This window comes from Falco punctatus (genome assembly GCF_963210335.1).
Source record: "Falco punctatus genome assembly, chromosome: 6".
Classification (NCBI taxonomy): Eukaryota; Metazoa; Chordata; class Aves; order Falconiformes; family Falconidae; genus Falco; species Falco punctatus.
This window is the reverse complement of record NC_137585.1, coordinates 83853025-83925113: the sequence shown is the minus strand read 5'-3', so window position 1 is coordinate 83925113 and position 72089 is coordinate 83853025. Positions and strand designations below refer to the sequence as shown.

Below are 72089 nucleotides of genomic sequence, written 5' to 3'. Positions count from 1 at the left end.
CATAATTCACTATTATTTCAAATAGCATCCCTATGAAAGGCAGACTCGCAAATCAGTGGCCTGTAGCATGACTTCCAAGGACCATTTTTAACTTATGTTTCTTCATCCAGCTGTTTCTTTGCTCTATAAGGGCCAAACTCTCTGGTTTTGTCTGTAAGGTTACATTAGACAATAGCAAGTAATATTAAAACTGTTTTCTTCTGTTAGAACTGACTCCATTAGTCTCCTAAACCATTCCCGGGCACATTTTGAAACCTAGCACTGGCAAAGGACTATCTGTTTTCTTGCAGACACACCGTGTTGGCAGCAAGAGTATGAGTGCTGTGGAGAGAAGTCCATGATTTGGTTCTTCCTCCAATGAAAAATATGGTTTTAATAATTCTTTAATATAAAATGGACAAAGACAGCTCTTTGTTCAGATGCCTCAGCATTGGATATTGTTGAACTTAACTGACTGCCTAACTTGCAAGTATCATTAAACCTTCTATTGGATATTATTCTATGTCCTTTATGAATCAGGCCTTAAATATCTTAGATGTTGAAACTTCTTTACACAAATAATTCTTTAGATATTTTTAAAACAGATTGTGAACACAAGAAGGTAAGGAAGATGGACCATACTTGATGACAATAAGTATTATTGTTAGAAAAGAGAAGTGAATAGTGAAATAACTCTAAAGGAACTTAAAAACTTAATATCTATTTTTGTCAGTGAAATAAGAAGTCTACATACTGCCATCAGGCACTGGAATCACCTATTCTTCTTTCACAGAGAAAATTAAACTCAGTAAGCAATGGTTAATTCAATCACAGACTCATAAAAAGACATCAAAGAGGAAATAATCCTCTTTGTTGGGAAGGAGTTTGAAATTGCTAATGTTAGAATTGTGGAGGTTGAAAAATGAATAGGTTACACATGAGATCAAGTTGTATACTTCAGAAGCAAAACATCTACCATCAGAATGTTTAAACAAATGAGAAAGCAAAATCAATTGTAATAACACCCAAATATTCACCCCAAAACTCACCATACATTTCTTTTAGGAAACAATTCTTTAGGCTTTTTTTTCTTATAATTATTGAAACTTCTTTCTAGGACAGCTTGTGCGCCAGTTTTGAAGCTACTTAGGTATATATTAGAAATAGAAAAGGCACTAGAAGATAATCTGAAGAGACAAAAGCTACACTGGCAGCAGAGCTGGAGCTTCCAGAATGGTTCAGTACTCCGTCCACTATGTGTAATGTAAAGTATATAATCTCCCTCTTTATCGAATATTAGTATATATTCTAATACTCAGTCCCTGTTAGAGTGTTCTGTCACTTCTGCATCTGAGTCAATACAATCATGCTTTTCTGTCTCTCCTAATGAATCCTTTTTTCTTTTCTATGAAGTAAATCACCACCCAAAGCAATGGGGAAAGTAGTTTTGCCTTTTTCCTTCTTCCCCAATGAATACTGTACTTACAAAGCTAATGCATGAAGTTCTGAAGGCTCTAAAAGGGAATGAGATTTATGACATACTTTGGATCTCACCATCATATTGCTATGTAGGTCCCCATTTGCATGCTTTTTGATCTGTGTAGGTAATATCATGGAGCACTGAAAGCCAGGCACAGGAAAATCTGTTGCAGCGTGTTATGTTACTGAAGGAAGATTTAAATGGCTTTCTCTACAATTCTAAGTTGACCACTATAATATTTAGGTAGCAAGTCTTTGCTGGATGACTTGGAATGTCGGTAATTGGTCCCTATCCAGCCAACAGAAAGAGAGTGCCTCTGAAGAATTATTAAGAGAAACTAGGTGTATCTTCTTTCCTTTCAGATCCTATGGACAACTTTTACAGGGTGATACAGTAACCTTTGGGATGAGTAGCTATCTACTTGGCTGAAGGCTTCATAATACACATCTCTGCATCTTTTCAGAACATAAATCACTTCAGCAGAAGCACACAGTGAATGAAACTAGAATAACTTTTTTACAGTAGCAAAGTTGCAGGAGAGCCTTAAGGAAAGGGGGTCTTACTTCTAAGGTCTCCCTGTCTGAGGGATTTTGGTCTTTTCATAACCACTGTACTATAAGGCAGTCTGGGACAATCCTTTTGCACTCCCATTTGACAACTTGAATGAACAGTTTTGGGGCCACAGAAGTGCTAAACTGTGGTGCCTGACTGCATGAACTGTGGATGAGAATAGAGAAAGGAGGGGAGATCTGTTTTCTGCTTATGCATTGTCCTTTTAAGAGCTGTTAGGTAAAATAAAGAGCTGTCACATACGCAGTCAGTAGTGTTTCCCCAGTCACAACAGTATTTAAGAAAAAAATGTTTTAATATTATAACATCCTTAAAGATTAGTCACAGTAACTTTGTATTTCAGATAGCAACATTTGGTAACAAGTTGCTGGAAGTTACTGCAGAGCAATGAAAAGAACGAAAACAATGGACAAGTAATGTTATCTACAGGCAGACAAGTCTCATAAGCCAAAATTCTTCAGCCAGCTGTGTTAATTAACATTAATAACATACAGCTGTGGGCTGGCTTAAGGGGTGGTGGGCTGGCTGATGTGGATAATGTGCAGCGGTGGAGAGAGAGAGAGAGAGAGAGAGAGAGAGAGAGAGAGAGCGAGCGCGCGAGAGAGAGAGCGAGCGAGCGAGCGAGCTCTGGATGCAGCAGAGGCCTGAAGCAGGGTGGACTGGCCTGAAGAGGTTGAAGAAATAGCATGATCAGTAGATGAACATTTGAAACCTTGTGAGGGATTGGTGGCTGTGCTGGGGCAAGGTGTGTTGAACTACTTATTGAAGTTAACTTCATATGTGATGGCAAAAGCTTTGTTGCAGCCAGCTAGTTTTGAGAGTGCTGTGACAAACTGTGACTGATACATACAAGACCTCTGATGCTTTGAGGCTTCCCGGTTATGGACTCAAAATGTTATTTTCCTTACTCCTTTGCACATTTAATATTTAAAATTAAAATTTAATGTGCAACTGCTGTATTCAGCAGCAAGTAGTCAAAAAAACATTCAATGGGTCATATGGATTCAAGTTACAACTTATAAGAGAGCACCTTTTAATGATCAATAGTCTGAAGTCGTTTAATAAATACAGCCAGAAGTAACATGTAAATACTAAAGCATTTGCACAGCTTCAATTTTGTTTCTCAGCTTTTGGAAAGCCAAGGCCTTCAGAATTAGGAACCATGACTCCTATTGACCTCTAAGTCTTGTGTTCCAAAATCTTCCAGGACTGAATATTTAGAAATATTCATTAGAATTATTGAGGTAGAAAATATAGGAGTTGATTGTTGCCTCAAAAAATTTGTGAGAACTCGATTCATTTATCTGACTGGAGAAAATGTAATGGTCATACATCCAACACAACTAAAACTCAAACAAATTGAATTAACATAGTTAATACTAATAAGACTAAAAATAAAGGATTTTTTTCCACATTGTATTTCCAAGCCTCCTATGGACACAGATATGATAGAAATAAAATTTTAGGACCATTATGTACAATGTTTTCCACCAGAGGAAAGGGATGAAAAAAATGATCAGGAATCTTTAGCTACTTTCACTTGAGTAGATATTAAAATATGCAGTTTCAATTATAAAATTTAAAATTGTAGCACCATCTAATCTTACCACTTGTCTAGAAATAAAAATCCTATCTTTGTAATTCCTAGAATTTAAGTTTTGTTTTCCATTTAGTAAGAAAGCAGTTTTAGTGGTAGTTACTTCATTTTAGTTTAATTAACACATTGCTTTCACCTAATCAGTTTTAGCACTTTATACAACCCCCTGTGAAAAACAGATAGGATTCTGGTTAGTCATGCTACAGAACTATTATATTAATTTCGTCTTATCTGATAATGTGTATACCCAGAACCTTTGGCCACAGGTCTACAGTTCAACTTTTAAAAGGCTGATGTGATAAAATTCAACCCTCTCATTCTAATTATCAAATGTGCCGTGCAGATTGTCATGAAAATAGAATACCAGTATTAAGAAATGGAGATCACATTTAAATCGGTTCAGGAATGTGAGAATATCACATATTTTATCAAAGGTTTTAAACTTCAGATATTCTGTAACTTAAGTCAAGTATAATTGCAGCAAGAAAAAACTGCTAAAATATAGACTGCCATCTGGAATTATTTCAGTGCAAGAAACCCCACTGATACTAAAAGAACGTTTTCCATTAGCAGAAAGAAAATGTGGCTACAAATAGAGAAACCCTTCTCTCTGCTGGGAAGTTTTTGATGAAGAAATCTTTTCTTGTCTGGAATCATTATCTATCCTCTCCAATTACTACATCTACCATGAGAATGGCCAAAGTTTTAGAGAATCCCCTTCCTTAATATGTTCACCCAGAAGCGGTATTACATAAAATCCAAGTTATGAAGGACCTATGCAGTTTAAACAATTTTTACCAACCCACTTCTGATTTTTTTATTCCAGTTGGTGTTGCAATATTCAAATGCCAGTTTCAAGTGAGATAATAAAGAAGTTACTTTGGGAAGCTTCTGCAATGTTTAATAAAATTTAACCCTAAATTTTACTTTTAAAGTCTTTTAAAGCCAAAAATTACACTGATCTTTTATTTGAAAACACTGATGACTGTACATTTGGAGATGTTTTTTTTCTTAAAAAATGTTTCAAAACAGGAGATTCTTACTCAAAATAAATATTTTCATCCTTTTTGGAGAAAAAAGTGACATACTAGGACTTTTCAGTAAGGAACCTTTGAGTCTAAACCCATTCACAGCACTGATCAACAGATTTAACTCTTTTCTCTGAATTTACTGCCTGCCTCCCCCACAAATTCACCATTAGAGCTCCAGAGCAGCAGGAGACTGACCACAGATGCCACCATCCACAGAATTTACTGAACCTAATTTTGCAGACTTTCAAAATGCACTGTGTGTTCCCACATCTAAATTTGTAAAGGATCAATTTTTATGAACAGTGAAAATTTTGCCTTGTTTCTGGTGGGAGCAAGGACTGAAACATTTATATGTCATTCCATCAAACCAACCATCATTAATTAGGAAGGCAGGGCACTGAGGTGCAGTTAATTGCACATATCAGAAGGTATGCTCATTTTTTAGGGACACAAAATAGTAGATTACATTACCAGCCTTGTACAAAAAGTCTACATTGGCAAAACTTTGGTCCACACTTCATACAAACTTCTTGTACTCTTTGGATGCTGGTTTTGTGCCCTTCCATTTTCAGGGTATATCTTCCACAAACTACATCATGGTTAATATCTGTGTAGGAGGGGTAGCCACATGGTCTGTTTTAGGCACAACCATGAAAATCAGAGTAGGAAACTGTTTAAGGCATGAGGTATTAAGGTCATTTGCAAACAGAAGACTGGACCTTGGCCTGAGGTTTAGCTAACTGAATGGCACATAACACACTAGTGAATGACAATGTAATAAATTGCCTGTAATTAAAAACAATGTGCAAAGCTGTCAAAAGGTACAGTTAGTGCCATGGGGAATGGCTGGATTTGTCAAGCAATTAAAGGGCAGTTAGTGAGAAATAGCTCAAGTCAAACGACTCAGTTGCAAGGGCAGTATTAGGGTCCCTTTGAGGAGTAGAAGCCGAAGTAACTAGCAGTAGTGACATAAGGTCAAGATTACTTCGATAATCACATGAGAAATAATAAACTAGGAATGGATTTTTCAAAATTGCAAAGAAAGGGGGGAAAGTAGTTACTGGTGGGCTATATGTCTGGGAGGAGACAAGTATAAAGAAAAAGAGGGATCAAAGTGGATGAGGACAACCATGGGCAGTGGTCCCATAGGTAGGGTACCGGGAAGAGAGAAAAACCCTGGATGCTGAAATTAATTATATTCACCTTCTCTTAAGAAATATAATTCTCTCCAGGTCCTGCTGACAGAAGGAAGGGCAGAGTGAACCTAACACATCCAAGTTAGATGAAAAAAGTATGTGTTGTGAAAGGGACACTTTATTAGGGAGCCAAACAAATAAATGTTCACAGGCATGGTGGCATGTAGAAAAAAAAAATCAAAATATTTCCTATCATTTACTTCAGCTATTTTATGAGCGTATTATAAAAGATTTTCTCTCCTTCGTTCAAAACAGACAGATAAATGCTAATTGAGAACACTGGAGGAATGTCATTTACCCATTTTTCTCTGTGAAAACTTTTTGCAGCCTAAGACACATTTAGAATTTTGAAATAAATGTTTAAAGCTAGCATACTCTTTAACCATTTCAAAGCCTTCTCAGTTAAGTTTTCCCAGTCAAATAGAATATGACAGAAAATGATATTTAGCTGTTTCCTGAAGATAAAGCTTGTGTTGCTATCATGCATTAGTCTTGAAATTCCCTCCAGTAATTGACTGAAATGGTAATGTAGAAGAACATGATGACTAAGTGATAAATCTTTTGCAGAGAGGAACTTTCATGGGATAGGATAGGCTGTCATTTATTCTTGTTCATTTGGCATGAATAGCTTAATGCTCCTACATAGCAAACAAATGTTTACAGTGTTTGGTGAGAAGCTATTCAGAGCCACTTTTGAGTAATTCAGCTAACATGCACTGAAGTTGCACTCAAAAAGCTAATTTGATTTTTAATGTGCATCTACTTCCAGAAGATCTGTACACTGACTCTCCAGTTGGGTATTTATTTGCTGACAGTGAGGAAATGTTAATTTTCTGGTAATTAGTATATATTTATATGATAGAGGGGTTTGATATGTATTGATCGCTAAGTTAGAGATTAAATAAGAGAACTCTGCCACTCTAAGTTCACAGAAGGAGGGAGGTTCATAATAATAACAAATTGTGAGTGTGATGACATCTGTATCTCTGTGATGAGACCAATTTGTATACCATCTGGCACTGAAGAGTTTAGCTACTTGCAGTTATAATGGAGATACTTTGACTACAACACTAAATGAGCAGGATAACAGCTATTTGGTGTGTTAAACGGTTAGTACAGATATCCTGATGGAATTAAGTACTACTGGATAAAAGGAGATGGGGTGATATCATTATCTGCAGATATTGGTGGCCCAGCCAGTTGAAAACATATAAATTGAGAATTCCTCCATCATGACAGGAAAAGTTGAATTTTCTGGTTTGCTTTTTTTAGCCTTTCCAGTAAAGTCTAATTTTTATTTTTTTTTGCCCAGTCATTGAAAATTCATGCAGCAAAACCTTGTCACCTAGACAAAAAAACATAAAAGAGACTGTTTTAAAGGTACAGCATACTGTGTCTGTAAGTAACAGCTTGAGAGAAAATTATAGCTATTAGTGTGCAATGGTAAATATTTTTTATTTCTATTTAATTCAAACTAAATCTCTTTCAGAATACATGTGGAATGGAGGATATTGTTGCCAAGAGCACTATTACAGCTTTTGCCTGTCTTTTCTGCAGGCCTTTTATTAGAATGAAAGGGATGCTTTCTAACATCACCATTATGAATTATTTTATTTTGAAAACATACTGGAAAAAAAAGGCTTTATAATTTTTTGACAAATATGTTTACATCACTGGCCCATTATTTTAGCATCTGGTCCATAAATCAGTGGCATGGCACCAACCTAAGCCTGATTCAATTGCTATGTAGTTGTATATATTTCAAGGAAGTATATTCTGCAATACAGTATAACCCAGGCAATTTTGTTCAGTTCAGTGATGACCTAGAAACATTATGATCCGAAATTATGTAACAGTTTATCTGAATTAGGCTGGTATGTCAAACACATTGTCCAAAAAAAGAAAAAAAGGTGTCACAAAGATCTTCAAAACTATCACTGTTTGCAACTGAGAGTTGTTCTGACATCCACCGTATATGTATCTGAGACCACATATTTTATAAGATACCAATCCATACTGTAATCACAGTTTTAGACTGGTCCTTTTAAAGCGTAGTACAGTTTATGTAATCTGTAGAGTTGCTTTCTATTCTCTACAGATGCTGTGGCAAAATAGAGGCTTTCACAACAAATTGTTGTTCCATTTCTACTGAAAATAGTAATTCAACAACAATATGAAATTTATTATGCTTTCTAATTTAGTTTCCTATGGAAATGCATGTTATTTGGTTCCATGATGTGTGTACATGTGAACATGAAGGTCTAACTGTCTTCTTAATAAATTTTGATCCAGATGGCTAAGTGAAAAAACATTAAGATCCTACAACATCTGTGAAAATAAGCAGCCAGGTGAAGACCTGGCTACAGTCCTCAGTAGAAACTACAGAATCCATACCATGAAGCATGCTTATCAACAGCCCACACACAGGACAAGCTTTAGTACAGAGCTCACACATTTTTAGAAAATCTAACTACAGGACACAAATCTTCAAGAAGGTAAACTTCATTAGTTTTATCAGTCTCAAAATGGTTCATTTTTCTCTGCTTATTATCTTTTTTATTTGTCTTCATTCATGGTAATTCTGAAGGCAGTAAAAGTGTGATTAAAGTAACTTAAGCCACACATTTCTTTATAACAAAATACAATGTTTTCCTGTTAGAAGGTGGCACAGGGAAGATAACGGGCAACCAGCTATTCTTGGTTTGTGATGTTTTCCTCTTGAATGATAATCAAAGCTTTTTCTTTATTGTGAAAACTACTTATTAAGATACTGCCATGGACTGGCACGGTTAAAATAATTCCCTTCTGTCTAACAGGTCCTGCTGAACTAAAAGAAAGGACTGGTAATTAATTACTGTTTGACAAGAATCCTAAATCCTTATTCCTATCAGCTAAGCCTTCTATTTCTGCCTTGGCTCAAATCCCAGCTAGAACTGTATGACTCCATAGGTTCTTTTTGTAGGTGCTGTGAATCATGTAAGATTATGAGTGAAAACATACCATGGTGGTGTTCCTATATAAGTTAGCACTTGGTATATTTGTACAAATACCCACTAAAGGAGCTACTGAATACATGACGGTGAAAAGCACTTCTCAGGTTGGTTTGATGTCACCCTAGCTTCAGAGGGTCCTGCTTTGTGCCTCCTGTGCATATCCATGTTTGTGCAATTCCACACTGCACATGACCTGCAGAGTAAGGACCATCAACACAAGCATCTGAGATAGAGGAGTCCCATTTCCAGAGCTGATCAGTGTAACTCTTCTCATAAACAATGTTTTCAACATTTAAATCAACAAGAACGAAACCACACATTATAGAAAATGAATGGTCAAAATGAGAAAGCATCAATTAACATAATCTTTTTCAAATGCAATGCAGTGACAAAATTGGCCAGATGATTACCACCATGCATGAAAAATAGGGACTTTCCAGGTAACAAGGACTTTCAGAAGCCTGGGAAAGTTTGCAAATCTCTCTGTTAATTGACCATCCTGATCCAAGAAAGATAGTCTGGTAGTATTGCTGTCCCTGAAAAGCTCTCTGAGTCCCACAAGCTGCTGGAGAGCTGGCCAATGAGCCATTCATTTACTTAGTTTGTCTGGTCCACCTGTGACCCTTTACAAACATTAAATTATTTTCAGAACAAACTGAAGAGTAGGTTTTTAGGTGTGATATTGGACAGAATGTGAAAATATGTTCATGAGAAAAAAAGTGCTGATTATAGAATATGATTTTAATTATTTGTTATTATTATTATAGATCAATGTCATTCCTATCATCACCTCTCACAGGTTACCCAACACTTTCTATAATTTATCTAATTTTTTTTTAGAACTATGTGGTTATCCAAAACAGTTTTTAAGACACTAAAATACTTCCTTCTGCATTACTATCACATGAGATGCCAAAAGAATTTATTTCCTTGACCAAACGTAAGAGAAATTTTTCAACAGAACTGACACAATAAAGGCTACAGAGCTACTACTTAGATGTTAGTATGCTATAGTTTTCTCCTTGCAACAGTAAATAATGGAAGATAATTATGTCTCAAAAAAAAAAAACCCTACTTTCTGCATGACACAAAACCTTTTGCTTAGAAAGGGTGCTGTAAGAGTGAAAGCTATTGATAGTGCAGTGCAATAGATAATAACATCAGTGCTCTGCAATTATTTGCCAATTTTCATTGCATCATTCTATTTAACTGACAGTGTGTCCTCTCAGCATTAAAAGGAAGGGTGGTAAAGGGGAGTGATTCAGTCACAAAAATGGGCAGTCTAGATTCTCAAGTTTAGTATTAATAGTGAAGACTGGAAATTTTTCTGAGCATGTTTTCTGTCCTGATGGTCAGCTATTATTATATTCAGTCTGGATAACAAAATAACACGTTTAAATACTAAACTATAACTCACAAATAACTTTCTAGTTACATGCTCAAAACTGAAACTATCTGTTAAGCTATTAAAGGAATCTTATTTTGAGAAGCAAAATAAATTATAAAGGTAATAGTACTGTGCTAATATGTTTTGGTATTTCTGCAAGGCTACTTAGTCCCACACAATACTAAAGAAAGCCAATAAAAATTTAAGTATATTAAAACTGTGCTAGCTGTGATAATACATGTGACAATACAATTGTGAACCAATATTTCATGTATGTATTCACAGCGATATTGCTCAGGAATTGGTTTTGGGCCCTATGATTTCTGATATTTTGAGCAATAACACAGAAGAAAATACTAACTTATTACTAAATTGATATGAAACAAAGATTAGGCGAGTGCTAAACAGATATGTGGTTCTAAGCAATCTAAGACCTTTTAACAAATATGGGGGGGGAAAGTGTTTTATTGCACTAATAATCCTCTGCCCTCACGGGAAAAGAAATACTGTGGCTGTACTCACAACTGAGGTGACTCCATGTGGCTGGTTGTAGTTGGGAAAATATGTTCTACAGCCCAAATTAGGAAGGCAACCCTTCCCCACTGTAGGAAGAATGGGTTAAAAACATGAAGCTATGACTTCATTCTATGTCCTGCCATCAAATGAGTAGGGCTTACTACAGCGAAGGATGATGCTGTATCAAGAATTCCTGATAATCACATGGTACTGAACCTGCAGAAGGTCTTGACATGCACTGTATACAAGGGACAGCACTCCTCCCTAGCACTAGGCAAAATCCTCCTGCGACCTTTCCTTTCATCTGGAAAAAAGGCCAGTTTTGTAAAAATCTACATATTCTGCCAGAATATGTCAATTGCAATAAATGCTTATAGCAGTAAAACACTTGAGGGGAAGAAAGAACTTTACTAAGGTCAAAACAGAGGCTTTTATGTTTTTCTATTTCAGATTTAACCAGAATGGAATTATTCTGATTTAGATAACCATGTTACAATTTATACAATATTTTAAGCTCCTTTTCAGAAAATAATGCTGTTGTTTTTAAAAGCCTGAAGTGATGTTTAATAAGTGGGGTTTTTTTCAGGGACAAAATGGAATAAAAAGTCACAACAAAACACTAAGATGAAATTACTCCTGAGGTGAAAACTGAGCTTTGAACATTTTTATCATCTGCTTGCCTAGCCCATTTAAGGGTTGTCACTCAAATGATTTTTAGGGAATTTTTTTAGGTTTTGAGTTCTTTATTGAGTTCTAGCCAGTTCCTCTGTTGACTACACATATCATGCAGGGCTGGCACTCTTTTGTAACATTCTTACTTAATTGACTTTAAAAGTTTATTGCTGTCTCACCAATAATATCATCTATAGAAACACATCTTACTTTTAATTAGCTGATTTGTTTAGGGCCCATCTCAGTACCGGCTAAGCCCTTCTCCCCCAGAATTTTTTGGGTTTTTTTAACCTACAGCCTGTATTTAAAACATAGTTCAAAAGCCCAATTTCCATTGAAGAGAATGACAGAAGAGTAACACTTCTATCTTCCTGAAAGTAGCCACAATCTTTGTTAGGCAAACAGCATCCAATTCTACCAGTATTCCAGAACACATAAATATTTTTTGTGCTCTTGACTGAGATCTGGAGCAGAGAGAGCTGGTCTTCCTGGGATATTTTTTTGCTTCAGGCAAGTTGCTGTATATTTTTTTTCCCCTTTTTAAGTCTGAGAATATGCCTTCCACACTTTTTTTCATAAGTTTTGGATAATTCAATCTCTTTGCTCTTTCAGTTCTTGATCTTATCTTTGAAAGTGCCTAACAAGATGCCAGCTTGGCAGAGTTTTGGGCATATGTCTGATAGAAACTAAAATAAGGTCAACAATTTCTTTTATGTAGTCCAGTAGTCATTCTTATAGTAACAATGGTCTCAGTCAGAATTCTGACAAACTAGTTAACTTCAGTGGAGGAGAGATTTTTTCCAGAATTATCATTCAGGTTTTGTTCCCTTATACCTCAGACGTTTCATTTTGACATCAAACAAATCCAAAATTTCTGAACCTCTTTCCAAGGTATGCATATCTTGGTTCTTCCACAAATACTATATGAAACTCCTATATACATCTTCTTCCCAAAACATCTACAAAAAAACGCAGGTGTTTTAGTTTTGAGATCGTCAAAATGCCTTTCAATGTAGCTTTACATGACACAAAATTGATTGGCTTTGATTTAGGACAAGAGTCTGTAAGTGATTATTTTTCCATCTAGTACTCTCCTGCCACTTATAAATAATTAAGAATATTTTTAATATTACATTAAAAGAAGACATCAGTTGTGTGATATTCACCCTGTAGCAGACCCAACACTTGTTGCATTCCCTAACAGGGTCTGGCATACATACAACATAGGTTGCCACTACCTTCAGCTCTCAGGTCCACCCAGTCTAAGGCAGCCTACTCAGGGAGCCTTCAGTTCCCCACAGCTCTTGCCACAGGGAATACTGGCAGCCCTCTTGAAAAGGTAGTGGATGCATTCAATTGCTAAAAGAAGCATCACTTATCAGGCTCATCCCTACAGTACAAAGACAGCCACTTGGCCCCACACTAAAGGACAATGAGAACCCAAATGGGCTATTCTCAAATTTGCGTCTAAGTTAGCAACTCCGTACATGAGCACAGATTTCAATTTGAGTTCAGTACAAGGAGTATATGCTGGATGACAAAACCATGGTCATCTTCGACACAAAGACAGAGGTCAGTCACCTATATGTCCTGGTCCCCTTTCAGTTGCCGTGTATTCTCCTTTGCTGGAGTGAAATGACCCTTCACAGTCCCTGTGATGAGTACAGCTTCCATTAGTCTGCTAGACTTTATGCACAGCTCTGCTGATTGTGAAACAGTAATTTAATCTTTAAAATCTCCAATCCACATGTCAGTTGGGACAGACCTTTCATTAAGAAATTGAATACATAGTTGCTTCATTTTAGTTCAAATAATGTAAAAATTCCTTTAACAGGTCTGTATCACTTGAACCAAACTCTTGTTTCTCTACAGCATTATGCTTAGATGCCAAGACAGCCAGTGTAATAGAGACTTGAATTAAAAACCACTGAAATCACTTGGTTCCTACTCTGGTTGCAAAGCCAATATTTCTTCTTATGCATCATTAATTTAACTCTCGTACTGAAATCAGGCAAATGCCTTTGATTTTCAAATTTCTCTCTTATGCATGTGAATTTTTAAAAAATGGTTAGGGATATGGGCACAGATTACCATGTGAAAAAATTCAGAGGCACTAAAGCCAATAGAATTGACATGGTCTCATTATTCAGTTTCATTGTTTCTAATTTTAGTGACTAATGTTAAACACGTTTAGTCAGACAGGTTCTATTCAAGAAGGCATTTCAGAAAAAGATATTAAAAAGTAGATTTGATCTAGATTCTTCATTACAAAGCTTGTAAATACTAAAGTGTAAGAATGTTGTGAAAGTATAGTATTCCTTGTTTTAACAACTGAAAGCAAAACCAAATGCTGCATCAGCACATAAACTTTATCTGAGAACAAAATTAATTTTGCATTCTAAACCTGAAGAGATTTCCAGTGAACTGATTATCAATGGTAGCTGCAGTAATGTACACAGCGTATTTAACAAGAGGAAAAATTATATTATTAATATGCCAGAAACAGCTGAAATCAGGAGCTTTATGCCAGTTTTTGACAGCTGGGTATCTGACCCATTACAATATCTAAGAGTTTCTTAGAAATTAAGGCCAGAGGAGACAATGAGATAATCTACCGTGACCTCTTAATTTTTGCTGGTACTGCATTTCATCCAATTATCTTTGCATCAAGCCTAATGATTTGTGTGCTAAATGCAACATAACTTGCACTTGAGTAAAGAATATCATTCTGTATGTCACTCAGTCTCAAACCTAAAATACTAAGAAATGTGCATTCTATCAGTTCATTCAACAGTTTGTTCCAGTGCTTAATTACCTTCTTAGTTAAAAAAAGATAATACAGTTTTCTAATTCAAGTATGTCTGTATTCAACATACAGCCACTGGTTCTTATTATGGCTTTATATATTTAGTAACATTCTCTATCAATGAAGATACTTACACAGAAATTTTAAAAGAATAATAATACTATCTTCTTTTTGATAACATTACAAAATTCAAGCTTTTTCAAAAGCTCTTTTATGAAACTTTTTAAAATTTTCTTCACTTTTATTAAGTTACTTTAAAATTGAGAATACTAGAACTTCATACAATCTTCCAGTATCACTATCAGAAAAATACTGCAGTTAGATAAAATCATATTTATACACCTTTACCATTAAACCTATTTCTATCATTTAAAAGTCTGTATTCTCTCTTTCAGCTCAGCATCACATTAGGAACTGAGATTACATTCTTCCTCAGAGTCACTAGTTTCCAAGATTCAGTCATCTGGTACCCTCAACTTCTTGTTTTCAGGTATGTGATAGCATTTCAGTGTTCTCTTCTTTTATGTGCTGCAGTCATTCACTCATTTGTGATGAGATTGAGATGAATTACTTCTCTGCCATTATCACATGACGAGTTTACATTAGCTATTTTAAATTTACCTTCAGATCGTTGATGATGTTGGCCAGCATAAGGTCTAGCCCAGTACTTGCAGAATATTACTAAAAGTCTTATGAGTCCTCTCTTTTTTGTAAGAATTCCCTTCTCTTGACAAGAAATTCTAAACTGCTAGAGTTCAAGCCTGTACATAAGGTAGTAATTAATGAGGAAGCTGAAGATTCCTCCCCTGCTCTCTCATTCATGTTTGATCTAACATTTACTGTGCTCCTGTGCTCACTGAACTTAACAACAATGGTTGCTTAGACTTTAAACATTATTTCATTTAATTTCAGATACCTAAAATACAAAGGTATTTCTGTGTTAACTAAATAAATTAAAACCAATGACCAGTTCCTGTCTCTGATACCATTGACTATTTCATGTCTGCACTGATTAAGATAACTCCCCAACCATGCAGACTGGCAACTCTGCATAGCCCCTGGTTCTGGCTGTCATGACCTATACACTTACTCCATGGCCTTAATTATCACATTTGTTGTGCTTCCTTTCAGTTTACAATGTTTGTTGATTGCTTTTATAAGAATGATGTTTTGTGGCATGTCTAAGGGTTTGCAACCTTCTTAAATAGTGCTGTAAGATTGCATAGGACAGAGAGACAGAGCTGCTTCTCTCTCATTCATAATGCCTTTTAGTAGTAATGCCTTGGTGGATTCCACCCTTCCTGACTGAACATATGAACTGCCTTCTTCAAAGCTGGATGGAGTGCTCCAAAGTAAAGGTGGGGAATGAACATAAAGAAATAAACAGTGTGATTGATTGGGTGTCCCATGCTCAGTCTCTCTCCCTAACTGTGGTTTAGCAATGTAAACATCATCTCTTGCTTGGAATCAGTTCCAGGTCATGACACCTAAATTTAAGTGTCTTCCCTAAGTTTTTGAATGCACGGGATCATCAGATATCAGATATCAAGGGGCTAATTCAGTTACCCGAACATAGGTGTCCAGTGCCATCTGGGATACTCTAGGACATCCAAAAGACCTGTATAGGGATAGTGGGCATGACACAGAATTTACAGGATGTATTTACTTACAGGAGAAGCAGTTAAAGGCCTGCTAGGATATTATACTATGTGTGACTTGGCACTGGCAGACTGTGTATAGGCAGTTGAATCTCCCCACATAGCTCATGCAGTCAGAGAGATGCACCTCACTGTAAAGCGGGCCTCTAGTGGGTACTTAGTGAGCATTTTTCCAAGCTCCACTGACAGAAGGATTGACTTTTTTCTTTAAATATAGGTATTTAGTCCTATTTGAGATGTTCTTGGTATTCCACCTGGTCTCCAAATTCCCCCTGAAAGGATGTGACTCTCCCTGCGTCATAGCTGCCATCTCCTAAAATTTGCCTCAGGTAACCCAAAGCATCTCAAAACAATGCTAGGTGCCTTTGGTTAGGCATCAGTGTACCAGCTTTAGTGTTTGCATATAAACTGCTCATCTAGACTCTGAGTGCAAAGAAACAATGTTAAAATTCATCTGCACTGTTTGAGATATCTATATTAAGATGATATAACAACTTTTATATATATATATAAATGAAAAACAACTTTTAGGGGTTTTTTTTCTATTAATTTCAAAGACAGTATAGATGACTAGCTCACATAAAGAACTGCAGATGTCAAAAATTAGGCAAGATGATCTGTTTAGTGGGAGTCTGTGCACTCTATAGGCAGTGACCAGGCAATTCTATCTTAAAGAAACTTCTAAAATATTAGGGGTCAGTGATATGGCAGAGGTGCCTCTCTGCATGCATAAAAGAACATACTAGATACACAGCAAAGTTAGATTGGATGAATCCCACCCTCGTGGTTAAGATTCTGAAAGGCAAAATCATCACAGAGGGGTTTTTTGACTTGTTAAGGGACTTTCTTAGTGAAACACCACATTAGTAAGAGAAACTCAAATACAAACATGTATGTTTAATGTAGCACCTCAAGCTTTTTTTTTTTTTTGTAGCTATTAGTTTATTATCATAACACTAGCACTCAATTTCTTCTTGCAAAATGGAAATACTTGAAAAGATTTTCCAAAGTAATCTTGAAAGTATTACAGTGCTACTTTATAAACAGTCATCCTACTATACTTATGTATTACAATGCAGAGCACAGAGACAACTTTTCATAGCATGATACAGAGTTCTAATGATAAATCTATTATGTTGTCCATGTATTATTTCTTTTTACATTACAGTTAAACCTAGTTCCAGTGGCTTCAGAGGAAGCCATTAAAATGTTGTTTGTATGCATTACAACATCTATACAGAATGACACTACTTGTTATATAATATCATAATGTCATAGGAAGTAAATGAGTATAAACAGTTGTATTATAGTTCCTGGATTTGGGAACAATTGGGGAAAAGCAATCCAGTTTTTATTTCTATAAAAATAAATAAAGGAAGTAAAAAAGAGCAGACTTGCAAACTCTTATCTAGAAATTATTAATGGAATGACTATGAATAATTGTATATTTGAAGGAGTAAAATAAATCTTGATAATTGTAATGGAATTTATGAAAATGGAGATCTAGGGAGCTTTGCCAAATGTATCCCATGGCTAACTGCAAATAATGACTGGCTCATGGGAAAGGCTATAATCCTTGTCTCCTCTTCCAGCAGATGATGCGGCTTTTCTGTTTGTTTTATAGAAGTTTTGTTTGCATAAATGCTTTCCTTTCCAGACGTGGAAATTTGAATTGCACTCTTAAACCATTCATCACTCTGGTAAAGTAATCAGAAGCCAAGCTTTTATGTCTATGCCCTTACTTTCACCAGAGCAAAGTGAGCATTCAATGCTACCATTCTTTATCTGATAACATTTTAAATTCACTTTGCAGAGGATAAATGACAGTCATTTGAGCCCCAGGACTCTTGCTAAGAAGACATTTGCAAAAATAGACTCTAAAACATCAGAAGCAGGTCCATAGGAAAGGTGTAAAATTATTCATGACAATTGAACTGCAAATAGTATCTCTCATTCTAAAGAATCCCAAATGTTAAGCTGTTTTAAACTTAATCAAGAATTTTTTCTTTTGTATTTTAGAACTTTTACATCAGATGGAAAAGCAAATATTTTTTTAATGTTGTCAAATAATTACAAAAATTCTGAGTCAAAGGGTGCTAAGAAACCAATGACCATTTTGTAAATTCAGTGATAGTTATCATGATTGATTTTACTCCATAAAACATCTGATTTCAGATATTCATTGTGTTATTAATTTCTTAATCTATTCCAGGACTGGTGGATATCAGATGAAAGTGTTATAGATTAAGTGGTGACAGAAACATGTTATCTACATCATTTCACTTTGAATGATGCCTTTACAACAACCTAATAAATGCTTAATTTGCTGCCTGATAGTATAACCTTCAGAAAGCCCAGTGTGATAGTGACAAAAAATTGCTTTTCAATAGCTGTGTAATGACATTTTTAGAAATTGTTTGTAAGTCAAGATAAACTTTTGTATTTGCATATTTAATTCTTTCAGCTAGCAATGAACTAGCTAAACAGCACCACCTTAACTTTTCAGTATTCTTGTTACAGAACAATGAAACACTATCAGTCACTTTCACCTGTGCAGATTTGGCAGAGCAATTTGATCCATTGTAACTTAAGATGTGTATTTAACACAGCTTAATGTACCTAAAATTGGGGTTAAATTTTACTAAATTAATGACTCATTAACACTTGCATTATATATGGCTGTTAATATCTTTCTGTGCCTAAATTCTCTACTTCATTTAACATGCATCCACCATCTCCTAGCTAATTAATGTCAATACTCAATGATTTTAAGGCTTAAAGACCTATGCAACTTTGGGTCATGTAGTCACATACTGTAAAAGTATATACACAAATGACACAGCAATGACAGCAATTTTTTCCTGTATAAGCCTGACTTTTTTTTTTCATCAGAACTTAAATCTGGGATCTTGAATTGCAAGATCTGACAGAGTCACATTATCCCAACAACATATGTATGCATACACTGGCTCACAGGGTCTTGCATTTGCTGGGGATATGTTCAATGGCAACAGACTGTCAGCTAGCAGTGGCATGCAGACAGATGAAGGCCTGAATATTTTCTAAGTACTCAGGGTGTGTTCCTCTTTTACAGCTTAGGCCTTATGTGACAGGCAGCAGAACATCTTATGGGTCACTGACCACTGCCAGAAATGTCTCCTATGCAAACCCATAAGAAGCAGAAGAAAGATTTTTCTTAATTGATTTTACACATCCAGAAGTGCAACTAAAATAGTCTTATCCCCCTACTTAGAGTAACAGTAGCTGACAAAATACAGTGAGTTATTAGGTTTTGGTGACTTCAGCTAACTACTTGCCTAATCAGCTTCAGTAGTTGTAGTTCCTGAGAACAATGGCTTGGAGTACAGATTTTGAATTGCCTTCAGGAAATACTAGGCCATTGGCTTGCTAAATTCCATGCACTCAAAATATTCCTTGCTTTACTTCCAGGTAGAAAGCCTTACTGATTTCTAAATTTCACTACAGAAATAACTGTGTTAAAAGAACATTTTCCACTGTGAGAATTAGAAGTTTTGATAATGAGAAGAAATCATCAGTCATGACTTATTTTTAATATATCAGACCAGATTCCCAACTGGCAAAACTGGCAAAATTCCTGTGGCCTTCAGAGAGCTTCTGCCATATGCAGGTATAATCATCATACAGCTCTTTAAAACAGCAATATGCTACTCACTAAGAAGAGATCATTATTCTCTATACATTTCATATATGCATTCTATATGTCTATTAGAGGAGATGATTTTATATATTTTTAACAATATGTGAGGCTGCAATGTTATTTAGAATGGGTGGTAACTTTCACATTTCATTTTCTAAACTGATGGGATTCACTTTTACACAGGACATCATCACTGAAGGATTTCTTGGCATATAAAATCTTAGCTGTTCTTAAAAAAGTATTTATCTTCTCTCTCTTCTGCTATTGCAGAACCAGTTCCAGTCACCAGCAATTCATGCATCACTTTCAGGGACAGTAATAAAAAGTTACAAAGAAAAATTACATAATAACTTCAAGCACTGATTGCTTTGTAATTCTATTACTATAATTTGTGAAAAATGACAGCAGAAATCATGGAAATGACAATAATTATTACTCAGTGCAATAGTTTTCTTTGGAAACAGATTTTTTAAATTATTATTTTTTAAGTAATATCTGGCCTTTTAAACAATGTAGAGGAAATGAGTTGTATTGTTTCAAGAAAAGATTGTACTGTGAAAAGCTCCACATAAAAAAAAAGGAGGAGGAAAGGAAAAGAAAGAAATGGAACAGAACTGCTCATCTGCTGGAGAAATACCTTACTGCCTTTTTTGAACAACTTGAAAACCAAACCAGGGCTGCTGCCAATTATAAGAGTTCCCTATCAAATAATCTTTGAATCTAAAAAGGAAACAACTTCCAAGTCCAGTAAGTGATGAAAAGAGACAATCCCTTCTACATTTGGGATTCTAGGAGCTATTATTTTTGCTTACAAGCATGACAAAGAACAACCCCATTTTTTGATCTTAAAAATTGCAACCCATAAGCTTATTTTGCAGGAGAATGCACGAAAATTAGCTTGGCCTGAAGATGTGAAAGCTTCATGCACCAGTGCTCAATGCTTTATCTTTGGTAGACATTAGCTGTTGCCAAGAAAGTAACATAATTTTAACACAGACATTTAATTTTGATCGTATATCACATATTAAGAGTTAATTTATTGAAGCATGTAAAGCAGCTGAAGCAAAAGGGGTTTGATTTTTGTTATTTTTTTATCTGCTAAATAGTTCCTTCACAAATTATCATGTTATATCCTGGTCCCCTTAGGCTCAAAAAATAAACGCTTCTGAAAGAGAAGATTGTTGATGCATTAGGTTGTCTAATTAGGTTAGGCAATGCTATGTAAGGTAGATAAATCTTTCCTTTTCTTTTCTTTCTTTCCTTTTCTTTTTGAAAGTGAAAATCTGTCCCACATCACTTGCAAATTGCAAAGAAGCAAACATTTCTGAACAGTATTTAGAATTCAGCAATATGTAAATACAGGCCATTTGTTAAAGTGCTTAAAGTTGTCTTGAAAGCTGTGAAAAAATCCATATGCTAGTGCTTAAAAGTGGTCTAGTCTTTCAGGGAATTAGTAGTTTTGAACATCAGAGCACTTCTCTGGGCACAACAATATTGATTGAGGATTAGCTACTTCTTACTTAAAATCATGGTGGTGAAACTGCTTTGATGATTAGTAGAAGGAAAAATAAAGGAACAACTCAGAAGGCAAATGATCCAAGAAATGGAAAGTTGATGAACAACTGTGTGAAAAACCTATATGTGTAAGTGATTATTTGATATGATTTCCTCTTTTGGTGCATGAGTAAAGATGGGTGGTACAGTTTAAATTCAAAGACAATCACATAATGTAGAATAATGCCTTTAAAAGTCATTGATGAATGGTAATATTTTGCAGAGCTTTTCAGAGCACTGGCATTTATAACATTTTGATGCAAGTAGCTGCTGTCCCTTAGATTCGTTGCCTGAGCCTCACTGCATCTGTTTCTCCTGAACTGATGAAATGGTGGGAAAAAAGGCATGATAGCACTCTTTTTTCCCTCTATATTTATTTTTGTTTCAGCCAGACACCCAACTGTGTTTTATAATGAGTTGGAAGAATAGCATTTGACACACTAGTTAATTTTACTGAGGTTTTCAATTATCTCATAGCCTGTAGGCTGGCCCACAACTACTGCCTATGAGAAAAAGGCCTTCAGTCCAGATAAAACTTATTCAGCTTCTTTATGCAGATGTAAGAAAGACTTTGGTCAGGTCAGCATCTCCTGTAACAACGATGAGCTCACACATTTGGTACAGACATGGAGGACTCCAAGCAACCACATGTCAGTATCAGGAGGGCCCAGATGGCAGTCTCCGCATGGGGGGGCAGCAGGACAGGTCTGGCACCCCCCAAACCCCATCCAGGGAACAGGGCAGCCAGGGGGCAGCCCCGTCCTCCATTGCCAAGTGTCTCTGTGGGGAAGGACTGAAGGCCCTGGCCTAGGCTGAAGTGGGGTCCTGGGCCTCAGGGGTGAGGGGAGGCCCTGGGGGTGCTGGTCAAGATCTGTGAGGCCTGGTATTGCCTCAGGACCCTGACACTGAGAACAACTCTTATTTAATTCTATTTGTAGCAAAATGGGACTCCCTTGAAGTGAAAGATGCTGCTTAAATGGATCAATTCTATTTATTTAAAGCCAAAACAGACATTTTAATTTAAGCACCACTTTTACTCCCTCTCAGACAATATCTACCCATCTTTTAAAGCGTTAGTGAGCCATTCCCCAAAGCATGTGGCAACAGGTCTGTTCCAGTCACACCGCCATATAGAAAAATATAAAAACCATCCTTCATTCAGAAATGCCAGATGAGCTTGGGAATACAAGTCCTATCTTTAAATTATACTTAGAGTGATCGCTAAAGACTCACCAATAAAATTTAATTGAGGATTTTGAAATTATACAGAAAAAAAGTTAGAAAAATCTGGATTCCAAAGTAGTGAAAAATAAGTAGCATTCACCATCTGTGGTCCTTGACAACAAGCAGACTATCAACAGAACCATACAGTAAAAACACAAATGCTTTTACAAGCTTAAACCATCTGTAAAAACAGAGTGCTTTAAATGCTAAACTGAAATGGCTTACAAAAAGAACTCCACAAAACAAACTACATTACCATTGTTATAAATTGAGACCGCAACGGATCATAATCCAATTAAAATTTTATTAATTATAGCAAGTAGAATATGAGCAAAACAGCGCTGGACGACAGGGGAGTCTGCGCTCCGCCAACTGCCGTCCTGAGCAGTTCAAACAGTCCCTTTCTATACATCTTTACTTCCGTGTTCATGAGGTAGTGGAGTCATGCTTCAGTTGTTGTTAGGGGGTCGTTTTCTGCCTCCTGGTGGTCTTCCTCCTTTGTCCCATAGTTGACCCCTCACTCATATGTCCTTATATGGGGTTGTTTGCCCTGGTGTCTGGTTTAGTTTGTGTATTGCGGTTATCTTATCTTGCACAAGTGGTGTCTGGTAGCTGTTTGCATAAGCGTTTTCATATCTTTTGTTGCCTAAACTTTACATTGAGCTTAACATAAATCTTAATAAACAATACCCTAGTCCATAGTTTCTCACAATCCCCCCTTTTTCTTTTTATCCTATTATTGTTTATTAGATGCTACTTTCATTCTCAGCACTGCAAGCAAACCTTTTTCCACAATCCCAACATTTATCATAACACTCACAAGGTGATACCTCACAATTACAATAGGCATAGTTCTCACGTGGCAGAACGCATTCACAACAATCTTCATCCTCATTAACAGATACACTCTTATATTTTGCCCCAGACCTCGTAGTTAAAATAAGCAATTTAGCTATGTCAAACCGTTCTTTAATAAAATGTAAAATATAGCGTAATATACAAGGCCCGAATATAAGTCCCAAAATCAACATGATAAGCGGTCCTGCTAAAGCGGATAACAAAGTGGTTAGCCAAGGTGAAACATTAAACCAGTTTCATACCATGACCTGCCTGCCTCACGATTCTTCTTACGTTGATCTAACCTTTTCCGGAGTTCAGACATGGTGTCCTGGACTACTCCCGTACGGTCAGCAAAAGAACAACATTCTTCATTGAGAGCTACACATAACCCTCCTTCCTTTAAGAACAGTAGATCTAACCCTCTTCTATTTTGCAGCACTACTTCTGATAAAGACTTTACTGAATTGGCTAAATAATCACCTGTACACAAAACTGAGATTGATTAAACACATTTAGGGATAGGCAAGGCGTTACTCCGATGTCTGAACAAACCCATTTAGCTCCTGGTGTCGGGATAGCCCATTTGTCATTTTGATTCTTGTGTTTCTCTATATTGGTGTTAGTGATTGTTTGATTACACAAAGGCTGATATTTTTCGGGCACTGTACCTATACATTTTCCTTGACCTGTTACCAATTGAATAGTAATTCCTTGCGTATGGTTCTTCTGGTCATCCCATGGGCATTCTTGTGGGTTTGAACCACTAGACCATTGAATCCTATCTGGTATTCCGATTGCCTCAAAATATGGTGGTCTAACATTGTTAACATAACCAGCATTCCTTAGTTAAATTTGGTTTGCTTTCATTAAGGGTACGATAAGAGGCTTGCATTAAATCCTATAAGGGGTCTTTGGATTCTGACACTCCTGAATCCCTAACTAAAGAGGACTCAGTCACCGTGTCATTAGTTGTTCTATCTGTTACTGATAGGGCGTTTGGACAAGTGGTTGTAACACTTGTGGGAACAATCTTTTTCTTAGGGAAAGTGGGTGAATTCAATACTTTATTCGGCCCAACAGTGAGTGAATCATGTGGTATTTTAATTTTTCTTATGAGAAAGTGCCCTCCCCAATCTTTAGGAATTCCTGCATAGACACGTATTCCCCATGTTCGTCCTACTAACCATTCGTCTTCTAGGGGATGCAATACTTGAAATTTGATGCGGGTACAGACTTTCTTGTTACGTGGAGCTACATAATCCACGTCACGCAGACCTGTAAGATCTACACCTGTTTGTTCAGGTACACATCCGTTAGGAGTCCAGGTTGCTTTTATATATTTATCAGGAGCCTTTACTGTCCAGCCCGAGGCTATTGTCTCACATCCCCAATAACCACAATAATAGTGTCCGGGATAATTACAGTAAGGCTGTCCAGAGGCCGGGCATAAATAAAATGGAGGTCCTTTTTCACAAGGTATTGGTACTAAATCACAAAGTTTCACTACGAATTCAGGTGGCCCTGGGTTGCTAAAAGTGGCTATTGTTTTCGTTCCTTCCCAAGATATTAGTTCCCACTTAAATGGTTCATGTGGGTTTCCCCCTTTTGCCTGGGTTATTATCAATAGCACAATTAACGGTACACCAGGAAAAAGGGTGTTTGTTAATTCTGCCAATTTAAGTATATTCTTACCAGTCCTGGGGAAGTTCGGCCATGGCTGCTTTTGCATCCCATTTTTCCGGCTCTTTTCTCCACGGTTTGTTTCTCCTCTGCCTCGCCCGTCGACTCGGTTGCTTCGAGCCACGGGGTGTACCATCTTCTCGGCAGCAAGGGAATTCTTCAGGAGAACAGCTGCTTCGGGCTTTCTGCCTGTTTACATAGGCTTCCCACTTTGCAGCTTTAACTGGAGTACTGATTACTTTCCAGTGGGGTCTCGTCACTGGGCCTTTAATGCGACTGGCATGAGTCCATCCACGCTCAGCAGTCCGGACAGCTGTTTCTGTTGTAAGCAAAACAAGATAAGGTCCCTCCCAATTGGGTTTTAGGGTTTCTTTACAGGCAGAATGGGAGTGTTAAAGGGTGACATACAAGGCTCTAAAATTCCTTGTGCTAACTATCGATCAATTTCTGGTTTTAATCCTCTCCGTCCTTCTAGGGATATGGGATATTGCCTTACCCTCACAGGTATGTGGGGTTCAGAAATTTGGATTTTAATCTGTGGGATTTCCAGTCTACTAATTGTGTCCGGAGAGTACCAGACATCGGGGTTAATTTGTTTTTGATCATCCACGGTCAAAGGATAAGCAGACACTGTTAGCTCTTGATTTTTCACTTTAATTTCTAATTGCAATTCAACAATTAAATCTCGTCCTAACAGATTAAATTCTGCTTCAGGGACAAGCAAGAGTTCACCCATTCCAAATTTATTTTCAGTTTCGAATACCACATTTTTGATTTTGCTTACTTTAAAGGGTTCTCCTTTTGCTCCAATTACTTGTACTTTTTCAGGGGAAACTTTACATCCCTCAGGTATTTGCCTAATAGTCGATTTCTCAGCCCCAGTGTCTACTAAAAAGGTGAACTCTTGTTTATGGGGACCTATTTTTAATTTTATCAAGGGCTCATGATGACTCCGGTCCCCTAAGATATAGAGCCCCTGACTCTCCTATTCCGTTTTCAATATTTCCTCATCCCTGATTCTTTCTCTGCAATTCTTTTTTATATGTCCCTTCTTTCCACAGTAAAAACATCATCTCTGTTCCTTCTTTACTACTACGTTCCCTTGTTTCGTTCCAGCAGATCTGTGTTCACCAGTCCGCCCTTTGCGATCCTCTCTGACCGCTGCTACCATCATTTTTACTTGTCGCTTGCTGCTCTCTTCTTCCCGCCTTACGTAGACTTTCTGAGCTTCCCTCAATAATTCATCCAACCCTCTATTCTGCCAGTCTTCTAACTTTTCAATCTTCTTTCTGATATCTTCCCATGATTTTGCCACAAACTGAGTTTTGAGGAGCGCTTGCCCTAAAGGGTTGTCTGGATTTACCCCAGAGTACAGCTGAAGGGCTTTCCTCAGTCGTTCCAGCCACTCAGTAGGGCTTTCATCTTTCTTTTGCATTTCATTAAATGCTTTATTGATATTCTGGCCACGGGGTACTGCTTCTCCAATTCCCTGAATTACTATAGTTCTCAGGTCCTGCATATGAGTTCTATGCACCGGATCCTGATTATCCCAATTAGGTCTTTGAAGTGGCCATTTAATATCTGCTTGGGGTCCCTGGGCATGTTGAGCATCCCACAGTCTCATTCCTGCTCGTCTAATCATATCTCTTTCCTCGGTAGTAAATAATTGACCAAGGATAGATTGCATCTCATCCCGAGTATAAAGATTTGGTCCCAAAAATTGATTTAATCTTTCTGCCACTCCGAGTGGGTCCTCAATTAAGTTTCCCATCTCGGTTCTTTTAAAAACTCGTCAGCCGAGTTTAGGGGTACGGAAATATATCCGATCACAGGTTGAGGTTCCCCCATGGGTATTTCCCTTAGGGGGTACATCTGAGCTGCCCCTTTTTGACTTCTAGTTACGCGTCTAGGAAGAGGGGGAGACCCTTGTTCCGACTCTGGTGGGGGAGTGGGCGCTCTGGCGACCTCTGCGGGAGCAGGAGGAGGAATGTAAGGAGGGGGGGTTAGAAGGGTTTCGTCTAACTCTTCCTTCTTTTTCTTTTGTTTAGTTTTTATTTCATTCAGCGGGTAAAGTCTAGCTCCCGGTCTTTCTAGCCACACCTCCGCATATTGACTCTCCTCCGGGTTAAGGGTTTTTTTATTATTAACCTAGAGGTTTAATTGCTGTCTTTTACCCAGTCTTCTTCTGACCCATAGACTGGCCAAAAGACATTTTTAGAAATCTTCTTCCCTCCCCATATCTTAGTACAATATTCTATCATTTTCTGCTTATCTTTCCCTAGGGTTCCAGGGAAATATCTCCAATTGTCTAAGATATATGCCAGAGGGGTATTCTTAGGTACAGTGGGTACCCTTCCCATGGGAGTTGAAGGCTTGCTGCCCTTCGCCCCCATCTTCTGGAATATCCACAAACATACACTCACTCGCTCCCCTTGTTCCTGGCCCAGTCCCTCGCGGGAGATGGGAAACGCAGTACTTAAGAGTCCACACTCACTTGGTTCAGTATATCGAACCTCTCACTCGTTATATTCCAGGAAACCCAATCCCGCCCGAACGGCAAACCCGCGAACAAATTCGCAATATACTTACGCGTCCTGCGTCTTCGTCCGGACTCCCGTGCACAGAATTTTATGGGATTTTACCGGTCCTTTTTTTTTGCTCAATATCCTAGAATTTAGGTCCGTCGCTAAGGTTGGAGTAAGCTGTTGGTCGCGGGGCCGCGAAATGTCGCGGGGCGCCTCCCCGGAGGACCAAAGCCCACCGTTCCTTATCCGAGTCACGGCACCAGAAATTGTTATAAATTGAGACCGCAACGGATCATAATCCAATTAAAATTTTATTAATTATAGCAAGTAGAATATGAGCAAAACAGCGCTGGACGACAGGGGAGTCTGCGCTCCGCCAACTGCCGTCCTGAGCAGTTCAAACAGTCCCTTTCTATACATCTTTACTTCCGTGTTCATGAGGTAGTGGAGTCATGCTTCAGTTGTTGTTAGGGGGTCGTTTTCTGCCTCCTGGTGGTCTTCCTCCTTTGTCCCATAGTTGACCCCTCACTCATATGTCCTTATATGGGGTTGTTTGCCCTGGTGTCTGGTTTAGTTTGTGTATTGCGGTTATCTTATCTTGCACAAGTGGTGTCTGGTAGCTGTTTGCATAAGCGTTTTCATATCTTTTGTTGCCTAAACTTTACATTGAGCTTAACATAAATCTTAATAAACAATACCCTAGTCCATAGTTTCTCACACCATTCTGCTATATTAACACAATATTAAATAGCCAGAACAATACAACAAAGTGGAGCAAACCAAAAATAAATACCCAAGACAACCTGGTGGGCTTATGTTAAGTGACCATCTCTTATGAACTAGCAAACCATCACAAATCTTCAAAATATTGCTCATTTCACTCAAAAATTTATTCTGGGAATCCTTAAAGCCCACATGCTGAGGTTTGGAACTAAGCTTTGACATTTTTTTTTCTTCTCCATTCCAAATATCAGCTTTTAACATTGTAAGGTAACTGTAAGTGTGTATGTAACTGGGCACTTGCAAAGGGAGATCATTCATTAATGGTAAATGGTAAAACAAACAAAAGTAATTCCATGACACAAGCACATATAAAAGAAACCAAAGTACAGGAAAGAGTCCCTTCTAGAGAGGCCACTGAGATCACTACTGCACTGATATGGAGAAATAGTGTGAAATGGGGACGCTTAACACCGACTGTGACTGTATATGTCTACTCAGGAATGTGGGTATGGTGTCTGGTCACATAGGCACACAGCTCTGAGGAGACAACTACAGTTTTTGAGGAGACGCCTGCCCCTCTTCCTCTAACAAAGGGGAGACGGGGAGACGCCTGCCCTTCTTCCTCTAACAAAGGGGCTATTTAAAAGAGAATGAGAAAAGATGAGAGACATTCAAATGCTATCTAGAGGGAGGGAGTGCTAAGTCTCCTTGCTGGAGAAGATTGGATGGTCACAAGAGCATGAATCACCTACAAACCTGCAAGACCACCACATTCCAGGAAACGGACTGATAAGCTAATTAACATACGAAGCGGGGTTTAGGTAACGAATATGTATAGGCGTCAATTGAATAGTCATTTGTTTCATTGTATAAATGTGAGATGGTTCGTCCCTTCGGGCATGCACGCTTGTGGAGGAGCGATCCTCCGGTGCATCTGCGCGCAATAAACTTACCTACTTTATAACTTTCGAGTTATAGAGTCTAATTCCGCACGTCAGCACATTTAATCAACCTGAAGGCCTCCCCAGTTTATGGTCATTTTCTTCATGGAATAACCACAGGACAGAGCCTGCCTCCCTTGCTGCAGTATCCTGTTCATGGCTGCTCCTCTGGTGAAAGCCCTGGCCCGAAGAAGTCCCAGGCTCACTGCACAGGTTTTTTTGCCTTCTTCTCTGTGCTGGTTTTATTATAAGGGAGCTGTTTTATGTGTTCCTTTTGAATACATGGAATTTTACATCCAGGGAGGCTTTGTTATTTTGAGGGCTGTTGTTTTGTAGGTGCTGCACAACAGTCTTTACAAAGCATGTAGAAAAAAATTGAAAGCCAAGAACTCTTTATTAGTCACATCTCTCATCTTTGTGTTTTTGGTAAGTAAGGTAATTAAGTTAGGGAAGCCAAATAAATTCCACAATAATATACCCATTCCCATAAAATAAATACAAAAATTCATGGGAAGTTATGGAAAGGCACGGAAAAGCATATAAAGAGATGAGAGCAAAATAGCTTTTCTAAGAAAGCATACTGTGATAATTTCCCGGTGTAGTCTTCCAGCCTTGACCAATTTTCGGCCCTTTTTAACCTCCTACATTAGAGATAGCATCTTTGCCATAGTGCTTCTACTTCTAACATTTTCCATAGGCTGACAGTGTTTTGCTTTTCTCAATTCCTTATAAAAATTAATTAATGTATAAAATAAGGAAGAAATTTCCTTTTTGCATACATTTAAAATCTTAATCTAGCAGAACTGGTGTGCTACAGAACTAAGACTTTATGCTGAGACGGTACATTTGATGTAAATAATCCTTTTTCTCACTTCCAGCATTTAAAAGTCTTTATCTACATTAGCAATTCTGACATTTCAGAATAATTACTCGGCTTTTCCCTTCTCCCATACTGATGACTTAGTTCACTGCTTTCTTAAAAGTTTTTTGCAGTCCTCTTTTGGCTAATCATCTACTTCTGCATCCTTCACCCCTCCTTTTTCTTCCAATAGCTTCAGCTGCTTAGTTCCTCAGGGGCAGGGAAGAGAGAATTATCTGGAACTACTATCAGAAAATGTTTATACTTTGCTGCCTAAAGGAACTGATATGCTACTACAAACCAAGGACATTTAGCATCTCTCCCTACACACTAAACAGAACATGTGAAACCTACTGTTATCCCCCAGTCTGGAAGGAATAGAGATGCTGCCAACTCCTGCCATGCAACATTTCCAAAGTTGCTCTAAACTCTTTCAGATCTCTTCCAATAGATAACCCAAAATTTCAGCAGGAAATCCATTTGTGTATTGGTAAATTTAGAAAAGAAAGAACTACCAGCACTTTAAAGAGCTTATTTATTCAACTCCTATTCATTTAGAATATCTGTTACAAGGAACTGATGTTTTGAGGTAAGTTACTTCCGTTCTAATTTGCTGTTAACATCTATTTTTTTAATATTAAAGTTTTCACTTTGTAGTAGATTTTTAGAGGTTAACATGTTCTCGTCTGGGCTGTTACAAAACCAGTAAGGTTGCATATTAAAAGATTAAAAAGCAGACATCTGTTCTTTTTTGTAAATTGCTGAGTCTGATTTTTGTACCATACAAATGGTATCTGACCACACAAGATCCAATAAAATTTGATGCCAGTTTTACAAACTGTCCCTTTGCTTTATGTACATGTAGGTGATTAGATACTTTCACCAGGTCATGTACATGGACAATTACAGTCAGTTTTGATTAATCTACAACAGTTTACAATTACATTAATGCAATATTCCAAAGAAAAAAAGAAAACAATATTTACAGGCAGTTTGCTACAAGCATTATTAAGACAAGGAATTTTAAGTTATTAAATATTCAGATTAACCTGAGGTAATGATTATTCTATCTTACTCTGAATTCCCCGTCCCATCAATGAATTATCCCTTGTTTTCCCACACGTAAGATGGCAATAACAATAGAAAAAAAAGAAGGGAAAAAAATGCTTCAGAAAAATAAGTTTAATCACAATTTCTAAGGGATACTTGCACTGAAAAAAAAAAAAAAAAAAAGGACAACAAACTTGTCCATCCTGTTTCAAATATATATTTTTCAATTTCCCTCTTCCACTTTTTAGAACATTTCTACACACGAATTATATAACAGTATGTGTATATCTATATATACACAAAGTATTCCAGATATCAGTCGCTAAATATCACATCCTAAATCAAACTTCCAAATCTGATTCATCATAAATATGTTTGCATTCTGAAGTTTGGCTATTTTGCAGGAGATTCTACTTCTGAAAAAAATACTGGAATAACTATAAAAAAAATCTAGCCAGGAGAAAGCAGCTGTATAAAAGAGACAAAAAAAATCATAAAATCATTCCATGAGAAAGTGAGAACAAGCTCCCCCTATAGTTTAATGTGAAAACATAAGACAAAAACTTCCTGAGGTTATACCGTGTTAGAATGCAAAATGCACTTAAGGTGAATCCAGAACTCTGGTGTTTGTCCTTCAGTGTTTCCAGTCTCTCTTTTAGCAATATTACTACTGCCTTGAAGTGAGGTCTGATGGATCAAATGTGTGTTGAGAACACCACAATAACACTGTGTGTGGCCTTTCCTCCCCTGTATACAATAACATTTCTAGCTGAAACAGCAAGCAGTTCAGGAGACTGGTGAAAAGAGACACATCCATGGAAAGGACTGCCTGAACTCCTATTGAGCTCCAAAGCCATAGTGAACAAACACTGCTGCCAGCTGTGTTTTCAACTCTTACTAAGATCTATCAGTTAAGGATGAGTATTTAGTCACAGTGAGAATCCAAATGTTGAAAGTCTGTTAAGTATAAGGGCAGTGTTATGCAACCTCCTTTTGCTTGCAGTCCTTGTTTTATCTCATCTCTGAGGGAAGAATATGGGGGAAAAAAGTCTTAAATGAGAACTACTTCAGTTTCTCGAGTGCTCGCCCCTAGACTTTTATGAGAAGTGATACAGCCTTTAAGGTGAAAAGCTGCCTATAATCTGTTGAAGTAGAATTCTAGGTGTCATTTTTCTAGTAGTCTGCTCTGTTCCCTCTAAATTGGTTATTCATTTCCAAAAGAAAGTATTAATTCAAAAACAGCATCCACACAGTCAGTGTTTTATTTTGGTTGTATATTGTATTTTAAATGTCCACTCTTTTTCATTCCATCTGTTTCTGTCCCTCTTTCTCATATTCTTATATTGACTTTGAATAAATATAATTTTATTGTCTCCAGGCATTAAGTTTCACACATTTCCTTGTACAAAAATAATACACAGTCACTCTACAGTGGTAGTGTGTGTTCCCCTGTGGAAATGAAATTATTGGTGATGAAGTGAGAAATTTGAAAGTGAACGTACATAATAGAACAATGTAGCCATGGTCATCATAATTTCTAATTTTAATTTTCCAAAGAAGTCTGTTTTTTCATAGTGACTGATAAAGATAAAAGGAGTTGACATAAAATGCTTTCCTTGACTCAGGGAATTTTTATATCTGTGATCTGCTTTTAGCTTCATAAGCAAATAGAGCATCCTCCACAAGCATTGTTACATGAACAAGGCAGCCACTGAAAGAATAGACAATGTATTAGTCTTATCACCAACTACAATTTGTGTGTTTTCTGATTCAATTCTAATTTGTGATCATCACGAAACTAAATCACTTATGGCTGTCTAACCTGTTTTGGGAGACATACATGTAATAAATACATTAAATATGTAAAACTTCATAGATGTTCTGGTTTAGATTCCACATTCCAGAGTCTCCTCAGACTTGTATGCCAACTCTTCCCATGCCTGTCTCTCCCACAGGCTCTTACCAGGTCTTCAAAGACACCAGGGTTGTAAAACACTAATTGACTCTTGGTTCATCTGCTGACCCATGATTCACCTGGAATTTCACCTCCTCCAGAGGCCACAGACATTCAGGCTTGTCTAACTATAAAGTTTGATGTATCCTGGATTTGTTGGACAGATATCTTTATTTGGATAGTTTGATAAGCAACTTCTTCATATTCAAGCAATAACCAGGTAGGTCTAACTGTCCAGCAGTTAGAATTAAAAAATGTTTAAATCATAGTTTCCTTTCTAAACACTATACATTCACTGCAGTATATTTGTTGGTTGGCTATAAGGGATATATTTACTTATCTGATGTGCAGCATTGCTCCAACCAGTATTTTAGGTCATAAGATTATTATGTAAATCCTGGTTAAATTCAAAGCTATGCTGGTTTGAAAATAACCTTCTGTACGAAGTAGTATACAAGGCTTTCTGCAAGGATAACTTTTGAATCTCAGACCTTTGTTTCTCTTAAGCCACCAATATCTGCCTTATCCAGCATTATTCACCATTAATCAGCCCAGTACAGGGCCAGATTATAGTTTCACTGTTAGCTGTTGTTCATAATTTTTAAAGTATCTGGAACCAGGCCTACATCTTGACTCTAAACTTCATGCACTTTTTTCAGTTCAGAGAAAATCATCAATTTGCAAATGCAAAGAAAATATTTGATGCAAAATTCATGCTGGAAAAACTGAGTATGTACAGAGTGAAAACAAGCTTATAAATAACTGAAGTAAGATTTTAAAGAGCATTAATGCACTGAAGGTTGTGATACCCTCCCAAGTTCAGAATAAGAATACTTCTTATTTGACAAGTAAGACAAGTGAGATGTGAAATAGATATGGACCAGAAATTCTAAGGATGTTGATTTTGAACCTATGTATTTAACCTGTTTCCAACTTAAGACTCCTTGCCTACACAGCCTTAGGACCATGGGAAGGGGAACACATTTCCAAATCTATTTGCCTTGTGAAAATACAGTAGCTTCACAGGCAGCCTTCATTCTGCCTCCTGAAAGGCCTGTAAGCGCCTGCGCTGTACCCTAGCAGTGTACCAAGCCACCAAATGTCACAGGAAGTTCCTGGATGATTTTTCACACAAGGTCCTCTTCACTTCAGACATTAGTTTCTAGACGAACCTTAGAATCACAGAATCATTTAGGTTGGAAAAGACGCTTAAGATCACCAAGTACAACTGTTAACACAGGACTGTCAAGCCCATCACTAACCATGTCCCTAAGCACCACACCTACACAGTTTTTTAAACTCTTCCTGGGATGGTGATTCCACCACCTCCCTGGGCAGCTTGTTCCAGTGCTTGACAACCCTTTCAGTGAAGAAATTTTTCCTAATATTATATCTAAACCTGCCTTGGATCAACTTGAGGACATTTCCTTTTGTCCTATCACTAGTTATCTGGGAAAAGAGACCTACCCCCACCTTACTACAACCTCCTTTCAGGTAGCTGTAGAGGATGGTAATGTTTCTTCTTAGCATCCTTTTTTCAAGGCTAAAGAGCCCCAGTTCCCTCATCTGCTCCTCACAGGACTTGTTCTCTAGACCCTTCCCCAGCCCCGTTGCCCATCTCTGGACATGCTCCAGCCCCTCTGCGTCCCTCTTGCAGTGAGGGGCCCAAAACTGAACACAGTATTCAAGGTGCAGCTTCATCAGTGCCCAGTACAGGGGGGTGGTCACTTCCCCTGTCCTGCTGGCCACACTATCTCTGATACGAGCCCGGATGCTGTTGGTCTTCTTGGCCACCTGGGCACACTGCTGGCTCATCCTCAGCCCGTTGTCAACCAGCACCCCCAGGTCCTTTTCCTCCAGGCAGCTTTCCAGCCACTCTGCCCCAAGCCTGTAGCGCTGTGTGGGGTTGGTGTGACCCAAGTGCAGGACCTGACACTGAGTCTTGTTGAATCTCATACACTTGGCTTCAGCCCATTGATGCAGCCTGTCCAGATCCTTCTGTAGAGTCTTTATACCTTCAAGGAGGTCAAAACTCCCACCCAACTTGGTGTTATCTGCAAACTTACTGAGTGCCCCCTGTCCATATCATTGATAAAGACATTAAACAGGACTGACCTGAGTCATGCTACCAAATTTACTGTCTGGTCAGTCAGAGAAACTGATTTTGAAAGTAGCCTTGGGATGTTTCTCAGAAAAGTACAGGTATATCTGTTGAGGTTTATTTGAAATGTGACACACCCACACAACATTTAAGGAAATCAGTGGAAGCACTTCTGAAAAAAATAAGGGTATAAGTTTTAATATAGTTACTTAATACTTAGGAAAACTATTAGATTCTTTTGAAAATTTGGGGCTTAAATGTCTCCTCCAAAATCACCAAGCAACTAAATGCTAGAGCAGGGAATAGAATCATTATCCCATACCTCTCCAATCTCACCAGTCATGGTAGTTCTTAAATTTTAGTGATTGCTATTTAAAAAAGTCGGTCAAAGTTTTCAGCATTATTTTCAGCTAGGAAACCAAAGGGTTACTTTTAGGTTGTTTTATTTCTTATACATATTCAGCCAACTTTTTCACTGAATCACTGATTTTAATAAATTCCCATAAGAGATCATTTGGTCCAATGACAGTTACTCATGGATAGATTTAGGTTACAGTTTAGCTCAGACATATTTATAGAGTACACTACCTGAAACAAGGAGATACTGCCACTGTTTAAGCTTATTTAAGGAAAACCTTACAAAAAAGTGTTCTTTAAAAACTGGTGGGTAGGAAATCAAAATAACTAACAGTCCTAGCAGGGCTTGTCACATGACAAAGAGGATTTTCTTGAGATAGCTTTCATGACTGGGGCATTTTTGGAATATTATTTTACAGTGGTTTAATAGCACATGAACAAATTTTCCAAAATTATATTATGTACAGTCAGAAGACACAAGACGCTCTGTTACTTAATAGTCTTCGTTAAAAGGTTTCCTGAAGTGTTTGTGCCACAGCCCAGGAACTAAAGCCTGGAATGAATACTGTCCTGGTGAAGTGATTCTTGGATCTCGCTGATTCAAGAAAACATAACCCCAGTCTACATGAATTGTCCAGAATTATCACTGGCAAACTTGTCACTGAATAGCAGCCTTACCAGGATGTTTATGCACACTCAGTTACTTAAAATTTCAGACATCTATCGGTTGCTCAACGAATGCCAAGATCATACAGCCTATTCCTCCTGGCAATTCACTGCCCAAATACCCAAGAACTTTGCAGCCAGAATTAGTTCAGGAATTTGATTTTGTTTTGTGCCTCCTGTCACAAACGATAAACACTAAACATCTTTGTTACAGTGAATTTTGATGGCAACCAGAGGAAAAATATCCATGAGAGAGAAGGAAACTGGTAAGTGCAGGAATATGCTCCAAAAAGTGGATTTTTTTTACATGCCATTATTGATTTTTCAGCTTAAGAAAGAAATGAGCAACAGTGGAGGTGTTATTCAATACTTGGATTGAAGAGGACTATAAAACAAAAAAAAATTACACTTCAATATGTATATTGAACAAATTACTTGCAAGTTTAATAGGTTACTAAATTCTACATATACTGAACTAAAATAGTTAAGTGATTTGTAGTTCACCAGAATGAAATTTCAAAATATGCCAGAAAACATTTCCTCCACAAACAAGATTCAAGCTGATAAAGAATATCTCACTTCTGGCAACTGCTATGATATACTGATTTAAAGTCTCTCTATATTCTTGTTTCCTTCCATAAGTTTGTCTCCATTATCATGCAGTTTGAACAATTTCTTCTAAAGTCATGTATTGCTGTTTTATGAGTGGTGTCTTGAACCACATGTGACCAGAGGTGACAGTTCAATGAACTAATCATCATGCAACCCCAGCACTATTCGGACTTGGTTCACAGAAAAGAAATGCACAAGAGCTGCACAAAGAGCAGGAAATGCTTTTGAAACTCAGAAAAATAGAAGGGTCAGAGAAACAGATAATCTTGGAAAAACCTTGGCAACTCTCAATCAGGTTGGCATAAATCAGTCATATCTTTCTGTTACCAGGATTCAGAAACACTTAATTTGCCCTCACCCACATTGCTATTGTAAGGTTTACTCTTGGGCTAAGATACATCAGAATTATGTAGAGCTCATAGCTTCTCATTATCAAATCAACAGATGTGATGAAGTAAGTCTTTTTCAGAAGGAGGAAAAAGAAAAGGCGATTTCATTATCAGAACTCACTACTGGCCTAAGCAATAAGTCTAGCCAAGTTTTTTACAAAAAAAAAACACTTTCTTTGAGGACCTCTTTTTTTATCAATGGGCAATATTACTTGATAAAATTGTTCATCTACATTCATAGCTAAAACTTTTCTTGCCTGTCCTTTTGTGTCCCTCTGTAGAGTTTTACTTGGTGTCAATACAGCATTTCTAAGCCACTACAAATACTGGAATGAGCAGGAGAAATAATTTTTGTTATTCCAGACTCTTTTTTTCCAGAAACAGTCTCATAGAAATATACAATTAGTGGTGTTGCTTCAGCATTGGATTTCTCCTTCTCTAACATTTTCTGGTTTTTTTTAAAGCACTGTATTTAATAAACTTTTATGAAGAGCTGATAGCCACAGAGGAATAAGAAATAATGAGAAAGGTTCTGTACAAAGCTGGTCTTACAGCTCTTACTAGTCCTGACTTACCTGACAAATTAAAACTCTGCTAAAGAAATACCTGCTGTAATGATCAAAGTACCTTAAACTGACCCTATAAGGCAATTTGCTTGTTGCATTTTTTGAGAGTAAATCCAGACTCTTGGAAAAAAATGTATTCAGTCTTAGAGGTGTAACTTCAAGAACATTCTCTAAAAAAATACAAAGGTGCAGGCTATCATATTAAAAGGAAAAATAGGAAGGCAAAATAAAGAATTTAAAGCGGCGGGGGAGGGGGGGGGGCGGGGGGAAGACAAATAAGGGACTATGAGTGTTTCCAGCATTTTTGGGGTTGTAGGGTTTTTTTCAGCATGCTCCATTGGTATAGCAAGTCACATGAAATATCAGTTTTTCTGGCAGCTCAACTTCTGCACAAATGAATAATTAATTTTGCATGCAAAAATGGTTAAACATATTGGATCAATGTCTGCAGGGTTGCTATGATCCTTTTCTCTAGCACAGGTAACCAGGAATCTAGACCTATGATTGTGTGATAAATTAGGTAGAGGAAGAATATGATTTTTTACTGCTACCACATTGACCACATAAGAATATTAGATATTAGATGCCTCCTTTCTTTCTAGTTGCAGGTTAGATAGTCAGCACACACTTTGGTCAACCTTACAAAGAAGTGAGGTGGGAGATTACCGTCTTTAAATCCCATGGATCACTTGATTTCCTCTGAACTGTTGGATGTTGCCATGTAAGTAACTTCACATACCTACACTAAAAACCTGGTGTAGGAGTCTATTTAGTGCTAGAAATCTAACAAAAATGAAAACACTTCCAAAACTGGTGGTAGCTAAAACTTTCCATAGCATTTAAGTATTATATTGGTAGTGGTATTCAGGCATTTGAACCCATTTGGGCTCTATTTGCTTCTTTCTTTTTCAGTTTTCTACTTATCTTGAATTGCAGTCTGCAGTGAAATCATTGCAAAGATTGCCAGTGCCCCGAAAGGGGCAAGGTTATTGCTGTGAGATAGATCACGGACATGTTCTGTAAGAGATGTTGTGACTGGAAGTGAATGCTGAGAGCAGAGGCAATCTCTCAGTGCCATCATCTCTACAAGCACTGAAGAGCTAGAAATGACAATTCACTCCATAGCAGCAGCAAGCACAAGTTGACGGGCACCCTTCATGCATTTTATGGGAACTGTGATACATTCCTTTCCCTTGGACTTCTGCTGGGTTGAGTGGCCCCCCAGTTCATCCTGCCAGCAGCATGAAGACCTAGTAATGCAACTGCTTTCTGTTTCCTTACAATGGTTAAAAGGCCATCCACTTACCTGTTCAGCTACACACAAAAAATGTACATGTACACACACTCATGCACATGCAGATGCTGCTTATTTAGTAGTTTCAGCACAAATATGTTGGTATAAAACTCATCCTGATTTCTTTTTTTCAGCAGGGATAATAGTCTGGATAAAGGAAATATATATATATGTATATATAGAAGAGGTCTTTACCTTCTCTGCATATTTAGCTACCCCCTCATTTACTGTGTAGTCCACAATACTGGAGGAATTCCTATGCAGATGACAGCATTTGATAAATACTGAGAAACACCCACCACAACTCTGTTTTTTCTTTTTCTAAGCTTCTTGACTTAATGCTTCTTTGTATTGTATTTTTTTTTTAATCCTATTGAACTAAGAACAGGGAAAGACACATAACTAAGTGAGCACCAATAATATTTTTAATTATAAGATTAAATGAACCACCCCTTACATTTGATCCAAGAGGAGAGATTGTGCTGCAGCATGGAGCAGATGATTTATGTATGAAATTAAGATTAAACTTAAGTATACATCCTTTTCAAAAAGATTGGCTAAAAGGAAACAGTGTCCTTTTGGAAAAATATCAAACAATGATTTGACTCATTGTTTAGAAAGATATAGGACTCAGGTTTTCTTAGGGATGCTGTGTTCAGGGAGAACAGGGACACTCTGGCATTGGAACTCTGTATCTGCCTTTTTACTGGAAGCTTTCACATCCTATCTCAGAAATTCAGAAGCATTTTTGTCTTTCAAAGCAGGAACTCCAGGCAAGCCACTTTCTTCTTTTCATCTTAATTCATAATGAAAAGATGCTCATTGGGAGGGAAAAGAGAATAATGGAGGAAAGAAGATAAATGGATTCATCACATTAGAAAAAAGGGAAAAAGGATCAGAAAACAAGGTATAAGATAAAATGAAAAATATATTTATATACATATAATAATATAAATTAATAAAATAAATTAGTTTTGCTTTCATAGTTCAAGTTTTCCCTGAACCTGTGTTTATTATAGATAGGACACTACTACAGACATGTCTCAGCCCATAAAAAATTACCAGATTCCACCATTTTTTCCCCAAGGAGCTGCCCTTGAGAAAAATGGATATGTAGCTTTTATTTGAAAAACTGAATAAAAAACCATACCACTGTTGAAGCTCCTCCATTCACACCCTCCTCTCTCACTTTACAGAAGTGTGGCTTGGATTCGTTATCCTTTGGTTAGTGTGTAGATAAAAACAATTCCTGAACACATTTCGTGAATTACAAAGGCCCTCAGGAAATAGCTTGCAAAGATGAAATAGGTATGTCTACACAGGGTACTATGCACAGACATGAATTCCCTATGCCTATACTTTAATCTAGGACAATGCAAATCAGCTCTGCTCTAAGAAGTATATGATCAAATATTTCCTGCAACATTATTTGCCTGAGACTCAGAAACACCCATCATATTCTGCTGGATTTGGGGACAAAATACCTCTTTTCTTATTCCATTGAGGGGATATACTGAGATAAAAATATTGACCTAAAAGGAAGAATGAATTCTCTCCACTGATAAAATATTTGCTTCTTTTTTTTTTTTTTCCATTAGCTAAAAGCATTCTTCCTTACTTTTACTTTTATCTCAGCAGGTCTATTTCACCCAATAAATCAAAAAGGGAGGAGCAGGAGTAGAAATGTCATATTGCAGCATCCTATACAACCCATTGTAAAGAATGAAAAGTACCTTGAATATATTAGCTAGACTAATAGTAGTTAATCTGCTTATTTTCTTCTCAATTCTGCCTAGCAGTTTTCTGCTGTTTCCCATATATGCTCATCCAGGCATTAAAAATCCAAATTTATTCCCAGACATTGGTTTCCCGTAAGGAGTTACATCATCTACTGTCAGTTGGTCTAATTAATTTTATTATTAGGTGATCTGTTTTATTTTACAGAGGTATTTATCAGACCAGATTTTTATTAGAGCCTATAACACATACTTGTAATAATTGCTCTAATCTCTAGTTTCAGTTATAGCCCAGGTGCTTCAAATAAGGGATAGTTTTCAGGCCACACTCATTTATGCAGCTTTTTAACCTTTTCTGCTCCCCAGATGTGACAGTTTATTGCAGATAACACAGGGAAACAATGCCTTCTAGAAAACATGTTTACTGGGAGAATTTGTAACATGGTTGGAAACCAACTGTTTTTCATTATCTGCACAATGAATTGCTTCTACAATGATGATATTACAGAGAGACAGATTTTCTGTGGATATTCAAAATGAGCTTTCTGGAGGAATACTTTGTAGTTTTGAAGATAATTCTTGCTATAAAGCCATGCTAGTTGTAAAATAAATGTGAAATTGACAGTGTGATTCCAATTCAGAATAAAAAATGTATTGAGAAGTAAATGTCAAGAGATTCAGCTCCTGTTTATGAAATAGTTTGGCAGAGGTTGAAATAGTTCGGTCAGTCTGATTTTAGTTGCAGTTACGAATTTGTCAAAAGTTAGGATTATTTTTTCCTTATTGATGAGTATCTTGGCATCTCTTTCGCTGCTTCTTCATTTATACATGCCACAATTAAGAGGAGAGTGTTTTACGTAGGCTGGTCAAGCAGACATCTATACGTCCCATGTGCAAAATAGGGAAAAACTTGGGCTTCATTGCATTTCAAAGGAACTCATCTAGTTCCCTGAGCCTTTTTTAGAAAAACTCTACAAATTGACATCCATTCTACCTTTAAAAAAATTGAGAAGTATCTATTTATCTTATTAGGTTAACAGATTAATAGTAAAGCAGTCCCTTACTTTTCTTCTGTATAGCTACAGTTTGTGAGGATCCATTATGTAATGCATCTAATACACGCTGCTTTCTGTTACAGACATTTGGCTACCATGGTGACAGGTACTATAAAAAAATAAAAATAGATCACTTGAGATTTTTTGTGCTACTAAATCCAACATTTTCTGCATAGTTTCAGGTAACATTTTTCAACTTACTGTTGAAAATAATATTTCAACTGTTAAATGAAAACAACAAAAAAGGATGACTGCTTGAGTAACTGTGTTCTGCTATTACCTAATTGATCCCTGTTTCTCCTTTGCCATGTTTAGAAGGCTTAGCTGCTGACTGAACTAAGATGCTGTCTATATGATTGTCAGCTCAGGGACCATAGCTGAAATCCTTCAAATTCAGTCAGAACTTTGCAGGCAGTATTGGAGGGTAACAAGATTTTACCTCATGTTTCTTGACTTATTTCGTGTGCTAACAAACAGACTCTAGCCTGCCCAGAATTTCTAACTACTCATATCCTTACATCAACCACTAGCATCAGCAATGTTTTAGGGTTTTTGCAAAGAGAAAGGCAGATACTGTTCTGAGGAATAAACACCAATGGTGGGATTCACATCATGATTCAAAGTACTTAGTTATTAAGTTCTCCCTAAAACACATGCCTGAAGTAAGACTCAGTTATAAACACAGGAGCTTAATGCCACTGTAGATGCTACAGCATGCAAGATAGGCAGCTGACTGACAGATACAAGATGGCTTACATAAGATGGAGGCTTGTAAGGGAAACAACTACTTCTTTGAGCCTGCAGCCATTCTGTGTATATGGCTCATGCTTTACTCCAATTGATTTGCTAAGTATTGCAGTTATCCTCTTTCTTTTTCACATCTCAGTTACACAAAGAGTTGAATAGCCAATCAGATCCTCTATGACTATGCATGGTATACTATTATACAAAGTTAAATATGAGAGAATGTAAAATAAGGGCAATTGATATTGTGTCAAAAAGAAGCGTTACAGATTCAGAATTTCTCAGGAAAGAAACCAAAGCATACATATAAATATGTTTCCCTTGAATTCCTCCATAACAAAGAAATAAAAAGAAAATCTATCAGATGCTGTTGATATTGTTATCTGGAGTCAAAAACCCAATACAAAATAAGCATATGAACAAACAAGATGGGATCTGAAGTCTGAAAAAACACTGCAAACTGCAGGAGTCCACCTCATTAGAGTAAAGCAGGCCTGGCTGGTAAGGTCAGGAATGAGAAAACAATCATCATCTGGGTAAAACATAGTGCCTTGTTATTCTGATTTTTATATCTGACAATAAAGTGAAATGGTCTTGTGTATTACTTGTTATTACAAGCACTTGTGATTGTTGGAAAAACAGCAAATACATGTCACAGACAATTCCAAAACATGTATATGACATCAAATAGCAAGGGCTAGATATTTTTAGCAGCTCATCAGCTGAAATTCTTTCAAAGATCCATGGCTCCATTGTCTATAATGAGACCTCACACACCTTGCTCATGTGTCAAAGTGTATAGTTAAGTGTCTTAATCTCAAAATGTGCTTTCAGTAAAGAGAGTCTCAACAGGAGAAAAGAGAAAAAGGATTAAAAGATACAACAAGAGACAGTGGTCTGAATTTATTTAGTTGTCTCTCTGTGCACAGCTGCTGTAGTCTGGGGCGTTTTAGGTCAACTGAGCCATCAGCTTTGGGTTGGCACATATAACAAAGGACCTTTCATGGATATGTTCCTGTCTGAACCTGAAACTGGAGGCCAAGTGTGATACTATGAGCCACTTCAAATGTCACTAGACACTTTTGTGTGGAAAACTGAAGCAAGTTTCTAGAGACAAGGTAAAGAAATGTGTGATTGATGGGAAAACAGTTATAGAAGGGACTGGGATTAGGGAGAAATCCTTTGCAAAACAAAAATCTCAGAGTTGTTAATTTGAAAAGAAAATGGAGATGTGTATCCCATTAAGAAACTCTTCAAACATATGTGAAAATTCAGGCAAATTGAGCACCTCTCATAAAACCTAGCCACTGCTTCAGATAGCTGTTGATGAACCCAGCAGTCACTTTCTGAATTACTTGAAATCATTTCTATACAAAAGTTGATTGCAAATTGCATCAAAAAAAAAGGAATAAAATATAAGAGGATGTTTATATAACAGCTATGTCAGTTTAAGGTTCCTCTGCAGGAATCTGATGGGGCACGCAGTCTGGTGTTAACACCACAGAGGGAAAGGGCAATAACAATGCCAGGACAGCAAATTGGTGCCACTGTGGCACTTTGGTCAGTTTTAGATCAGTCCTCAGTCAGCACGCTGATGCTTTGTTATACAGGAAGCTGTCTCCAGACGTTATATAGGAAACCTAGCTGTAAGAGCGGGCCTACAGCTCCCTGGGCAGTAGGAGAAGCACAAGGTCCTCATGGCGTTGGGCAGGGCAGGGCCTGGCAGCCAGGGCCCACCCCACACCCCAGCCAGGGAGCAGGGCAGCTGCGGCACTGGGGCAGCCCCAACTCTGGCACCTCCCTGGGGACATGGACAGACCAAGGCCAGGCCAAGCTGCTGCCTTGCACAGGTGCAGTCCATGGCCGGGCAGGGCAGGGCTATAGAGAGCTGTAGACCATCCCTGCTGCGGGCTTGCTTGGGACAGGGACTGAAATGGGGTCCTGGGCCATGGGCAGGGGAGGGGAGAGATCCTTGGCAATGGCAGGCAGGGACAATGAAGCCATTAAGTGCCCTCAGGGCCCTGACAAGCAGGAGGCAGAGATGCTCTGCAGAAGGATAGTGAAATTCTTCGCAAGGTCTCTAATGCCCTTACATCGGTGAATTCAATGAAAAGTAGTGAACCATGTCTTTTTGCAGCCTTTACATATGAATCGAAACAAGTTTTAAATAAGCTAAGTAAATTATCAACCTTAAATGCCTGTTTTAGTGTTTTCCCTCAATTTAAGACATACCCATATAATTTGCAAATTAACAGGAAAAGCTCCAGAGGAAGAAATACTGTGAAAATGCCTCGACTGCGAGGACTGTCTTGGGTCCCACAGGGACTTTGTAAATTTGGATGGGACACATCTCACCTTGCTTTTGAGGCTACAGTCTAGATCTAAACTGCCACGTAAACTTTTTAAGCAATGAAGAGAGCTATAGCTACAACAGGATTCATCAGAACTGGTTTAGATGTTTGCATTAATAAGAGGTGAAAAGTGCTCTAAAACTTTTAGTTTAGAGATGGTAAAGTGGCCTGGAGAACTTGCTGAGATACAGGCATCTAAGAATGGGTGAGATGAAGCTCAACTAGTTAAATCACTTCATGTTTGTCCCTCATCTTCTTGGCTGCAAAATGAAGAAATATTAAATAACCCAAGGAAGTTGTTTTGACAATATATTCATTACCTCATAGTTGTATGATGCACAGCTAATTACATATATGAATTGAAGCCTGACATTTTTCTGGAAGGTTTTTTCCAGGTTATTGGTTAGTCCCCAGATACAGAATCACAGACTGGTTGAGGTTGGAGGGGATCCCTGGAGATCAAGTCCAACCCCTTGCTAAAGCATATCTTTATGCATATATGCATATATATGCTTGAGAATATGATACCACATGGTACTATATCTACCACTAAGTTCAAATCACTTGGATCAACTTTACACCATGGTCTTTGCAAATAGCGTAATGAGGCTTTCGCCTTACTTCACTGAACTGTGAAAGGTGCTGGTATATGTGTGCTTACACTGCAAAAAATATCTAGTTGTTTGGCATAGAAGAATGAGAGAGAAACAATGGGTACTTTTGCATTACTAAAAGTTGTTGCACAGAAACAGAAGGAAGATTTTGCTGGAGGACTTCCATTCACTTTGCAAGTGGTGTATTCAAGGTGATGTCCTAATGTACAGTTTCAATGATGGCATTCTTAAGAGTTTGTGATGAGACTCCAGCATAAAGGTGTCAACGAGAAGGACTCCTTCTGCATGCTTAAATGGCTAACACAGATGTACCCAACTGTACCCTTACAGAACACACTAAACTAATGTTTGGATAATGTTGCTGCTCGAGTTTGTGAATACCTGTATACCCTAAGACTCAGTTTTAATTTTTTATACCTTTGATAACAAGTGAAGTGGACCCTGTTTCTTACAAAGAAAATGTATCTGCTTTCAATATTATTTCTGCAAGGAACACTATATTTGTAATCATTAAAATTACCATCTATTATTATAATAGTATCCATCTTGCTTACATTGGACTGTTTCCAAAGTTTCACAAAGCCTCTGGTCATGCCACATACAACGCCTCTGGTCATGCCACATACAACAATGTATAAAAATCATTATTTCTATTTCTTTGCATTATCATTTGCTTCCAGAGATACATGTAAATTCTCCATCTGTCTCTTCCAATATTTCGCCATGTTTATTTCTGTACTGAAGTTTATTCTTAGTGTTTTTTGCTAAAGATGCAGCAGTCTGATGCTTAGAAGAGACTGATCATTATTTTCATTCTCAGCATGTGGTAATAATAATAAAGGAGTTTAAAGAAACCAATAAAACCTTAGGAACTGTGTTCTTCAGTCTTAGAATAAACTATTAGTTTTCTCAAGATCCGAGAATAAAAATTCCCTGAAATCTTAACATCTAAGAAATTTGATTACATTTCAGCAATGCATACTCACATTCAAATATTTATCCACAAATTAAACACCCAAGCTACCGCTCTTTTGAGAGTTACTTCATATAAACTTTAACTTTGATGATGTATCTTCAGTCTTTTAATCTTCATGTTTTGCTGGTTTAGCTAAAAAGAGCATTCACACTTGAATTTTTCTTCATGGTACAGAAGTGCATCATATGCAAAAGTGCAGCGTAGTCTTGGCAAGCCAAAAAAAGCAAAAATAAATTAAATTGAAATATAATCAAAGCTTTTCTTCCATTGAACTTTCCATGATTATTTTAAATTGTGCTTTCTAATAATACTTAGTTAAAAGCATGATCTATATCTAAAGACTGGTAAAAGAAACAAAAAACCAAAATGGCTAAAGAACAACAGCAGCAGCCAAATAAAGCATATATTCTTGAAGATAGTCCTTATTATTTTCTTGCTGTGATCAGTCATAAGCATGATTTCCCCTGGATATTGGAAAATTTTAGTCTTAGGTGCATTTACTTGTTTTAACTATTTGTATTGTTACACATTTTCAGTGTCTCTTTTATGAGATGAAATTCAGAATTTTACTAATGATGAGAAAAATTATCTGTATAGTTCCTGCTTTCCTATAACATCATCAAAAGCATACAACGATACCCTTTCTATACACAGAAAGTATCTACTAAAATATGTCAAACATACAATGCAGAAATAAAAAGCTTGAGCCAAAATTCACCAGCCATTGAATGAAGCCCAGCGAAAGGCAAAGGTACAAAATACTGTTGGAAACAGGGAAGCTGGGTTTCCCGTCAGGACTGATGTCTTGTAGTTACTGACTCCAATGTCTGAGAAGATGTGACCTGTGCTAAATTTTTTTTTCAGTGGCAGAGGCATTTACAAGCAAACATATTTGGAGTGAGCTCATTTGGCTTTTCCCTAGTTAAAAGCACAGATAACATGCTTCTTTTTGTTTGATTGGTTTTACACAGATGCATATTTTTATTAAGCACATAAGTACCTAATACCTCTGAAAATACTGCCTATTTCTCACACTGGGCTGAAACTGGCTAATGGGGACAGATGTTTCCTGGGAAGCTGAAGGTAGAAAATATGGTAGAGAGCCACATCCACACATCCAGCCATACACACAAAGACAGCATCAGTGAGGCTGAAAGTGCTGAGAGTTCTTTGATTAAATCTAGACAGCTGTAAGGAAAAAGAAAATGTGGTTTTAAATTTCATGTCATAATTTCTGACATACTTTTCATTGGATATTACTGAAGCCCATAAATGATGAGTATTTTATATATTTTTTTTCCAAATTTAATATAACCTTGGACAACTAATGGACCTGTCATCCAAGTTCTGCAATAATTGAAGGAAAAACAGCAAACACTTGAAAAAAACGATTAATATTTCAGAGAAGACTTATCAAACAATTTGATTAAGAAAAAACATCATTTGCAATGGAATATTTCTGATAATGTAAACTGCTGTCATGAAATAATTTATAGGGAAGTCTATGTAAGGAACTGAGTGTAACAGCTGTGTACAGTAATTTGTTATGTTCCTGCCTCACTTTGGAAAATGCAAAAGGAAGATTGTATTTTGGTAATAAAAGGAAGTAAAAGGATGAATTTGTTTCAAAAGGAACAGAAAAATTAAAACAAGAGACCAAGAATATGTAACTTAAGATTTTCAGTACTTATGCATATATTGATAAACAATAATAGTCTATGAATTAGCTACTGAGTCATACACCAGCTCTGTTGGAGTTACTGCTTGACATATTGAGAAAGCATAAAATGTAAAAAAGATTAGACATTAGTGTATCTTTTTAGTCTGTGATAAAGAAATGTAAATTCAGACTACTTTAGATATATTATGCACATGAAATGCAAACAGAATGTGGCCAAAAAAGGTTTAGATTCAAAACTAGTGAAAGAAATTATGCTGCATTGTTGCAATGTCATCAAAACATTGCTTGTGTTTTATGATAATTGCTCTATAAAGCTATCATGTGAAAGTTGCTTTTAAGCTTAACAAAATAGAGTAATATGTTCTCAAAAAAACCCAACAAAAAAACCCCACAACATAAAAAGCTTTGTCTCTTTAAGGATTCAATATTTCTTTATTCCATTCAGCTGTAACAATGCTGATTATTGTTGTAACAAATTTTGCTTTCCGTCCAAAGTTTATGTACACATGAATGTGGCTTTGCATGTTACTTTAAAAATTAAGTAAGTCTGAAAAGGGATACCTCTGCATTTTTAAAATATTAATTCCTCATCAGCAAGAAGGTCCATATAGGGATATATGATGTAAAATGAAACACAGTGAAAATAAGATGCAACAGTAGATATATATGTTAAATGTCTGGTCCTATTCCGTGGTTCACCTAAGTTCACAGGTAACTTGTCTGTCAGGTTTCTACCTAGTTCATGCAGAGTCAATGCAAGCACAGCTTTCTAGAAGCCTGAGCTGATCTGGGACAAACCTGGTAATAGAACTGGCATGTTTGCTGCACTCTGACCATTAAAAAACAGGGAATAATTTATCTTTATTTGTAGCATGGAGGTAGATATTCCACCAGTGCTCTGGACACTTTAAAAGCTTCCTATCTCAGATCATATCCCTGTGAAACAGAAAAAAGGATAGAGAATTTTTTGTTTTCTTCAGGTAGTAACTTGCAAAGCAATTTAGGGCTACAATCCAAAAGCACTTTAAAGACATTTTCTTTTAACCTTGGAATGTAAAGCCAGTGGAGAAACTGGCCTCCAATGTTCAGAAAGAACATGAATAAACCACATAATAATAAATAGCAACATTATAAATATTTCAAAAAATATTTCTTTTTCCTTATCTGTCAAAAAAAAAAAAAAAAAAAAAAAGAACACAGAAGATCAGGCAAAGCCGTTCAAGCAATCACTATGCAGATGAAAATATCAAACTTCCATTCCTGCGCATTTATCCTTGTGCATTCTATATTCTGATTAACAGGGATTCAGATGTGTCTTTTGTTAGTTCAGCTGTGACATATCACATCTGCTTTCTAAAGAGAGCACAAACATTCATTTAATATAATCAGAAATATACATTAATTAAAAATTGTTCTATTTCAAAATGGAAAATTAAAACCAGAAAGTTGTAAGTATCTTTAAAGGTGGGATTTAAGCAATGACAGGCTTGTTCATCAACTCCAGACTGCCTCATATCCTGTGTGATCAAGATATGCCAATATCTGATACCTGTTTCATGAGCATGGGAGAGTGCATATGAGATATGATGCCTGTGTCCTCTAGTGCTGTTGGTACTGGACAGATATATACATTGCCAACCTCCAGTTCCTAAACAAGTGATTAATGGACATTAGAATAAAAGGATCATCCTTCACAGTCTGGGGGAGGGTTTATGTACTTCTCACAAAGCATCCTGGATGAACCCCTCTCTGGAACAATGTGCTTGACTAATACGATCTCTGAGGTGACCCAGCGTGGCAGCTTCTAATGTTCACACATTAACACATATATATATGTCTTCTCTTTACTGTCTTCACAAAGTCATGCTGGCTCAGAAACTTTCTAGATCATCCTCTTGATCATCACACTGAGAGGTTTCAAAAGAAGAGCTAAAACAGCACCTTTAACCCTACCCAAGAGGATAACAGGAAGGGCTTATTTCCTTTTCTAACAGCCTGGCTGTTTTACAAGTTGCCAAGAAAAAAAAAGGAGGAAAAAAATCAGGAAAAAAAAATTTGCCTTTCAGAAGCTGAGACACAAGTAAATGTGAAAAATAGATTCAACAGGTTTTAAGCTTAACTTTGCACAAACCCTTTCAACTTGTTTTAGGAACAGGATGAAAATTTTTTATTCTGCTGCACCTATTACAACTTTTTAATAAATTTCAAACTTGTGTATTATACACACAAAATGTGCAGGTTAAATATTATAGTTTATCCCTGAATGAGTGCAAGCATATAGCATGCATGCATAGAAGCAGATCTAGAAACTTTCACATTATTTGTTTCCTGATTCAGCTAAAAAAATATGGAAACTAATTTCTATGGTTTTGCACCTCAGATTCTTTGCATGGTCTTTATGTAGATTTCTGTGAGCAATGGATGCAGTTATAGCAGGTGGAGAATAAATGTTTTTATGTGGTGCCAGATACACTGACCAGTCATGACTAGATTTAGCAACGATCATTATAATTGAACAAAAGTTCAGAAGCCCTGCTGCTGAATAGACATTTTTCCTGCATCTTCTCATCAGTTTATATTGAGAAAACCAAGCAGGTGAATAAGAGTACTTTAAAGAAAATGTCACTTTTCTCTAAACAAGAACACTTTTCTCTAAACAAAGGCTAAATAAATGTTTAAAATCAGTGTTGTGATCTGGGACATGTATGTAGTTTTGCAACATTCTACTAGCAAAAGGGGGTTCTGCTGCATTTGTCTCCACATTTTTCTTCCACTTCCAGGCAATGACATTGAGGTATTCTTTATTGTACAATGTAGCTTTTTAGAAATTGAATTAAGGATCCATTTTTTTATCAAAAAGGCTTCTGTCACAGGATAAAAAAGCATGACAGAAGTTGCTGGTCAATGTGCAAAAACTGATTTGGGCATCTCTAGGGCTAAACTCATGCAAGGCTACAGCTGGATCTGTAACACCATGGCCTCACAGTTTGTGAGGCAGTAGCAAACCATAGATTTGGTGGATTAGGAGAAGGAAGATAAAAAACATAACCGGCCACGCTGACAAAAACTGGGAATTAAGGGCATTGTCATTCACAGGCCTATGGTGGTTTGAAGGCAAAACACTGTTGGGGAAACAGTACTACAGACTGAGGACAAGAAGTGGGCACAGAATTTCCACTAAATTTCCATTTAACCTGCAGAGAAAATGTACTGTGCTCAGGCACTTTGGCTGCAGGATCTGATGGCTGCCGTATCTCAGCAAGCAGTGTTAATCATTGGCTACGAAGAGTCAGACAACACTCCACAGGTACTCGCTTCCAGAAAACTACTGAGACTGACAGAATGTACAGAGGGCTTGGAACCACTCAGTAGTCTTTGCCCCAAATTAGCAGGGAAATAAATTTGGTGATTTTTGTTTCAATCGACCATTGCTTTTGTAACAAGGTATTTCTTTAAGATCACCTTAGGATGGCAAGCCTTAAGGACGAAGATGCTGGAGAACATTTCCAGTTAAGGAGAGGAAAACTGGTTCAACGAATTCAGCTTCAGCTTTTCTTCCTTCAGTAGTGTGTAAGACTGGCCATATTCCTTAAACTGAGAAAATTACAGTTCTTGTGTCTAGGCTAATATATGTTATCTGCCCTAAGTTTGTTTAGAATGAGCAGTATTTCTGTGTAGTTCTGCATCAAATAAAGACCCAACCCATGTGATAATCATAAAGTAGTAGAATTGCATTTTTTTGAATTGTTATAATTATTACTATAACCTTAGAAGGATACCAGCACTGATCCATAAACATATTTATACGGTAAGGGTCTACATCCTGGTATAGTAAAAGTCAAAATGTTGTTATTGTTGATTCATGATAAAATCGTGCTGTCAAGATTACATTCCTATTGTCAAGTTGCATTTGTATCAGGATTTCTTCTCTCAAAAATTCTTATGAAAAAATTAGTTCTTTGCATTTGCCTATCATTGCATTATTTAGCCAAAGGGAGAAATAGTAGGACATTGTTATTTCAGCTTTGTTTGTTTAATGGATTTCTTAACTTGAAAAAGAAACCTATTGGGTTTTTTCTGCTTTCTAAATGAAAGAAAAGCTTTGGTTTAGTAAATGCACAAATTAAAGTTAAATGTAAACATGCAGTGAAAGGCAATATTTTGCAGTGTGTGCTGAAACTGCAAATTAAGCTGAAATCAAGTATTAATTTAGTCACTGGAGCAAACATTTGGAGATGTTCAAATGAATATGCTGTCTTTACTAATAAATTGTCACTAATATTTCTTAAATGTTTTTGTTATATGCTTTATTAAAATTGTGGACCCTGATAAAATCATAAAGAACAGAATATTATTAGGTAGGAAGAAAAATGAGATGCCCTAGGCTGGTAGAGATACATAGGTAGGTACTAAACCAGCAGGAGCTAGGATCAGGAAAAGATCAAAATATTTTAACTGATATGTAAACAGAATATCACAATGTCTGTATGTAGCACCCTACTTTTTCAGAGGTCTTTCATAAAGTTATTTCAGAGTAATGATGTCTCCTGTTGGTTTTATCTACGGCTGGGAGCACTGAGAATACCTGAGTACAAACCCTCACTCAGGTTTTTAAATGTAGCCATTGACCAAGCTTTGAAGATCAGGCTTTAAGAAAGCAAACTGTAATGTTCCTCAGGACACTTCTGCAAGAAGGGGCACTAAAAGCAGACTTTTCAATACTCCACTGCAGACACACACACATGCACACATCCATTACAGTTTCGTGCTGCAGAACACACACACTGGCAACTTTCCATTTTTATTTTGGTTTCAATGAACGTCTGAATGTGACACTGATCCATGTTGCTGAAGTGTACTGTCACTGGGTTTTACTCCAGATTTTTAGCATAGAAAACATTTTATATATATATATATATATTTGTTTTTAGTGCTTCTTCACTCTATAAATTCCCTGATAAAAGAAATATAATAATATATACAAACTCCAGTGAATTAATCTAAAAATCTCCACTGTCTAGGTCATAATCCATGCTGCCTCTTTTTAATCTATATCCTTTACTAATGTTGAAAGAAACAATTTCCACTTTTGCTCTGCTTCTCAAAGCCTTTTAGAAAACTGTTTTGTAGTAATTTTCTCCAGCTTCCTAGTCAGACACATGATCTGTTTACCACATAAACCAAGAACAAATAATTACAAGAGAGCCTTAGGGAATGAATGACCATAGGGAATAAAAGTGTAGTTGCACCGGATGAAAATCTGTACAAGATAAATTCATGGTTGAAAGCACAGGTTTTATTTTTGTTTGTCTGAGCTCTAGCACAGACAGTGGAAAAATCTTACATGAATTTTGAAGGTAGCCGTACATTCATATCTTACAAAACATACTGAGCTGGAAATAGCACTCAGTTTGTTTATCTTCTCTGAAACTAGTTCTTTCCTAACTGAATCTGCTCCCTCAACCTAAAGAGGCTTAGAAAAGGCTTTTCTAGGACAGCTTAAAGCTGTGACAAACAGCTACCTGAGCCTGTGAAATCCCGTTAGTGAAATTCAGTCCCTCTTTGGAGACATCTAATCAGATTTTGGTGGTTTCACCCTGGCTGAACGCCAGGTGCCCACTAAAGCCACTCTATCACTCCTCTCCTCAACTGGACAGCAGAGAGGAAATACAAGGAAAGGCTCATGGGTCAAGATAAGAATGGAGATCACTCAGCAATTATCGTCATGGGCAAAACATACTCCACTTGGGGAAACTAGTTTAATTTATGATCATTCAAATCAGAAAAACGCCTCCCCCCCACCCCTTTTTCCAGGGCTTAATTTAATTCCTGGTTTCTCTTCCTCCTCCCCACAAGTGGCACAGGGGAACGGGGAATGATGGTTATGGTCAGCTCATCACACGTTGCTTCTGCTGCTCCTTCCTTCTCATACTCTTCCCCTGCTCCAGTGTGGGGTTCCTCCTATGGGAGACAGATCTCCATAAACTTCTCCAACGAGTTCTTCCCACAGCTCCAGTTCTTCATGAACTGCTCCAGCATGGGTCCCTTCCATAGGGTGCAGTCCTTCAGGAACAGACTACTCCAGCGCGGGTTCTCTGTAGGGTCACGGGTCCTGACAGCAAATGCTCCAGCACGGGCTTGCCACAGGTCACAGCCTCCTTCAGGCATCCACCTGCTCTGGCATGGGATCCTCCACAGGCTGCAGGTGGATATCTGCTCTGTTGTTAATCTCCACGGGCTGCAGGGGCACAGCCTGCCTCACCATGTCTTCACTGTGGGCTGCAGGGGAATCTCTGCTCCTGTGCCTGGAGCACCTCCTGCCCTCCTTCTGTACTGAACTTAGTGTCTGCAGAGTTGCTGCTCTCACATAGTCTCACTCCTCTCTTCCACTGGTGCAGATACCTTTTTTCCCCTTCTTAATAAGCCATCACAGAGGCACTACCACTGTCACTGATGGGCTTGGCCTTGGCCAGCAGCGGGCCCATCTTGGAGCTGACTGGCATTGGCTCCATTGGAAATGAGGGAACCTTCTGGCATCCCCTCACAGAAGTGACCTCTGTAGCCCCCCCCCTACAAAAACATTGCCATGCAAACCCACTACGCAGATGATATCTACTGCTTGCGCTTCTTTCTTACTCTCAGTAGTTCTTTCTTAGTAACAGCCTTCTAACAACTTCATTTTGGAGCCAGTGTGAGAAAAAACTTCACTGTGCTTTTTTTCTAACATTTTCAATAACCTTTTTTTTTTTAGTTATTGTAGACTGAAACAGAAGCAAAATAAATAATTTTAAAAACCAAAATAAAACAAAAAACCCAGCAGAAATTATCAAAACAAAATTTATTATTGATATAGTTACTTCATATCAAAAAACACAATAACTCTGAACTAAAAGTGAACTTCAGCTGGATCCCAGACTTTCTATTTTCCCTAGATAGTTCTTTCTATACATTTTTCAAATTCATTTTACAAATTTAAAACTGGTATCAAAAGATTGCTGCTTTACCTCCTCTCCTACACCAGTGTGCTTAAGTACAGTTGTCCCAGACAGGCAGTTTTAAGTTGATTAGCTCTAGGCTTTTTGTTCAAAGTGTAGATCCAAGCCTGTAAAAATGTGTATGGTAGTACATCACAATTTTAAATTGAGAACGAACATGAATAGGAAAAAAGTAATTTTTCGTAAAACCTGAATTTAGAAGAATATCATGTACAGATCAATGGCCTGATAGACACGATGACCTGTAGATTGACAGACTGCAGTGCCAGCTGTGGAGGTGAACATAAATGCTGGCCTCCACAATTGAGTTTTCTTGTAAGTGTCAGTGTCAGCTGATTCCTTCCTCTGATCAGAACAAATGTGTGCAGTCTGCAAATCAGAAAATAGGGAGCAGCTATCATTCAGTAGCAGCATTTATAAGAGCTCTGAGGCTGGAAATCAGATTGGTTTAGGTTTCTAGTTATATGCGCCTGTCAGGGTAAATGTGTTTTAAAATAATTATCAGAAAAGATGAGAAGCTTGTCCAGAAGACAGAATTGCTACTCAAAATATGTACTTCTCATCCCTTTTATTTGATATCAGGCTGGAACCTTCCACAACATTATTTTCCTCCTGTTTTACTGACATCACAGGCCTGTTTTGCTATCTTGATAATTTCTTACCTTGTCATCTTCCCTGTTGGGAAGTGGTGTCATTTGCACATTGTATGTGTCACTGGGTCTCGCATGAAAATACTACATCTAGATACATTCAGAATTAACAGGTTTGCTCTATAGATCACTGAATTTTTTTAAAAATGTCCTGCTTAATTTTCCTTTCATACTTTATTTTCATAATGGAAGGGGGTGAGGGAAGGTGGAAGGAAAGAGAGAGGAAGAAGAGGAGGGAAAGGGAGAGGGAGGGAGGAAGGGAGGGAGGAAAGAAGGAAGGGAGGGAGGGAAGGAGGAGAGGAAGAGATTGAATTAGTCATTTTTTGGTATGATCTAGGGAAGGAGACAAAACCACAAAAAAATCAAGAAATAATATTCAGTGGTAGAGATATTTTACAATTTTCTCCAAGAGCAAATCAACCATTCCTTTTCTTTCTTACAGAAACATTCATTCTGACAATACTCATTTTCTCTACCTTTTACAAATAAAAGTTAAGGAGAGTCACACTAAAAGGATGTTTTCTACATATGTATTTAAAACAGTGCATAATGAATTAAGCTTTTAAGAACAAGCACCCCAAAGACTATTTTATAACAGCCTATTCATATGATTGGCTATCTGCTGAACAGATCCAACAGCACCGAGTGTTTAATTCTTCATGACCTACAAGACAGTGAAAACAGACCACCTCTAGAGAAACAGGAAACAGCAGGATACCTTTAGTTCCCATTCAAATGAGACAGTGGTACATTTTCACTGGGTAAAAAGGGATCAAAAAGGAATAGAAGTTAAGGACAAATGGATCTGAAGAAATACCAAATAACTTAATTATGCATAAACTTAGATAAATCAACTCCCAGACTAACGTTCTTTTTTTTTTTTTTTTTTTCTATATCAATTTTTTAACTCTTCAGGTGGTTAAATTTCTCACAGTTTCAAAGGAATCTAATTATTTTCAGATTAATCTTTTACTTACAGCTAATTTTAACATTTAAAATCTTGCTAGCATCCAGTAGAAGACGTACATTAATTAACTAATTGTATGAAGCCATGTCAGTGGAAGTTCAAATTGGACAGTAAGGAAAGGTTCTTCACTGAGAGAGTGGCCAGTCATGAGAACAGGCTCCTCAGGGAAGGGTCATAGTACCAAGCCTGTCAGAGTTCAAGATGCATCTGGATGATGCTGTTAGTCATACTATGCGGGCATTTCACATCTTAATATGTAAGATGAAAAATTGCATGTTTTTCATATTTATAATATTGTTTGGCATGAACTTGGGAAGATTTCCATTTTAATAATAAAAACACATATTGCTAATACAAATTCAATGTCTAAAGCTGTGTCCTGTACAATCAACTCTCATTAAGTCTTGGAAAAGATACAAAATTTACTTAATTAATCCATATGAATTTGCTGAACATATTAAGTCCTCTAGAAGCCTTGGTTGCAAAATATATTAAAATGTAATTCCATTATTAATGACTAGTTTTATCTTCTTGACCAGTTTTATAGTGAAATAGTGGAACCACAGAAGTACTGTAGAATTTGGCAGGATTAGGACAGGCACTGGAGTAGAATGGCAATGCTAATGGAGGTCGGTGGTGAGGTGCATGAGGAAAGCTTGCAAATACCTGCTGATATATTTATTAACTCTAGGGCATACTTTAACGCTTCTGGGGTCATTGTTCTTATCTGATCCTTTAAACAAAACTGAAGATTAATTTGGATACTCTTGTATTTCCTAGGACCCAAAGACACCAAAGCCTCTGTAATAATGTCAGACAACTAACCTATTGTTTAAACATAGATCTCACAGTAAAGCGGTCTGATTGTTTGAATGGTATTGCCTCCCAAAGTATGCTGAAGTCCCAGATCTCAGGTATTCCCCCTGCATGCCCCTGTATTTGAAATAAATTGCTAAAATGGATACTCTGTAAGCATGATCACTTTGGGAAACTATTCCACAATCTCATAAACCTGTGTCAAGATATTTCCCCTGACTTTAAAGGTTTTCATTACCTCAGTTTAGACCCATTGCCATTATATATTCCCCAAACTGTTTATGTCTGCTTTGTTGTTCCAAAATTCAAATACTGAACTCAATTTCACAGGTATGTTTGTGACAAGTGTTGTGGGGCGAGGAGTTTTTAATAAGGTTGATGGTCCAAGCTACGTATGATCTGAACAGGAGGAAAAAGTTCTTTCTGCTGTGAAAAGAGAAATCTCAGGAGTATTTTGCACAGAGCATTTCATATTCCTGTATATAAACTGGGAATTATAAACTGGTGAGCACACGGGATAGAAGGTCAAATTGCACTTTTGCACCATAAATGGACAGCCTCTGTAGGGGGACAATGGATCCCACTTGCAGAGATATTTTTATAAAATTATAAATTATTTGATAGCTAATGTGAATATTCTTCAAGAGGAATGAAAATTTTCCTGATGTGCCATGAAGAGAAATGTGCTTGTGAAGGCACGGTCAATCGATTCATGAATGCAGAAGTCAATAAGGGTCAACGGCAGGAAGGTATCAGTGAGGTTTATTTTGTTCATGAATCCCAAAACTGTGCTACCTTTTTTGACCTCACCATCTCTTCGTATTTGTCGTCTATTTATTTTCAATGAAGAATGAAAACACCTGTAGATGTTCTTGACTATTTTGTTCCTCATTTTATACAGAGAGAAATATGTGCCTAAAGATAAAATGTCAACTTGCATAACTGTATCATAGAATTCACTTATTTCTTTGTAAAAACAGTTCTCCACCGAGCATTTGTTTGTAGTGAATTGACACCACCATACATTAATTTGGTTGCTGGATGCTGGTACAGCTGAGTAATCTGGATATTTGCTACTGTGAGATAGACAAACATAACTGAAGGCAACTGTTCAGACTTACGTATTTTCTGTGAAATTACAGTATATCTCTCCGTTTCATTTATAAATTTGCATATGGAACATAAGATTATTTCTATAAGGTATTATCTCAAATGTCTTCTTTATTAATTTCTAATAGAAAAAAAAAGTACAAAGTTTTGTAGACAAAGCTCATCTCATTCTCTTTCTGGCATTGGTAAAATTGAGATCTTAAGATTTTAATTAAGGTGCAGATTTTCTCAGTGTCATTTTATGTTCCTCCTCTTACACTGTAATGATGTAAATGAGATTTTCAGATTCTAGAACTTACCATGCTTTTGTTCTCCATGTCTGCACTGCCTAAACCAGCTTAGTTTGAGAAGTCACTAACGGGTGGTGGATGCTGGTTTCTAAGAACATTTCACAAGACTTCTTACTCTTTAGTGAGCAGTTTTTTCTTATTTCTGTACTTTACAAAGTAATGTCTGTATATTTCTAGTATTAATTTTGTCAGAAAAGCACACATATGACGTGGTGGACTGGAAAAGGGGAAACGTAACTCCCATTTTTAAAAAGGGAAATAAGGAAGACCCAGGAAACTACAGGCCAGCCAATCTCACCTCTGTGCCTGGCAAGATCATGGAACAGATCCTCCAGGAAACTATGCTAAGGCACATGGAAAATATGGGTGTGATTGGTGACAGCCAACGTGGCTTTGCTAAGGGCGAATCGTGCCTGGCAAATTTGGTGGCCTTCTATGATAGGGTTACAACATTGGTGGGTGAGGGAAGAGTGACTGATGTCACCTACCTGGGCTTATGCAAAGCTTTTGACACTGTCCCACACTACATCCTTGTCTCTAAACTGGAGAGACATGGATTTGATGGGTGGACCATTTGGTGGATAAGAAATTGGCTGGATGGTTACACTCAAAGATTTATGGCAAACAGTTCAATGTCCAGGTAGAGACCAGCGGCAAGTGTTGTAACTCACACTCATCAGGGCAACCCCCAGTATCAATACAGGCTGGGTGGAGAATGGATTGAGAGCAGACCTAAGGAGAAGGACCTGGGGGTGCTGGTGGACCAAAAGTTCAACATGGCCCAACAATGTGTACTGGCACCAGAAAGCCACCTGTATCCTGGGCTGCATCAAAAGAAGTGTGGCCAGCAGGTGGAGGGAGGTGATTCTCCCCCATTACTCAGTTCTCGTGAGAACCCACCTGGAGCACTTCATTCACCTGTGAGTCCCCCAACAAAAGAAGGACGTGGACCTTTTGGAGCAAGTCCAGAGGAGGGACATGAAGTTGATCAGAAGGCTGGAGTACCTCTCCTGTTAATACAGGCTGAAAGAGCTGGGGTTGTTCAGCCTGGAGGAGAGAAGGCTCTAGGGACAAGTTATTGCAGCCTTCCAGTACCTAAAAGGGTTTTATAAGAAAAATGGAGACAAACTTGTTAGTAGGGCCTGTAGAGATAGGACAAGGGGTAATGGTTTTAAACTGAAAGAGGGTAGATTTAGATTAGGTGTTAGGAAGAAACTCTTTACTGTGAGGGTGGTGAGACACTGGAGCAGGTTGCCCAGAGAAGTTGTGGCTGCCTTATCCCTAGAAGTGCTCAAGGTCAGGCTGGATGGGGCTTTGAGCAACCTGGTCTAGTGGAAGGTGTCCCAGCCCATGGCAGGGGGATTGGAACTGGGTGATCTTTAAGGTCCCTTCCAACCCAAACCATTCTGTGATTCGATGATTTTACGTATTCAGAAAATGTTCTTGCCATTTTCAAGGTGCATTTACAGCCTTAACTGGATGAAGAAAAAAGTGCTGTTTCTTCAGCAGGAGCCTAATATGATTGGAAAAGATCATATGATTGTGGATCAGCTTTATTAATGGACTTTCTTGAGCAGTTTTATCTTGGTCACTGCTGAGATGTATTACCAATGTGCCATGAAACTTCTTTATCACTGTATTACCTTATTTGCTAAAGACTTGCAACTATATATTGTGTCGAATTTTACATAATAGCCTATTTAAGATCTTATTCAAAGTATTCTGTGTAGAGGAATGAAGCTGGGTTAATTAGCATTGATAACATACAACTGTGGGTTGGCTTGGGGTGGTGGGTTGGTCGATGTAGATAAGATGCAGGTGTGACTGGTTCTGTTAAATGGTTGAGAGTCAATGAAGAGAGGGCAGCCAAGGAAGAAGCAAGAAGAAAGAGAATACACACCCTGGATGAGGTGAGGAGAAGGCAGTAGAGGGATTGGCATGAAGGCTATGCTGGTATGAGGTGGTGGAAGACCTTGTAGCTTGATAGTCTGGAGAGTGCTGCAACAATTGGTGCCTCATGTGAGGCCCTTCAGATTATGAGACTGAGTGTAATGATAGGTTGGAGAGTGCTGTGACAATTCTGTATGTTAATTTATTGTGATTTAAATTCTTTTGCGTTATGTTTATCAGCAGGAGGGGGAGTAAATTGGCTTGTATGTGCTTTGGAGCTTACTAGTTATTCATAGCCATAATAAGTATTGTAAATTCGGGGTACGATAGAAACACACCTAACTGTGATGAGGGCTTTCTGTGTTTCCTTTAGTATGTTATTATTACCAAAATTTCTGATGGAAGATGAGTGCATGGAGATAAACATGCTTTTTGAACATGTTAACATATAACTTACTCTCCCTGAAATTCTATGAAAACAAACACCAGTTAGCAGGAGCTGTGTTCTACTAAGAAGCTCATCCATTCCGCAGGTACTTATGACAGACACTATATTAATAGTTTCTCCCAAGTGAAATTGCTGAAATGCACTTTATATATCAGCCTTTGACTAGTTAAACTTCATCTTATCCACTCTTAAGCTGATGTCAAAAGTCTTTCTCTTTGTCAGAAGTCAAAAACAAAGAAATCGGTGGAGAACATCTCAAATAGCTGAACATACAGCCACCTGCATCTGCTGAGAGCTTAGAGAATCTTCAGAATGGACCCAAATTAGTCACAATAAAGAGGCTTCAGCAGCAGCAGAAATAAAAGACAATATGGATTAATCAGAAGTTCAAGTTCTTACAGAAAATTACTTAGTAATCCAGACAGAAGGTTATGTGGGTTTGATCAGTAACAGAAAGTAATGTGGGATCAGTATGTACTCACCCTCCAGGGCCTCATGAACAGGAAATATCTTTCACAATATTTTTTTTTTCCTCTACACAGCAGATTAAAAAAAAATACATACTTTTAGATATAACTGGAGTTGTCTAGCTTTTACCGTTGCTTTTGAGATGGCAAGTTGCTAAAGAAAAGCATGAACATGTTAGTCATAGGTGTAGAGAAATCAAGAAGCACACCATTTGTGGAAATCATAAAAAATAGATGGCTATCTCTAAAATAGATTAGTGAGATCCCAGCAAGAACTAAAGGTTGTTATTAAACGAAATGCCATTCCCTCAATTCAGTTATACTTTAAAGTGACATACATGAGAGTAGTACAATGCCTATGGTTCAGCATCCACCACTAGATGAAAAGTTGTTGTAGACTTTGGTTGTAATTCAGTTTCAGACCTAGAATAAAGTATCTACAGTGTGTCTGCATTTGAGCTAGGTGGTCATCACAGACACCAGTCAGTACAGTAACAGACCCTCAAATTCACCAAACATCTGTTTTCCATCTAATGTCACAGACTTTATAAGCTAGATCAGCATGGACTTCAGTGGAATCTTAGGCACCAACTCACAAGTAGACAAAGCAGCTATAGATACCTACAAATTTGGAGCTGAAACCTACCCAGTAGTGTTAGTCATAACAATTTTCTGTGCCAGCTAGAGTGAAGAGCAAAGACTACGTGTTTTCGCTCCATCATAGAGAGGAACAGACTGATAATAAAGGTTTTCTCCTGAAGGCAGAGGCATTTAATTCATGTTCCTTGTGAAAATGAAAGGTAACTCTAGTTGAGATAAATGAATGAATGATAACGACACAGCTTCAGCCTCATTTATTAGGAAAAATGCAGAGAATAAGGGCAAAAGTGCTGAATCAGAGATTGGTATCTGAAGTGTATATGACTGCAAATAAGTCCAATTTCTAATTCTTTGTGATATTGTTCTGCTTGTTCCCCTGTCTGCCCACATTAAAGTGATTACAAAGTATGATTTAAATACACATCTTGATTGCAAATCTTTCTAAGTTTTGTTAAATATCACTGAGATTTCAGAAATATAAATCACCTAGGTTATGACTTGTGATGATAAAGTTACAGTATGGCATCTGGAAGCATATGCTGCAGTAGTTTAAAATATATAACCAGAGAAATACTCATTGACGAGAAAATTAGCTTGCAAATATTAGACCACGAGATGTTCCTGTAAACTTGGCTGGAAATATGACTCTCTTGCATATTTTGAAATCTTTAATTTTAAAATATAGATGTATAAATCTATGTTGATGTCTAATAGTCAAGCAAAATTGATAATGTCTTCCCTCTATGTGAAGTACACCTACTGAAAGGTGATTTTAATTTCATAGTGGTTGCCACATAAGACCAGACTTACAATAATGAAAACTCCATTGATCTCAGCAGATCTTTACAAATTTCTTTCAGCTTTGAGTGTGGTGCACATATAGTAGTGGGTGAATTGAATCTGGCCATATTTGAAATTTGGAAATTTTGGGATATGGTTTTGAGGATATTTGTCTAGTTTCTTGTTTTCTGTTAGGTAGATTCCAAAGTTGTAGGTTCTGATGTGTTACAGTTAATATATTTAAAAGCACAGGTTTTAGAAATGTGGGTGTGTCAGCTTTTCAGTACTGTTACCATGTTTATGCTTGTTTTCTAAATCAGCTTATGTTGTCACTGCAGTTTGTATTGAATGTTATTTGATGTGAGCTTCTTATACAAGCCAAGAAGTAACATTCTGTACTTCAAAAGTACAGACAGACAAAAGAAACAGAATTAATAGGATCTTTATAGAAACAACATTTCACAAATTTGTTTTGCTCTGTTTTATAAGAATTAATAGATTTTTAGAAAATTATCCTGTTCCAACAGAACTGCCTTTCTTTGATGGGAAACTGTATCCCCGAAAAGCTTTTTAACCATCCCCATTTAAATTAAAAAATTATGGTGTTTACATTATCTGCCTAAGTGAAATTTCAGATCAGTACAAAAATCACACCCTGCTCAAGAAACAAAAGGGAAGAGCAAAACTGGATTAGGAAAGGATAGAGATTGGGGAATTATAACTGAAGAGATTATCTGTCTTTCCTATATAGCTACACACCTGACCTGTCCCTGGAAAGCAGATCTATTTCCTCCATGATAAAAATTATGCCTGATATCTGCTCATAGACATACCTAATGGACACAAGTATTTTCCTTTTCTGGCATCATTTTTTTCAACTTGAAAAGAGTTCAACAGCTTTAAAATTTCATGTACTTTCAAAATATTTCACTGTATTAAATATTAAACTAGAGAAATTTAGACATCAGAAGCCTGTCTCTTTCTCAGTGTTGGACAGTCTGGAAATGCTTACTTTGATATATATTGAATGGAAGGACTGGACAGAAATAGAAATTGAAGGAATGGCTATTATGAAAAACAGATTTTAATAATGTCCAGCACATGCCATTTCTACTAAGATCTGTCCTCAAAATATTCTAAGTAAATCCCTTCCCAAATAAAATCCATTTACTCTGATTTCTCCACAAAAAATCCGTATGTCCTTAAGGTTTTATGTCAGCATCATGATATAAAGCTAAATTGAGTAATCCTTTTTTTTTTTTTTTTCTGCTGTTCTTCAAAAATATTTTAAAAAATGCCTAAATATTGAAAAAAAACTGTTATGGGACATGCTTAAAGCATTCCTCTAGCTAAAGGAAACTAAATAAAATGGTTAATCCCAAGGCTAAAATAGTGTTGCAGTTTGCAGACCGATTCTTATTTTAATTTGGTGGGGTTTGTTTGTTTTTTTTCTTAACCCAAAGATTGTTTAAAACAAGTTACAGAAATAAGGACCAGAATCCAAAGTTCAGACAAGTACCCTTGCAGGTGAGTTACAAACTCAGGCTATGCACTCTCCTTCCCACTGAAACGTCATTGTTTTCTGATCCTTGGTATTGTTTCAACAGCAATTAAAAATGTCACAGGCAAAGAATGCTTTCCTATTTTTTTGAGGCAGATGGGATATCTGTTCCCCAGTGAGATCTCTACAATGCAGGGTCTATACAGGTAGTTTCTACCGCTGCAGCAAACCAGGAGTAATGCACTTGAGATCAGGTCAGAACAGAAGAATTTATTACTACGGCTGTAGGAGAAAACACAAAGGCAACAGCTTGGCAGGCTCTGCTGATACAGGCTCTGCCCAAACGGGGCAGTTAGGGAGCTTATATACCTTTAGGCTGCATAAACTGTTCTTCACCAAAACTGTTGTCACATAAGCAAGACTGTGGTCCTGTTGCAACGACAGCAATTGGCATTTTTCAGGTAAGAAGGTTCTAGACAATAAATCCTGGTGACTGTGGTTTTTTTTTTTTTTTTCACCTGCTGACTGGTGAAACCATTAGCTGCAAATGTTTCTTAACCAATGATGACAATATGCTAACTATTTTGCTTCCACAACTAAAGTCTTTTATGGTTATGCTCAAAAAAAAAAAAAAAAAAAAGAAAAATATTGGCAAATCAGTATCTCTTCAGAGTACTTGTACTGTCCATGACACATCTTCCCTGAGCACTCCTACTGGAGCATGCCCCTGGAGAGTCTGAAGCAGTAGAGTTCCTGAAAAAGAGATCAGTACTGAGCCAGGGAGATCTGGTCATGCCCAGAAGCAAAATGTAAGTGGCTGAGGAAATTTAAATACAAATACCTAATGAGTGTTGATCCCTGTGTTTCAGAAACTGTTGGCTGTGGAGTTACTGAATTGCCGTTAACTGGTATCTCAATTCCACCACTCATTCTTTAAACATCTAAGTCAGCTCTTTTCTGGATTTCGCCTTCAGTGACAAACTAACTCCAAACAGAGTTAAGTTCGTCTTCTAACGTCTGCAGTGGCTTCCACAATTGCAGAAAGGCATTTTGACAAATGATTCTAGCTTGAGGGGAGGTTGCAAGAAAGTCAGCTTTCTTCTCCAAAGCAGACTGGGATTCCATTTAAGGCAGCCACTGCTTACTTCAATTCCAGTCCATGCCTGTTAGATAATCTGCTGGGCTGCTCTGGGCTCAGGGGACAGCCTAACAACAGATATATTCTGCATTTCGCTGCATCAGCCAAGTTAGACTGATAGTCTAATTTTTCTTTTTCTTCCAGATACTTTTGTCTTATATTAGTGCCTTTGGAATAACTAAAGAAAATAGTTTTGAAATGAAAGTGATTTCCATGTGTTACATGTGAATGGCAGAATTTCAAACACTAATGCAGAAAGAATGATTATTTTCCACAACAAAATGCAAATTATCTTTCAAGTTCTACAGAAGAACTGTTGCAGGACACACAAAAGCACGTGCTGCTGCTGCTTCTTTTTTTTTTTTTTTTTTTTTTTTTTTTTTTAAATGAAAAAAGCAATAATAACCTCTTCTGCTAAATGCCAGAAAAGAAGAGGGGTTTTTATAACCAATACACACAAGGTCAGAAATATCTGGAAGGTTATTACTAACTCACTGATGAAGGTGGAAAGAATATACCAAACATGTTGTGATATAGTGACTATTTGGCATGCACCAGAAGTGACAGCTTTGGAGGTAAGTATATCTTCTGTGTAAGAAAGCACTGCTCCATCTGAGAAGTAACACCTCTCTACCTCTCAGACAGAGATGTGCAAGAACTGGAAAAAAAAAATAAAATCCAGAAATAACCCATAAGATTCTCTGATTCTAATAAGCTAACTGACCTATGAACTACTTTGAAAAATATGGGTCAATTGTTCTATTCTAATTCTAATCAATTTCCCAGCCAGCAGTACGTCAGTTTCTTCTAGACAAACACAGTGACAAGCCACAAAATCGTTTCTGACCAAATTATCTTATTTACTTGTTCCACTCTGCCCATGCATGGGAATCACTACAAAGAGTGTATAGAAATGGGCTATGATATGTCACACTTGTATTAGGATATTGTGTTCAGAGGAATGGAAACAATTTACATTTCTATGCCTCGTAGTTCTGAATATATGAATGAGATACCTATGTGTTGTTATGGGCAACACCAAGCAAACTAAAGAATCTTGACGTGATTCATAGCTAAACACACATTATCACATCATCTAGGGAGAATCTCAACAATGTGCTTCAGTATTGCATGAGAACAGAAAAAATCTGGCCAAAAGCAGTGCATGAATCACATACATATGCTTTAAAAAAATACTGTAATAAAATTCTCTCTTTAAAATGGCAGGCATAGTCAAAGACTGACTGCACTTACGTTGACAGCATTGATAATGTACACTGACATACAGTAACTATAAATCAGTATACACAAGTGGAACTGAAAATAAACTAGATCAGGACTTAAAGGAACCAAGGATTTCTCTATGCTTCAAGCTTTAAGTTTGCATTAAAAACTGCTGAAATGATACTGAGAGCAGTCAACTCTCATCCCACCAAAATAAAGCTTTTTTGATGTATACGTCTCTGAATCCAAAATAACTCAAAATCTTCAGAAATCTGAGCATTAGTAATAGCAACAGTTTTGGGTGGTGACACAGAAAACCAGACGGCCAGAAATACACAAATAAGAGGTTCACCATGCTAAATGGGAATGCTAAAGAAAGAAAAGGAAAGTGTCTAGAAGCTCAAGAGTAGTCTATGCCAATGAGCAGAAAGTCAAGCACTTATGTCAAGAGGTCTCCATGGTTGAACAAGGAGCTCCTGGCTGAATTCAAACATAAAAACTAATTAAACAACAGGTGGAAGCATGGACATGTAACCTGGGAGGAACACAGAGACTCTGTCCAATCATGCAGGGATGTGGTGAGGAAAGTCAAAGCAAGGAATACTTATCCTTAGTGGAAGAGGATTGGTGAGGGAACAGATGAGCAAAGTGGACATACATAAGTCCATGGATCCTGATGGGATGCACCCATGAGTACTAAGGGAGATGGCTGATGTCATTCTGAGGCTACTCTTGATTATCTTTGAATGATCACAGTCATTGGGAGAGGTGCCTGAGGACTAGAGAAAAGCAGATATGATTCCTATCTTAAAAAGGGCAGGAAGGAGGACTCGGGGAACTATAGGCTGGTCAACCCCACCTTGATCCCCAGGAAGGTGATGGAGCAGCTAATCCTGAAAATCATTTACACACACATGAAGAAGGTGATCAGGAGTGGCCAGCATGGATTTGCAAAACAGGGATTTATACTTCCCCAACCTGATAACCTTCTATGATGAAATGACTGACCTAGTAGATGAGCAGAGAGACATGGATGTTGCGTACCTTGACTTCAGTAAGGCTTTCAGCACTGTCTCCCATAATACCCTCATAGTCAAGCTGTGGAAGTATAGTCTGGGTGAGCAGACAGTAAGATAGGCTGAAAAGTCATCTGACACCAGAGGGTGGCAATCAGTGGCATGAAGACCTGTTGGAGGCCAGTAACTAGCAGTGTACCACAGGGATCAATACTGGGTCTGATACCATTCAACAGCTTCATCGATGACCTGGATGATGGGGCAGAGCACACCCTCAGAAAGTTTGATGATGACACAAAACTGGAACAAGTGGCTGATACTCGAAAGGGCCATGCTGCCATCCAGAAGGGCCTCCACAGGCTGAAGAAATAGGCAGAAAGGAACCTCATGCAGTTCAACAAAGGGAACTGCAAAGTCCTGCCCTTGGGGAGGAACAACTCCAAGCACCAGTATGCTGGGGGCCACCTAGCTGGTAGGTGGTACTGGGAAGTGATCCTTCCTCCCTACTCAGCAATGTCTGCTGTTTAATGAGCCATGAAAAAAAAGAAATCTATGCATAAAAAACTGAGTTGTAAACAGAAAACAAAAAAAACCACTTATACATGGACATTCAGGGCTTTATTGTCATTCTTTCAGTGCAATCGCCATCACATACATAAACAGGTATTTCTTGCATAAATTTGCTTTTTGTGTTGCAGAAGAATACAATATTTAATAACCTTTACTGTGGTACCAGCATAGATATATAGATATGGTTAATATCTAGATAGGTTTGTATTTATCTTCTACATTGTATTACTTATAGTTTACATATAAAAGCTAAAATAGGTAAAACTCTAAAGCATATCTTGCAATATTTTCCACTCTTTCATTGCCATCTGAAATATTGGTAACATCCCTGCAACAAGCACTACTAAAGATTTCAGAAATCCAATTGGTAATAATCAGTACTGCTTAAATAACACCTTTCCTTCTCCCACGGAACACAGTGGACACGAACAAAACCACAAAAGATTTCTGCAGGCAGATTGAATGAATTGAGGTAAATAAACAAAGGATTGCTAAGAAAAGCCAGAGGGCAACAAATTGCTATTGTTTTTTCACAAATGAAGAATTGACAAAACCAATATTATCTTTGAATATAATCAGTTCTCCTATCTATGTAACAAAAGTTTTAAAGAGGTGAGTGGTGCAGCAAATTAAATAGATACCTCCATGGCCTTATTCGAAATGAGTAAGTAAAATTCTGTTTTGCAATTGTTGTGGGTCTTTTCCAATTTTTCCTGATTTTAGTGTCACTTTCATGAATAAACACTTATTCATTAAGATTTTAGGTCCTGTTGTATTTGGGCCCAGATTTCAATCCTATTGTACTTTTTTGGCTGAACTAGAGCACTATGAGGAGTTTCAAACAGGTTTGTCAGATTAGTATTTTTAGAATTGGGATGTGCTACATCTGAATTTAAAGGATTATGACCTTAATAAAGTACACCAGACATAAGTATAAAGTTAGCTGTCACAATGCAGCTGACTACTCTTCTGTTCCTTCAGCTTCAGATGTAACTGCCAAGGCCAAGTTTCACTGCTTTAAGTATAGAATTCTCCTAGTAACTTTAACAAGGTTATTTCAAGAGTACCAATTTTGAGCAACAAAATAAATATCTAACCATATGAAGGTTTGTTCATTTTACTGTCTCATTTGAAGATGCCTAAATATTATCATACCAACAGAAAATGCAGAGATACTTGCCTATTCTGTTGTACAGACACCAGTGTGAGTTCCATAAGTAAATGTCAGCAAATATCAAAGTACTGCGTATTGTACCACAAATTCTGCCAAAAAAAAAAATTTAAGTATTTTATCATAATTTGTCATTAGTTTGGCTTTGAAAGAAATGCATTGTCCAAAGATCCTGATTGACTATCAAAATAGGGATTAGATCTATCTAATTAACCCAAGGTTCACAAATCCTATAAAAAAGTTGATCTTAAGTGATTTTTTTTTTTTAAGTAAAGCACCTAAGGCTTCCCAAAGGCACTGTATATCAGGGGGCCCTCAAGACACTAAATGGCCTTACCGTCCCTGCCCAGCTTCTTCTGGGTCTCCCCCCAACCCACCCATGGCCCAGGACCCATTTTAGCCCTCCAGGACTGTCAGCCCCTCACCATGGCCTCACCTGGAGATGGAGGCTGGGACTGCCCGAGGTCTCCCCAGCTGCCCTGCTCCCAGGGCCCCCTGGGGATCACCTACCACTCCTGGTGCCCCGGCTGCACCCCGACAAGGTATGAGGTAAATGCAGAATTCTTTTCACCAAATAATGAAACATTGATATGCTGATGCACTCTTTGAAGCTAGTAGACAATCTACAAAATAAAGCTTACACTGAGGTTAGTAAACTGCCGTTTATTGCCACAGGAGGCAGATACCTTCAGCTACCTCAGAAGGGATTTAAGAAATACATACACAAGTCTTTAAACAAATACTGGTGAGATTTGTGCCCATTGCCATCCCTAATTGCTAACACCTTCTCTGGATTTTGAAGTATGATGGAAATTAATCAGCAAATAGCAAGGTTTGTGTCACCTCCCTAAGCAATATCATGTTTTGCCACTGCTAGAAGTAAACTACTGGGTTAGATAGCACCATCTTTTATGTTCTAAAGATTTTTAGCCCAAATGTATCATCCATAATAAAAGCCAAGGAGAAAAAAGAATGAAGATGAGTATTCTCTCCTTCAAAAGCTGACCAGAAACATCCTTTGGTGAAGCAAAGGTAGTAACTATAGTCGGGGCGGGGGGGGGGAGGGATCTTGTTTCAAGGTAGATTTTCATCTCACTAGATCTTGTCATCCAAGACTGTTTTCTTGTACTTTAGGACAATAAAGAATGCTTCTCCCCTGATCTACTAGCAAGGCTGCAGGGCAAGATGGGATACAGTTCAGTGAAAGAGTATTCCTAAAATGTGAGCAGAAGAAAGTTCCATGATCTTTTACTGCTAGAAAACTTCTTTTGTGGTGGGAGGGGAGAGGAAAGATGATATCTCATGATAAAAGACTGAACATGGAAGAAAGCAAAAGAAAAATAAATTGAAAAATGCCCAGATACTCCAAACCCTCAGACTAGTTGGCACTTACTAGCTTCTAGAGCCATTTTCTGGTATATATCTTTCCAAAGAATCTAGTCCAGTCGATGGCTTTCTGTGGAGCTGGTAACTGATCACTTGGAATCATGCAAAACTGCATTTGCTATGCAAGCACTACACTCCTTTGGAGGTAACTGTATTAAAGCTGCACACTGCTTCACTCATATTTGATTCCCCTATAGGACAATTAGATCTTTGTTTGAAGATAGCATCGCTGGAAAAATCTGGTACAACTTGGGAAATATATGCAAATACACAATTTTAAGGAGTTCTGTCAAAATTGATTCAGCAACATGTTAGTCTGTACTCCCTTCTTTTGCAATGTCCAGAGAGTGACTGCCTCTGTATTGTACCAGTGCTGACTGCAACTGAACCACCCTGGAGATGCCAAGCCTCAGCTCTTAGCGTACACTATTGCTTTTGTCTAAAAATCTCACACAATTCATGTGTGATGCAGAAGCCTACCAAAATAGCCTTTACACCAGCCAACCCATCTTTATCAAAGACAGTAGCAACACAAATACAACCTAGCTATAGTCTTCCGGTAATGTTTACCAAAAAAGTTTGTCTTCATGTAAGGACAATCCAAAAATTTAGTTTCCAATATTTTCAAATATGACAATTCACTTGGTGTTGCAATTGTTGCAGTACTGGCTTATACAATGTGCTCTAACAGACCATTCAACATCCAGTGAGAATTGTATTTCCATCATTCACCTTAATAGAGCATTAGCAATAATTGATTATCATCAAGTACAATGAACTTCTCCATTCATGGAAACAAAACGCCCAGATGGCCAGGTGGAATGAAGCATTAACCAAAACAAGGTGCTCATTCAGGGGCACTGACGTTAGCAAAAGAAAGACATGGGCAGAAATTACCACAATAAAAAGTACAGCCTGAGGAATTGTTTGAGACTTCCTGGACCCTTACGATATGTTATTCAAGATTTCTATGGAATACATTTTTATGACTTAACTTTTGAAAATTCCTTGTGC

General features: G+C 37.5%; 1 protein-coding gene across 2 annotated transcripts; it reads right to left on the bottom strand.

The window, feature by feature from the left end:
• Positions 1 to 23659: 23659 nt before the first annotated feature.
• Positions 23660 to 27832, bottom strand: LOC308065937 (uncharacterized protein). Of its 2 annotated transcripts, none has more exons than XM_080392603.1 (2): positions 27452 to 27832; positions 23660 to 25085 (listed from the first exon to the last, which is right to left on the bottom strand). In XM_080392603.1, the coding sequence occupies exon 2, from the start codon at positions 24996 to 24998 to the stop codon at positions 24081 to 24083; it is 918 nt and encodes a 305-aa protein (XP_080248729.1). In that variant the 5' UTR covers positions 24999 to 25085; positions 27452 to 27832; the 3' UTR covers positions 23660 to 24080. The 2 variants fall into 2 exon arrangements, with proteins under 2 accessions (XP_080248729.1, XP_080248728.1); XM_080392602.1 differs by having other exon boundaries at positions 23660 to 25181; positions 27452 to 27831.
• Positions 27833 to 72089: the final 44257 nt, after the last annotated feature.

Coding starts and splice junctions, on each gene's coding strand:
- LOC308065937 (XM_080392603.1), bottom strand. CDS start 24,998: ATGGTACACCCCGTGGCTCGAAGCAACCGAGTCGACGGGCGAGGCAGA.